This window comes from Rutilus rutilus (assembly GCF_951802725.1).
Source record: "Rutilus rutilus genome assembly, chromosome: 3".
In the NCBI taxonomy this organism is placed as follows: Eukaryota; Metazoa; Chordata; class Actinopteri; order Cypriniformes; family Leuciscidae; genus Rutilus; species Rutilus rutilus.
Window position 1 is genome coordinate 4,701,280 of NC_140211.1, and position 72,089 is coordinate 4,773,368.

The 72,089-nt window shown below is 39.6% G+C and overlaps 4 protein-coding genes across 12 annotated transcripts; 2 read left to right on the forward strand and 2 right to left on the reverse strand.

The window, feature by feature from the left end:
* Nucleotides 1-16,802: 16,802 nt before the first annotated feature.
* Nucleotides 16,803-31,024, reverse strand: LOC311287712 (heterogeneous nuclear ribonucleoprotein C). Of its 9 annotated transcripts, none has more exons than XM_084404741.1 (11): nucleotides 30,876-31,024; nucleotides 28,937-28,970; nucleotides 27,414-27,458; nucleotides 25,185-25,321; nucleotides 24,461-24,533; nucleotides 24,308-24,355; nucleotides 24,104-24,127; nucleotides 23,638-23,795; nucleotides 21,633-21,746; nucleotides 20,378-20,496; nucleotides 16,803-18,379 (listed from the first exon to the last, which is right to left on the reverse strand). In XM_084404741.1, the coding sequence occupies exons 3-11, from the start codon at nucleotides 27,416-27,418 to the stop codon at nucleotides 18,278-18,280; spliced, it is 780 nt and encodes a 259-aa protein (XP_084260867.1). In that variant the 5' UTR covers nucleotides 27,419-27,458; nucleotides 28,937-28,970; nucleotides 30,876-31,024; the 3' UTR covers nucleotides 16,803-18,277. The 9 variants fall into 9 exon arrangements, with proteins under 9 accessions (XP_084260867.1, XP_084260862.1, XP_084260864.1 ...); XM_084404736.1 differs by having other exon boundaries at nucleotides 25,056-25,321; XM_084404738.1 differs by lacking the exon at nucleotides 24,104-24,127 and having other exon boundaries at nucleotides 25,056-25,321.
* A 1,225-nt stretch (nucleotides 31,025-32,249) lies between these two features.
* On the reverse strand, nucleotides 32,250-43,751 carry LOC311287705 (FH1/FH2 domain-containing protein 1). Its single transcript, XM_084404720.1, has 8 exons — nucleotides 43,366-43,751; nucleotides 42,771-42,953; nucleotides 37,080-37,199; nucleotides 36,832-36,993; nucleotides 35,022-35,251; nucleotides 33,573-33,795; nucleotides 33,309-33,420; nucleotides 32,250-33,223 (listed from the first exon to the last, which is right to left on the reverse strand). The coding sequence occupies exons 1-8, from the start codon at nucleotides 43,399-43,401 to the stop codon at nucleotides 33,195-33,197; spliced, it is 1,095 nt and encodes a 364-aa protein (XP_084260846.1). The 5' UTR covers nucleotides 43,402-43,751; the 3' UTR covers nucleotides 32,250-33,194.
* Nucleotides 43,752-47,642: 3,891 nt separating this feature from the next.
* On the forward strand, nucleotides 47,643-56,161 carry LOC311287310 (uncharacterized protein). Its single transcript, XM_084404044.1, has 7 exons — nucleotides 47,643-47,886; nucleotides 49,078-49,181; nucleotides 49,306-49,383; nucleotides 51,044-51,121; nucleotides 52,301-52,371; nucleotides 52,467-52,638; nucleotides 54,847-56,161. The coding sequence occupies exons 2-7, from the start codon at nucleotides 49,113-49,115 to the stop codon at nucleotides 55,063-55,065; spliced, it is 687 nt and encodes a 228-aa protein (XP_084260170.1). The 5' UTR covers nucleotides 47,643-47,886; nucleotides 49,078-49,112; the 3' UTR covers nucleotides 55,066-56,161.
* A 12,546-nt stretch (nucleotides 56,162-68,707) lies between these two features.
* On the forward strand, nucleotides 68,708-71,560 carry LOC311288455 (uncharacterized protein; the record flags this gene model as incomplete). Its single annotated transcript, XM_084405874.1, has 3 exons — nucleotides 68,708-69,082; nucleotides 69,263-69,338; nucleotides 69,973-71,560. 3 exons carry the CDS (start codon nucleotides 68,708-68,710, stop codon nucleotides 71,454-71,456), a joined length of 1,935 nt encoding a protein of 644 aa, XP_084262000.1. The 3' UTR covers nucleotides 71,457-71,560.
* Nucleotides 71,561-72,089: the final 529 nt, after the last annotated feature.

Consider the following 72,089-nt stretch of genomic DNA (forward strand, 5'->3'; position numbering starts at 1 on the left):
ATACAATTATAATGAGAACATCATAATTGTGTGTTCGGGACATGGATTTTAATGGTGAGATTTTGTTTTTTGTAATCAGGCTCTCAAAAATGATATAAAACTTTGGATTTAGATTTATCGGCTTTCAAATATAAAGAATTATCGGTATCAATCTCAAATTTTCATATCGGTGCATCCCTACTTAGATATCAGTGCTTTGTTGCGTCAAAATCAAACTTGAAAGGGCCTGAAAACATGACGACTGTGGGGGTTTAGTGAGCAATGGGAAATTAAAGACCGAGCATGAGGACCGATGATCCGAAAATAAGCTGACTATATTAAACAATCTGTTATTAAGGAGAAAGAAAGTGGAGTTTGATGAACTGTAGACATATTATATAATACATGTAGACTGTTTACAATGTGGAGCTATTTCAGTCTTACAGAGCGCTTGCTAGAAATAAAAGTGACCTATAGAAAGTATCAAACAATATGACTGAGAGCGGCTAAGGTTACACATACAACAATGCATGAACACACACACACACACACACACACGCACACGCGGGAGTTTGGCAGCTCTGGTGTGGTCTCAGGAAAACACTTCTCAGTTTCAATGCTGTTGTGCTTCGAGCTCAGCGGTCAGACGTTTGGACGGAAAGGGAGTTTTATTATGATTTTGATAAGGATTTATCTTTGTGAGGCGTCGTTCCAGAACACGGGGAAACCTCTCGGGGTATTTTAGGTCACTGTTATCTACCAAACACACGCAGGCTGTGCAGTTGAAGTTGCTTTAGGCTAAATGTGCTGTTGAAATGATAGGTCAGTTAAAGGGAAAGTTCACCCAAAAAAGCACTTCATTTTATGATGTTCCTCAGAAGAAAGAAATGCATTCAGGTTTGGAATGATATTAGGGTGAGTAAATGTTTTTTGGGGGGTGAACTGTCACTTTAAGATTTGTAACTACTTGTTATATTGAGCGATTTAGTGCCCGCCCACTTTTGGTTCTGAAAGTATGTAGTCCATTAATTTTACCATAAGGATTTGAACAAAAGTCTATTCGTTAAAGAGGTATTAGTCGTGAACCAAATCAACCAGCTATGAGGTGAACCGCAACATTGAACTTTGACTTGGGACATATTTGGAAATCAGACAAAAGTACAAGACTGTGAACCTAATGGCTTTGGTGTGGAATCCCATAATGCATTGAGAATGACAATTGAATTACAAATTATGGATAAATATAAAACTACTGATTTAAAGATGATTATTGTGTGTATAGAAACAATATATTTTATGTTTAACGTTTTAAGTGGTTTGAAAGTGACTGACTCTGTTGGGTAATTTGCAGTGGGCGGGGCTCTTTTGATTGCGATTCTCTGATTGGTGGGGAAATCCACTGGTGAACAAGATTAATAAAAAAATCCATTGAATTAATGTGCACTGATGGCTTCAACAAACATTTACCATGAATTAACAGCCTCGTCGCTCACAGTAGTTCTGTCTTCAACGGTTAACGTTATCGTTCAGAATCAGTTCCCGTATAGAGAAAATGAGGGGTTTTTACTTCCAGAAACGGACTATTGCGCTCTATGAATCAGTTTTTCTCTAATGCAAAGAAATAATGATAATGATGATGGTTACATCTTTGTTAAGGGCAAAAGTAACAATACAAAACAATTACAGAGATCATATGTTTCCTGTAGTTCTTGACCAGGTTTGCACACACTGCAGCAGGGATTTTGGCCCACTCCTCCATACAGACCTTCTCCAGATCCTTCAGGTTTCGGGGCTGTCGCTGGGCAATACGGACTTTCAGCTCCCTCCAAAAGATTTTCTATTGGGTTCAGGTCTGGAGACTGGCTAGGCCACTCCAGGACCTTGAGATGCTTCTTACGGAGCCACTCCTTAGTTGCCCTGGCTGTGTGTTTCAGGTCGTTGTCATGCTGGAAGACCCAGCCACGACTCATCTTCAATACTCTTACTGAGGGAAGGAGGTTGTTGGCCAAGATCTCGCGATACATGGCCCCATCCATCCTCCCCTCAATACGGTGCAGTCGTCCTGTCCCCTTTGCAGAAAAGCATCCCCAAAGAATGATGTTTCCACCTCCATGCTTCACAGTTGGGATGGTGTTCTTGGGGTTGTACTCATCCTTCTTCTTCCTCCAAACATGGCGAGTGGAGTTTAGACCAAAAAGCTCTATTTTTGTCTCATCAGACCACATGACCTTCTCCCATTCCTCCTCTGGATCATCCAGATGGTCATTGGCAAACTTCAGACGGGCCTGGACATGCGCTGGCTTGAGCAGGTGGACCTTGCGTGCGCTGCAGGATTTTAATCTATGACGGCGTAGTGTTACTAATGGTTTTCTTTGAGACTGTGGTCCCAGCTCTCTTCAGGTCATTGACCAGGTCCTGCAGTGTAATTATGATCCCTCACCTTCCTCATGATCATTGATGCCCCATGAGGTGAGATCTTGCATGGTGCCCCAGACCGAGGGAGATTGACCGTCATCTTGAACTTCTTCCATTTTCTAATAATTGCGCCAACAGATGTTGCCTTCTCACCAAGCTGCTTGCCTATTGTCGTGTAGCCCATCCCAGCCTTGTGCAGGTCTACAATTTTATCCCTGATGTCCTTACACAGCTCTCTGGTCTTAACCATTGTGGAGAGGTTGGAGTCTGTTTGATTGAGTGTGTGGACAGGTGTCTTTTATACAGGTAACAAGTTCAAACAGGTGCAGTTAATACAGGTAATGAGTGGAGAACAGGAGGGCTTCTTAAAGAAAAACTAACAGGTCTGTGTGAGCCGGAATTCTTACTGGTTGGTAGGTGATCAAATACTTATGTCATGCAATAAAATGCAAATTAATTATTTAAAAATCATACAATGTGATTTTCTGGATTTTTTTCTCACAGTTGAAAAATTACAGACCTCTACATGCTTTGTAAGTAGGAAAACCTGCAAAATCGGCAGTGTATCAAATACTTGTTCTCCCCACTGTATATATATATATATATATATACACTCACCTAAAGGATTATTAGGAACACCTGTTCAATTTCTCATTAATGCAATTATCTAATCAACCAATCACATGGCAGTTCCTTCAATGCATTTAGGGGTGTGGTCCTGGTCAAGACAATCTCCTGAACTCCAAACTGAATGTCAGAATGGGAAAGAAAGGTGATTTAAGCAATTTTGAGCGTGGCATGGTTGTTGGTGTCAGACGGGCCGGTCTGAGTATTTCACAATCTGCTCAGTTACTGGGATTTTCACGCACAACCATTTCTAGGGTTTTACAAATAATGGTGTGAAAGGGAAAAATATCCAGTATGCGGCAGTCCTGTGGGCGAAAATGCCTTGTTGATGCTAGAGGTCAGAGGAGAATGGGCCGACGGATTTAAGCTGATAGAAGAGCAACTTTGACTGAAATAACCACTCGTTACAACCGAGGTATGCAGCAAAGCATTTGTGAAGCCACAACACGCACAACCTTGAGGCGGATGGGCTACAACAGCAGAAGACCCCACCGGGTACCACTCATCTCCACTACAAATAGGAAAAAGAGGCTACAATTTGCACGAGCTCACGTGGAGAACATGGATCCATCATGCCTTGTTACCACTGTGCAGGCTGGTGGTGGTGGTGTAATGGTGTGGGGGATGTTTTCTTGGCACACTTTAGGCCCCTTAGTGCCAATTGGGCATCGTTTAAATGCCACGGCCTACCTGAGCATTGTTTCTGACCATGTCCATCCCTTTATGACCACCATGTACCCATCCTCTGATGGCTACTTCCAGCAGGATAATGCACCTGTCACAAAGCTCGAATCATTTCAAATTGGTTTCTTGAACATGACAATGAGTTCACTGTACTAAAATGGCCCCCACAGCAGAGATGGGACCAAGTCATACATATGCAAGTCTCAAGTAAGTTTCAAGTCTTAACCTTCAAGTCTCAAGTAAGTCCCAAGTATTTTTTTCTTGGGCAAGTCAAGTCAAGTCAAGTCACAGGCTATGTCAAGTCAAGTCAAGTCAAGTCCTGTAGTAGGTCAAGTCAAGTCCAAGTCAAGTCACCTTATTATTGTAATTTTACCTGCAGAATCTGATCTTAATAAAGTGAAAAGACAAGATATCAGTTACTGTCAATAAATTACAATAATTTGGATTTGCATTGTAAATACTCATGTTCAGTAAAATACATCATGGAATCAAGCAAAATTGTAACTTCATAAAATTAATTATTTTTCACTTCTGCCAACAGTGTTTAAAATGTAACAAAGTTTAATGTTGTACGTAAACTGTGTTTACAATAAGTGTATTGTAATAGTCAAAACATTTTAGTAACTAAACTGAATTGTATTCGGTTTAGTGACAACATGTTACAATGTTTACATGGTACAATTTCTGGTAAGCTACGCTTTTTTATTATTTCAATTCAATTCAATTATTGTGATCTGACTTAATATTGACTCATTTGGATAAATATTAGGTAGGCTACACAAGATAGGCACTAATTTTTCTCAAGAAAAAAACAAATCACCTAATGCTGTAATCATACAGAGAGATAAAATGCGTTTTTTTATTATAATAACAACTTTATTTAATGATAAGTAAAAATATAATAAATATGTAATATAGTACACATATTTAGCAAAATACTTTTTCTAGCCAACTAACGTGATATAGCCTATATGGTCATCAAATGGCTTTCCTGAGGTAAATGTTATGTGACATAATTGTTCTCCAGCTGTTTTATTGACCCATTTGTTTGATTGATTGGTCGATATTATGTATGAGGAATATACATTTCGGTAAGTTCAGCTGTACTGTATCTTTCAACAGTGTTCATTCGTGTTTATTTACTAGCTAGAGATGATCGGTTCACGTGCCGCGCTAGGGATCTGCGTCACATTTACAAGCGCCAAAACGGTATTTATTGTTTGAATTTCGTAATAAAAATGACAGAATCTGAGAGCTGAGATTTTTTTATATCATAACCTGCTCTTGTGTCACGATTTTTCTGTGCGTGAGAAAATGAATGAGAGCGTGTGAAAAGTCAGTGTCGCGTGTGTCTCACGGTGAATGCGTGAGAGTTGGCCGCGCCCGCGATGTTAATGGTGCATGTCTTGCAAAGCGCTGTTCGTCTTTTGCCATCTTGTGAATAATTCTCGAAGCCGAAAGCGATGACCCTCAGTACCCCTCCGGCTGACATGTTGATGTGATATCTGATCTAAGTGGGCGTGGTGTGCAAGTTACGAGAGGGCGCGACTGATGATAGTGTAGTGATCCAGTCATGACAACGCTATTCTCAGCCTGCGCTCCAGCTGGGTAATCAACTTTATTTTTTAAAATAATTTATATATTTTATATTCAAACTGAAAAAAGTATGTGATTAACACTCAAGTCATTCAAGTCATCGTGTCTCAAGTCAAGTCAAGTCCCGAGTCTTTAACTTCCAAGTCCGAGTCAAGTCTCAAGTATTTTATTTTTTGTCAAGTCAAGTCACAAGTCATAAAAATAGCGACTCGAGTCGACTCGAGTCCAAGTCACCAAGTCACAAGTCCCCATGTCTGCCCCACAGTCACCAGATCTCAACCCAATAGAGCATCTTTGGGATGTGGTGGAACGGGAGCTTCGTGCCCTGGATGTGCATCCCACAAATCTCCATCAGCTGCAAGATGCTATCCTATCAATATGAGCCAACATTTCTAAAGAATGCTTTCAGCACCTTGTTGAATCAATGCCACGTAGAATTAAGGCAGTTCTGAAGGCGAAAGGGGGTCAAACACAGTATTAGTATGGTGTTCCTAATAATCCTTTAGGTGAGTGTATATATATATACATGCAAATATTTCTTACATATAGACATGCATTTGTGTGTATTTATATATTCAAAATAATTATACACAGTACACACTATGTTATGTAAACACAAACTTTAATTTGGATGCGATTAATCGCTGCCGAGCACTACTTTAAGAAAAAGAAGAAAGCACTGACCGCAGAAGTGTATTATGTACAGTAGAGCTTTTAAAGTAAATTTTTCAGGCTGTTAAGTCCATTATCAGCAGATATTGTGTGTGTGTTTGTGAACAGCGTCACTGCTCTGGAAAAGGGAAGTCAGTTTTCCTGCTTTAGCTACAGATTGAGGGAATGATCCTCTCCTCTGATTGGCTGCTCTGGCAGTGACATCACTGCAGTGGCTGACCTACATTAGTACAGCAGTGACGTCTCAGACTCACACACACACACTCACACAGTTAGTCAGCACGGTTTATTCACACAGAATCTCCTCAAATAGGACACGACATCTTCAAACTCTGTCTAATCTCCTGAGATTCTGAAGTCGAGTCTGTCAAACGCAGAGAAGCAGATGCTCTCTCACACACACACACACACACACACACACACACACGGTTACTGTCACAGATGATTGCGTCGCATCAGAGAAAAACACTGCATTATCCAGCATCAACAACACAGAAAATGACCCAGAAATCACAAAGACGAGCGGATATTGACATAACCGCTATTTCATAAAGAACTATTACTGATGAAAAGGCCCATGATGGAGACTGTGTGTTCAGAAAAGAAGACTAGCCATGCTTTTTCTGCAGTATTGTGCAGAGAATACACATTTTCCATATGAAAAAAATACCCAGGTGATGTACTCAGGGTTATGTTTAACTAAATCTAAAAAATACATTAAAAAAATACTTGAAATAAAATAACAGTTAACTGAAATGAAATAATAAAACATTAAATAAAATTAAACATTAAATAATAAATTAATTCAAAATATTAATAAGAACAATAACAGTAATGATTAGCATGATTTAATACAATGTGCAATATGCACATTTAAAAGTGATGTATGCCATAATATGTGATTTCCATCATTTGACATTTAAATATGCTAAATACTATGGAAGCTCGTTTCCACCACAGAATAAAAAAAATAAAAAAAGGTAATTGCGTTTTTTAATCTCGCCTTTCTGACTTTTTTTCTCACAATTGCGAGTTTACAGCTCAGAATCTCTCAGAATTGTGTGATATAAAGTAAGAATTGCGTGATATAAAGTCGCAATTGTGTTATAAAGTCAGAATTGTGTTGTAAAGTAAGAATTGCATGATATAAAGTCACAATTGCGTGATATAAAATCAGAATTGTGTGATATAAAGTCACAATTTCGTGTTATATAGTCGCAATTGCATGTTATAAAGTCAGAATTGCGTGATATAGTCAGAATTGCGTGTTATAAAGTCAGAATTGCGTGATATAGTCAGAATTGCGTGTTATAAAGTCAGAATTGCGTGCAATTGCGTGTTATAAAGTCAGAATTGCGTGTTATAAAGTCAGAATAAATGCATTATTAGAACTGATTAATGTAATATATATATACAGTATATATATATATATATATACATACACTGAATACTGAACGTGTTTCAGTTTATTATAAACACATCTGGATCGCGTGTGTGAAGCTCTTGACCTTCTGATGAGGTCAAACACACCTTCACTAAAGCGCTGGAGAAACCAACGCATGAAGAAGAGAAATCAGAACTGAGAAAATCAGAAGCATCTCAGCTGCATTTCATCTTTCTGTATTCTGAGCTATTTTCTGTAGTTCTCAATGTGGATAGACTGAGGAGAAGTGTTGTGGATGGAGCTGTAGATCCAGTTTCATCTCCACAGAGCTTTAATCTCACAATGTTGTCTTTGTCTTCCTCTCCTTCACGGATCAGGTTTCTGTTTCTCTCGTCTTTTATTCTCTCGCACAAAACACACACTCAACGTGCTTCACACACATTTAATCCCTTCACATGACGGGCAGCTGTCAGTCACCAGAATCCCTCAATAAAACACACAACACGCCAGGGACACGCTTATCACAGGTTTACCGGAAACACAATTCTGAGTCCTAAAAATGTCAGTTATGATATGAAGGAGTTCAGTTATGTAGACGTCACTCTTGTTTTCAGACACACTGACTTCAGGATGCAAGAATGAGGCATTTCTCAATAAATCAGCTTCTTTCTGTTTCATGTGTTTTAGTGGTGTGACGCAACATGTTTGCCAAAGCATTAAATTAAAGTAAACCAGTTATATTAACAAATAATAATAATAAATTGATAAAATAATAAATAAATAATAAAATAATAAATTGAATGGAATATCTAAATATCAATAGGTAAAATACAGTAAACCAGTTATATTAACAAATAAAAAAAGAAAAGAAAAAATATAAGAAAAAATATAAGAAAATTAAAGAAAATGCAAATGAGTAAACCATTGTTGACATAAAATAATAACAGTAAAATAAGCAATAAAATAAATATATATAGTGCAAATACAGTAAACCAGTAATGTTGAGAAGTAAAATAACAGTAACGCAAAATTATATATCAATAATTTAAAAATTAAATTAATAATTAAATTTAAATGAACAATTAAAATGCAGATTAAACAAAAAATATATATATAATAGAAATATTACAAAAGAATAAGTAACTTGAGATTAAGTAAGAGTAGTTATGAGGGATACAATTTGATTATTTTGCCAATAATAATGACAATCATCAGTTTAGTGATCAACTCACTTTCTCACACTGTAAACACTCAGCAGTTTTCATAGTGCCCTAGTAAGTGTTTCTGTCGTTCACTAAAGCGCTCTTTGTTCGCTCTCATTTACATTCTAGCAAGTCATCCGTAGACCAGCAGCGGCTCAATGCAGAGGATCACACACAAACATGCACAGATACACACAAAACACACACTGCACTGCAGTCACACTTCCTAAAGATCATGTTATCCAACAGCACTGAACAAACACACACACTCACTCACTCAAAACACACTCTCGGCCAGGAACAAACACTGCCTTGGCAACAGCACTGCACACATGACCTTCTCAAAGAAACACACAGGTATTTCAACACACACACACACACTGTAGCTGAGACATAAATCACCTCGAGACCCAAACATCCTGAAGGATCTCCCAGGCTGCATCAGTGTTTGTGCATTTGTCACCAAAGTGTTTGTGTTGTTGAGTTTCTAGTTTGGTTAGTCGATCTCCGTGTCTGTTTGTCTGTCAGCGTTAAGAGTCTCTGAATGAAATGCATGTCACATCACGCATGTATGAGAGAGTGTGTGTGTGTTTGCATAGACTTGTGTTTGCTGAACTGTGAGAACTGTGCTTTGGCAAACATTGGAGATTTAGTGTGATTGCAGAAACTTGTGTAACTGTTTGTAACAGTGTGTAGTTGTGGAAGTGTTGACCTTTGGTTATTTAAGCAAGTGAATGTGCAGGTGCAGTGTGTGTGCGTGTGTGTGTGTTGATCACTGGACAGTACTGAACTGATTTCAACTGAGTAATTACCATTTGGCAGAGGCCACATAAATACACATAAATTGCACAGATATTCAACAAAAATAATACATCATTTGCAATAAAAATAAAAAATATTTATTCATGTTTCGTATTATTAGTGCTGCGTTAATGGCGTTAAATATTTACCACTGAGTCTTCTCCTCACATTTCTGTCAGTGACGCTTCTTCAACTTCCCGCGTCTACTCCCTGCGCTGACATCAACAGCACAACTGGGTTGTAGGATGAGCTTACAAATTGGTTGAAATTTGTATGATGTGTTGATTGTGTTTCATACAAGATCTAGCAACTGGACAACCTTGGAATAATATATTGATGTGATTATTCATATAACGAGGTTTGGGCCATACAAATTACGGGAGTTTCCCAGGAGAAATAACAAAACGGGAGGGGTGGCGGGAAATGGGTGTGAAAAACGGGAGACTCCCGGGAAAAACGGGAGTGTTGACAGGTATGGTGTTCACTACTCACTGCTCGTAATGTGTGCGCACTAAATGTGTCCTCTGTATTTAACCCATCCAAGTTAGAGTATGGGTTACAACACTTGCCCTGCACATGTCACCTTCACTCCTCCACAGGTCACTGTTCGGCGTAACCTATTCTTACCCTCCCGCATGTCCTCTTTGGTCTCATCCACTATTCAGCGCTCATCACTCGATACTAAGTGCTCCTCTTCCCCGTCCATCAACCCTAACAGCTGACAACTTTGCCACATTTTTCATGAATAAAACAACCACCACCAGCGGTCAATTTTCCACACCACAAACTGACACACTTATCTTAACAGCAAACACACACATTCACCCCTCCTTCTCTCCACTATCAGAGGCAGAAGTCTCTAAACTTGATCGTATCCCCATTTATCTAACTTCAAGCCATTTATTCTTCAGTTGTATCCACACTCATATCATCAACTCCTCTCTTCACACTGGTACCTTTCCCACAGCATTTAAGCAGGCTCGGGTAACCCCACTGCTTAAGAAACCCACTCTAAATCCAGCACTTCTAGAAAATTACAGACCATTATTTCTTCTTCCATTAAGCTAAAACACTTGAACGAGTCGTTTTCAACCAAGCCTTCTACCTTTCTTGCATAGAACAACCTCTTGGACAACAATCAGTCTGGTTTCAAAAGCGGACACTCAACTGAGACTGCTCTCTTATTGTGGCTCTGAGATTCACTTCTCATCTTGCTGGATCTGTCTGCTGCTTTTAACCACCAGATCCTCCTTCCAATTCCTCAAGACGAAGGGCATCTCAGGAACCGCACTCCAATGGTTCAAGTCTTACCTCTCAGGTAGGTCCTTTTGGGTGTCGTGGAGGGGTGAGGTGTCTAAGTCACAACATCTAGCTACTGGAGTGCCTCAGGGCTCAGTGCTGGGACCGCTTCTCTTATCCATCTACATGACACCATTAGGAGCTGTCATTTAGAAATATTGTTTTTCCTATCACTGTTATGCTGACGACACACAACTCTACCTCTCATTCCAACCAGATGATCCGACGGCTCGCATCTCAGCCTGCCTGACCGACATTTCTTGCAGGATGAAGAACCACCACCTTCAACTAAACCTTGTGAAGACAGAGCTGCTTGTGGTCCCGACCAACCCCCAACACTTCATCACAACTTCTCCATTCAGCTAGGTTTGTCATTCATAACTCAATCCAGGACAGCCAGGAACCCTGGAGAAGTGATTGATGATCAGTTGAACTTTATGGATCACATTGCTGGAACTGCCCGGTCCTGCAGATTTGCCTTACACAACATTAGGAGGATCAGGCCCTTCCTCTCAGAGCTACACAACTCCTTGTTCAAGCGCTTGTTCTCTCCAGACTGGACTATTGTAATGCTCTCCTGGCTGGTCTTCCAGCTTGCACCGTCAAACTTCTGCAACTGATCCAGAATGCTGCAGCTAGAGTGGTCTTTAATGAACCAAAGAGATGCACGTCACACCTCTCCTCACAATCTTGCACTGGCTGCCAATTGCCGCTCACATCAAATTAAAGGCACTGATGTTTGACACTGGCCCTGCTCCTCTTTACCTAAACTCACTTCTTCAGTAGTGATTATTATCTTTCTAGCATGTTATATGTTTGGCAAGTTATTCAACCTAATTAATGGAGTTAATAGCTTTTCATTTCTTAAACAACCAGGTAGGAAGACACATCATGGCCATATTCCAGGATGACAATGTTAAGATTCATCAAGCTCAAATTGTGAAAGAATGGTTGGGAGCATGAAGAATAATGTTCACACATTAATTGGGATTGAAAGTCATTGGGATGTGCTGGAAGAGACTTTACAGAGTGCTGGACTCTTGCATTGTCAATATAAGATCTTGACCAAACATCAATCATGTGATGATATTTCCATTGACACTTAAAGGCAGGGTAGGTAGAAATGGTCTAAAAATTTTATTTTTCAAATTTGTTTAAACTTTATGTACATATCAATACATAATTAAAATGTAAGTACTCTGAAAAAGAAAGTATCAAAATCGAGTGTCTGTAGACCTCTCACGACTGTTTTAAAGACATCTCATTATTTCCATTCACTCCACCCCCTCATTTCTGTGCTTCTTCCAAAGCCACGTCCCCAAAACACATGAACGCGCGACTCCGACCGCTGAGCTAGAGGACGCATTATTTACCTGAGACAAGCGGAGGGGAAGGGGCATTTTTTTGCCTGGTTTGCCTTCACTAACTGCATATGCCGGTACTGTAAATTTAGATTGCTCTTTCTCTGCCATTGTTTTGGTATTCCTAGGTTCAGTGCCTTCTTCTTCTTCTTCGATAGATTTTATTGGCAGCTTGCAAACATAGTGCATTACCGCCATCTACTGGACGGAGGTGTGATCAGGTTCCGTGCCTCTCGCACTCCTCAAATCAAACGGTCGCGCGCAAGTGGGTAGGTGCTGTGTGGCAAAAGGGTGGTTGCCATGGTTGCGAGAGAGTGACAGTCGCCTAAGCCAATCCTTTGATTCGTCCCGAATCGAAATAATGAGCTGTGTTTAATACAGATTAAACGGTCTAGAGTCACTTGATTTTTATACTCTTTTTTTCAGAGTTCTTACATTTTAATTATGTATTGATATATATAGAAAGTTTTAACAAATTTGGATCTTTAATTTTTAATAAATCCTACCTACCCTGCCTTTAAGCATTTACCTATTTAAATCCAAAACAGTAACTTTATATTTTTATACATCCATAAAAAAAAAAAATAAAAAAAAAATAGAAAAACATTTGCTTCGTGTGCTGTGCTAGACTAACTAGCAATAGTCAAAGAAGCACTTGCATATTGTTGCTCTCATTTGTAAGTCGCTTTGGATAAAAGCATGAGCTAAATGAGTAAAGACAGACATGTAGATAGTCTGGGGAATAAAGGATGGAGAAAGAATAAAGGATGCAAGAGAAGAGATAAGGCAGAGAGGCCAACAGGGGAGGGAGAGAGAGAGAGAGAGAGAGAGAGAGAGAGAGAGAGATCACTGCACTGGAATGATCGTGAGCAGTGGGACGTCAGATGTGAAGCGCACACGCACACACACGCACAGCCACACACAGAGCTTCATTAATGAATATTCGTGTCCGGATGGCATGCCGTACTGCCATCTGTGGCATGTTTCATGCAGTAATTGTTCTCTTCATCTTCATTTCATCGGTCCTCGTTCTATCGCCGCATCTGAAATCGAGCAGATGTGCGTCACAAACTCAATTCATTTGATTGTCCGTCTGCTTCCAAAGCGCCGAGAGAATGACAGAGTCACTTCATTCGCTTGAAATAATCCCAATTTAATTAAATTGAACTACAAGTTAATTTCATACGAGTCTTGTTTAACGTTGCTCAATTTCGCAGTGATCTAACAGGAAGGAGGTCATAAAAGAACGTGCAAATGCAAACTCATTGATATATATATATATATATATATATATATATATATATATATATACAGTATATGGGTGATTCTCCAACTAGGCACTTTTGTGTCCTTGGCCTTTTTTTGTAAATAAATAAACAAGTGCACAAATAAATTGTCATTATGAATTTCATGCTCCAACATCCTAGTAACCACCAAATCTTGCCCCTTTTTACTTTTAAAAATGCTTTTGCAAGGCTGTTTATTAGCAGATTTTGCAGTTTTATGCTTGTCCCCAACCCAGACTGCATGGCCCTCTTTGAATGTTAAAAAATTATATTAAAGGATCGATTTAAAAATATTGTTTAACATGTTTGTCTTAAGGACAAATAAAATAATATCATACCATCGAAATTCCATATGTAGGCCTATATCATAATTTTAAACTATTTTTGGAATGAAATAAGTCTGTCTCCAGGTTTTCCGTCATTTCCCCCTCAACAAAATCCACTTTAATAGATCCACCTTAAATATTTTATTTACTTGGTAATCATGGAAATAATAGTGAAAAGGATATATTAGTTGAATATGAAACTTCAGGCTCATGTGCTCTTCAGCACAAGAAAATAAATCAAGGTAACTCAAGCTTTTATACAGAGTATTTTTATTCAGCGTCATTTCCACCTTGGCTGTAGTTCGGTTGAATTATGTACAACAAATATGAAAATAATGCATTTGTGTTTATTACGAGTAAACAACATAAGTCCAAAAGTAGCTAAGCCTGACATGAGGGAGTGCTAATATTGCAGAAAAACTGCTAAAATGTCATTTCCACCTCTGAGAAATGACAAGCGTAGCGTTAGACATGATATATGTAGTTTTTGTGTGCTATTTGCATGTTCTCATGACATTTGTGCTTTGGGACTGAGAACTTTATATATCACTATTCTAGTACACTCTAAATGTATTTTTATTTATCTATATTTATGTGAATGTTTTGAGCCGGTTTATATAATTTGCATATCATTTGTAATCATTTTTAAAACTATTAGGTATACTGTTCAACTCATATGTTAAATAATAAAATACATGGTTAAAAATATTTTGGACTGGCAATTTAAGTAAAAATAAACAAACAATCTTTCCACCATAAACCGTCATTTCCAGCACTTTCCACCACTACAGTTTTTAAGAAAAAATGTAATAATAACAACCAATGATGTGGCTCTAAATGTAATTTAAATCAAGTAGTAATAGTTCATTACTTACAATATATGTGTGAGTGACTTATATTAAACATAGACCTGAGCAAAAATGAAATGCTGTAGGCAAAAATCCAAACTCGTGGCATTTAGCAACTTTAAATAAAAATGCATTAAGTTCATGAAGTATTAAGATTTATTTTGTTACATGATTAGGTAGCCACTGATGTTGTTGACTGATATATAATCTTATAATCAGTTTTACAACATTATATTGTAATACATTAAATGAAAAGGGGTGGAAATGACATCTTTGAAAGCTCTCAATTCTAAAACTGCCCACTGTTATATTGTGTTAGAAGACAAATGAATGAAGCTAGGAAAAGTGTTTTAAGAGAGTGAATTTTCCATAAACTCACAGTGCCAAAAGTGCTCCTAGTTGGAGAATCACCCATAAAAAAAAAAAAAAAAAAAAAATTGATGTATGAAGAGTTCAGATGCAAAAACCTCTAAATGCCATCTGAAATTTTCTCCTAGAATGATCATTTTTATCAAGCTCGTATATTTAATTTCACTTAAATGGCAATTAATAGGTAATTTTCACTGCCATTTAAGTGAAATTACTGAACTTAAATATACAAGCTTGATAAAAATGATCATTCTAGGAGGAAATTTCAGATGGCATTTAGAGGTTTTTGCATCTGAACTCTTCATATATATATATATATATATATATATATATATCCAGCAAAGTGTGAAATCCCGGTATTGTATCGAATGCCTGATGGTTTTTGCCAAACATTATTCTATACATTACCTAGGCATTCTATAGAATGCCGGATTACACACTTTGCCGGTAACATATATATAATTTTCTGAAAGTAAAAAAAATAATAAAAAAAATACATTTGTGATTCCCCCAACAACTGCTCAACCAAATAAATGTTCTAAAATAACGTTATAAAATTAAGAACATCTATAAACAAAACAATTCTGAGAATTGGCCTAAAACCGACCTAAAGATTACACACACTTACAAGTAGTAAAAACTTATGTGAATTGGTTGAGAATAGCATAAATATGGCAGATATTAAAAAATTGTTAACCATTACCAACTTTGAACAGTTTGTGGCACTAGAGGGTTTGAATAACTGGGTGCAAAATTGAGATGAGAACAAGAAAACCAAAAGAGACAAATGGCTGAATGCAAAAATCACCCCCTAAACCCTCAATCACTATTCCCTACATTAGTCCACTAATACGGTTCACTTGAAGGAGAGAATGAAAACGAATGAGCGAATTCAGACAGCCGTTAAGCGTACATCGGGCGTACACTCACTGCGGTGCAATAGATTGAATGAAATAAATGTCCACTTTTTTCGGAAACCACTACAAATGATTGTCCCCTCAAATAATGCCCTATTTGAGGGTATAGGGGGCAATTTCGGACTCAGCCAATCAGTGCTTGTCAAACATACTTTGGCGTTCATGAAATAACATTGGAGCAACATGTGAATCCTTCATCTGATACTGTGCTCGTACATCAGCCAGGAACATTCTGGGTCAGCACTTAAACAGGCTCCTGAGGCCTAAACAGAAAGTGTTTCGAGCGGTTTGGGTTGTGTTTTAACAGGTCCTCTAATTTTGCAGTGACAGACAGATTGAGAGATGAATGTAGAAGCTGGTAAAAGGCTAAAAAAAACAACAGACAAAAAACCATAACAAGAGGCTAGTCTAGACGTGTTTGTCTGAATCTAGTCTTAACTTCATTACACAACTCACATCGGTGTCTTAAAAACATTCAATTGCATGCAACAAATTGCAAAGGGTTCTCAAAAGAAGAACTGAAAACCAATCGCAACGTTGAAGAAGCTCTGAAACTGTAATGCCAAGCTGCTTTAACGACAGTCAGGTTCTTCTGAAAAGTATATTTGCTGCAGGCCTTAAAACAATGAGATTTCATTCGACACAAATTTACACCAGATCTACTAAAACAAGAAAACCAAAAGCCCTACAGAAACCAGCGATGAACGGCAGTAATAAACTCACCATCCAGAAAGATTACATGAAGTGCAACGTCTACTGGGAACGCCATTAAATGACTCAAATTAATCAGTGTCTCTTTTAATTAGTTCATTGAAATGAAGCAAATCGTTTCCCTAAAGTGAATCAATACGATTGAAGGCCTCACTCAAATATCGGTGTCAGCTTGTTCTAAGGCTGCATGCAATTAAATCCAAAAAAACATGGCATTTTGTCACACTACATGGCTACTAGTTGGGGGAAAAGAAACATTATTGGTAAGACTAATAATTGGAAAGAACTTTTGAAAACAATTAGCAGTCTAATAACAGCAAACATGTCATGAACATTTGTAGTTTTATTGAAACTTAATACACAGACCAAACAAAAGACAAACAGAACAAATGAAGAAAACAAAACATCTGGTATTTATCAGAAGCAAACTCACCTTAGTGTCACTGTACACAAATACAAACCGATAGGTAAAATTACGTTGACTGTACAATCCAAACTTATTCTCACACACTCAGTGACCCCTTATGGAATATAAAAAAAGGTTTCCTTCAATCATACGGTATTTCTGAGAGGTTAAATAACAGAACTGGGCCACACTGCCGCCCACTGGTCAGCACGAGTAATACATTTACTCCCACAATGAGTCCTAGAGGAACATTGTTGAGCTTGAACCAACACACAAACACACACACACACACACGATTGAACTCAACTTCACCTACTGCATGAGTTCAGGGTCCATCAAGAGCTTCAGGAGAGTCATTTGAGACTAATATGAGCCAAACCAATCTAATAATTGTCTAGTGTGTGTTGGGAAAGAGGACTACGACGAACAGCGCTTTTAGGATCCGGACAGAAGGGTTTCACAACCACAAGAACCATGAAAAGCATTGGAGTAGAAAGACGTTCTTGGGTATTAAACGCAATATCTTTCTGCACAGGCTGGTTTAAAATGTGAATGACCTCAAACTCAAGCCACTGTTATCATCATCAACTAACGCAGTGGTCGAAGACTTTAAAAACAAACAAAAAAAACCAGAAGGACCTGAACGTGTCTGAAGTGTGGGAACGCAATTGCTTTCAAGGTTTCACAATCCAATTTGTGTGTACTGGCAGAATACGGTTAGTGCAAACATATTGATAAGGTACAAAATGCACGTTAGTGTCTCTTTAAGATCTCTAATATCTAAATTTGATGCATTCTGATTGGCCCTATCAATTTGTCAATCACTAAACCACTGTCCCACCAAGTACACCAACATTAGTTGGTTTAGGATGTTGATTTGTATTGACAAACTAAGAGGTTTATTTAACAAAACTAGTTTTTTTTTCTTTTTTTTTCTCGTTGCTCTAACCTTCAGCTACTCACAACCTATAACCATCTGTTAAAAATCCAATCATAAAACATCTAGCTCAGTAGCTCCTCCTCCAAATCTCACGCACACACACACTCGAGCTTTCAGGACGCCAGTCTTAAAACAGCTGGACATGGTAAGTTTGCTGCCAACTTGTGCATTAATGTCAATGTTGGAGATAAACCGCCAAAAGCATCGACCCTACAGCAGAAAACTTACCATCTGGCTGTTTTTTAATGCGAGGATCTCAGAGTAAGGTAGTTGCAATCATGCGATTGATCAGTCTAAAAGTGTCATTCATCAAGCAGAGATTCGCTATCATGATCCACGGAGTCTTAGAAATCGTTCTGGACTTATGAAATGAAACTTCAGATGTGCATTAAGGGTCAGAGGGTCTACTCTATATCTCACGGCGAGCATGCATGTGTGTCCGTGTCTGTGGCGTTTAAGAGTTGTCTCCGTTGGCGCTGTCTCCATCGTCCTCTCCTTCCTCCTGCTCACCCTCCTCTTCCTCCTCGTCATCATCCTCTCTTCCTCGACTCTTGATCTGCACACACCAGATGCGTAGAGTGAATACGAGCGAGGCGATATGGGATTTCTCTAGGGCTGCCCTCGACTAAAGATTTTTCTAGTCGACTAGTCGTCGTTCATTTAAGCCATTAGTCGACTAATCGCGCGCTTATATTAATAAGCCATAAATCATAATAATGTGCCTTTAATTACCAATATAAAATACGTAGAGCCTAATCAGCACAGCGCAACGGCAAACAATGATTATGAATGTGTCGTGAAAAAAACAGATTGAGACCGTCTTAACACTTTAATCATTTATTGGTAATGTGTTTTCGGCTACAGAGATCAAGTCAACGTTTCATTCGGATTACATAGTCTGAGAATATTTGAAGAGTTCAGATGCAAAAGCCTCTAAGTGCCATCTGAAATTGTCTTCTAGAATGATCATTTTTATCAAGCTCGTATATTTAAGTTCAGTAATTTCACTTAAATGGCAATGAAAATGACCTATTAATTGTCATTTAAGTGAAATTACTGAACTTAAATATACAAGCTTGATAAAAATGATCATTCTAGAAGAAAATTTCAGATTGCATTTAGAGGCTTTTGCTTCTGAACTCTTCATTTGTTCATTGAAATGTAAATTTCAAGCTTTCAATAAATATTTTTCTCACGTCTGTGAGGCAAGAATAGGCTTAGTCTCGGTTCATTTACACGATGCGCTCAAGTTCAAGACCGAATCAACAGAAAGCACAACGTTTTGTGAGTTTACAAAAATAAAAGACGACCCTTCACAGTTTGCATTACTCTTCTCTGTATGAGCAAAAATGATGGAGTATGTTAAGTTAAACGGATGGCACCGGCGCCAGTATGTCATGCAGTAAGAGCTCTCCACACAAACGCTTCAATATGCGTCTAGGGCAGGGGCGGCGCTAAGGGGGCTTAAGCTCCGAATGTTTTTAGTAAAGCCTCGAATATTCTGTTAACTTGTCTTTCTCGTTGAGCAATATTTATTTATTATTTATATTTTTACCTTTGCATTAAAGGAGTTTACGACGTGCTTTTGCAGCGTTGAGCATTGTAGCCAATCACAGACATGTCTGTTGAACGCATCGGCCAATCAGAGGCGTTTAAATGAGTCGCTGTGATGAAGATGTGTTTTGCGCGAGCTCACCGAGTTCTGCACTTTCGCAAACCTGTCATTATTACTGGCAATGAACTTGATGCAAATAAGAGATTCACTGCAATATATTGTATATTCTTGATGCTGCTCTGATGCGCTCCACTACACACCGCTCTGTTTGTTGTTAGGAAGACTAAAAGTTCAGCGGTATCGCTCATCAATGTCAGAGTGATTAAAGAAGTGAACGAATGCCTGGTAAAATGTAAGTAGATAAACATTTAATATTTGACTTTTACAATAGAAATAGAACTACCGACAGTATCCGGTGACGCAAATTACTCAACTTTATTTATGTATTAAATTTTGCCGTTTTGAATTGAAAATGCACTACAATTTCCTTGATTCATTTAGAGAGAATGCATGAATAATTAAAAATAAAATATTATTTGCAAATAGTTAAAATTATTTCACTAATACAATGAGACTTTCTTTCTCTTTATTCCCTTAAATCGCTTTTATAATTAATTAATTCCTTTAAATAAAAATACCCAATTTTAGTTTGGGCTAAAGCCCCGAATATCCACTGACATCAGAACCGCCCCTGGGCTAGGATATATTTATTATGCTTATTTATATTTATCTAGGGTAACAGAGCGAGCAGACTTGTTAAGTGCTCCTACTTACACGTTTCAAGTGATAAGCCATTTTTGAGGTCGATAAATGATAGGCCAATGATTGGATTTCCTGCCGTTAAAGATCTGTCCGTTACAGCCTGCGTGATTTGCGACTAATAACTAAATTTACTCTGCGACTAAACTACTAATTAAAAACTGTTGGTTGACTAAGCCTCTTGTAGTCGACTAACGCTGAGCCGACTAGACTTCTCTCTGCTGTTTCTGGTTCTCTCACCTCCTCTTCCTCCAGCAGGTCTCCCTCGTCCTCGTAGTCGTTCATATCCGTGCTCTCGCGCTCCTTCTTCCCGCTGGAGTGCTGTGGCGAAACCTCCTCTGGTTTAGCGCCCTTCACATCTGCGCAGAAATAATCAGTGATTGTGTAAAGTAGGGGCAGTCAATCAGTCAAAATGTCATATCAAGATCTTATAACGATCACAATCCATTATATGAATCAAGATCTTTCCAATTTTGAGATGTACTACCAGGAATATCCAGACTGGAACACAGAGTATTGCATTAAACCATCAGTTGTCAAAGTAGTCATTAAACCAAGAGTTAAGGGGTTATTTCACCTATTCCTTTTCTTCTGTGTGGGTGTGTGTTCACGAGAACTGAGAAGAGGACGCTCACGATCATTTGATGGGAAAGTGTGAAAGGTAAGCCATTCAATTTGCGACATTGGTAAGGCTTAATCTGTGTTTCGAAGATGAACGAAAGTCTTACAGCGTTGGAACAACATGAGGGAGAGTAATTCCTGACAGAGTTTTCATTTTTGGGTGAACTAACCCTTTAAAACACTGCATAGGCATCACTGTATAAACTTAAATATACATTGATTCTTATTAAATCTACTAGTTATTCAGTCAAGAGCAGCGAGTGATTTTGTCTTGAACACTAATGACAGACAGCAGCAGGTATTTCATTAGGCTTTAAGACTGAATGCATGGATCTAATATGACGACACGCATCCGATTTCTTTCCCAACTTAACACATAACTGACTGGCTTAACGTAAATGCACGCAAAGACGGACTCCAACATATTTGTGTGTATATTTGACCGTTTAGACGCGCGCCTGAAACCCCAAGTATACTATACTATATGTCTCGCAAAGAAAGCTCTTAGGGATCAGTCTCTTTTGCAGTTTAATGCGCTTTTAATAACTCTTTAAAATAAACGACAGTCACGTTACATGATTTGAACTGATTTGGATGTTAAAGGAATAGTTCACTTGAAAATTTTAATTGTCATCATTTATTCACCCTCAAGTTGTTTCAAACCTGTATGAGTATTTCTACTGAACACAAAAGATGATATTTTGAATAATGTTTATAACCGAACAGTTGATGGACCCCACTGCCTTCCATAGTATTTTTGGATGTCAATGGGGTCCATCAACTATGTGTTTTTACAATATAAAATCGCCAGATCGCCCACCCATATGTAAAGGTGGTCATTTTTCACCACAAACCAGAATGTACTGGCCCGTACCTGATTTCTTGCTGTGGTCTCTCTCCATGCGCTCCAGGCTCTCCAGCAGATAGTCCACTTTGTGTTTAATCTGAGTCAGTTCCTTCTTAATGGTTTGTAGATCATCAGTTCTCACTGCACACACACACACACACACACACACAGATGCTTATTAGCCCAAATGTACACTACTGTTTGGTGTCAGTAAGATTCCTTAAATGTTTTTAAAGAAGCTCAAAAACACCAAGACTACATACATATTAGATATTAGACATTAGATCTATAAAACATTAATTTAAAACCACCGTTTTCTATGTGAATATATAGTAAAGTGTAATGTATTCCTGTGATCAAAGCTGGATTTTTAGCACCACTCATTACTCCAGTCTTCAGAGTCACATGATCCTTCAGAATATCATTCTAATATGATGATTTGATGCTCAAGAAACATTTTAAACATTCCTGATAAACTGGCGCAGAAAAATGAAACAATATGCATAGGAACCCTGAGGAATAAAGAGGGGAGTGTAAAAAAAGAAAAAAAAAGAAAGGAGAATCCAGTGTGGGAAAGCACTCGCTGTCCTAGTCATGTAAACGAACGGCCAAAACACATAATTTTTTTACGTTTTTAGTTGAAACCGGTGTCGTGTTTAGCCCCTAAGTTCCTAGAACTAACCGGTGCAAAAGCCCCTAAACTCGAGACCCAGTAAAACACTCTGCTTATGATACATATATTTTTTTAGGAAATAGGGGCAATAGCCTACTTTGGAAACACAAATATTTGTTCCATACTTATCCAGACATTATATATATATATACTTTATTTGGACCGTCCACTTTAGACATTCTACGATCTATAAGTAACTTTGCAACAACTATCTGTCATTCAAGTCTTAGTATGCCTAATATCTGCTAACACTATTTTGTTGGTCCCCCCACTACTGACTATAAATCACTTGGCGACTACAAGTCAACTTATTCTCCTAACCCGAACCCTAACACCTAACCCTAACCTAACAGTCTAATGACTGTAATGCTGAGTTCACACTGAACGATTTTAGGACCGATTTTCACTCGCCGACAGGTTTTGTGAGATCGCTGACAAATGCCCGAAATCAGGCAAATCGGTGCTCGTTCACGCGAGTGACAGTCACGCAGTGTGAATGAGCAAAGACGCGATCTGAGAGAATCGCAGACGCCTGTGAGATATTTGATAAATATCTGGAGCTGTCGGCGATTCACAATCCTGCTGTGTGAACGTGTTCTGGCTGAAAACTACATCGGCGATGACCGACAGCCAATGAGAGAGCAAGATACAGGACAGCGGGGAGTTCGGGGAGGACTTATAGACCACAATATCAGTATTTGAATAGGTTTATTTACAATGATATCAAACCGAAACAAAGCACAAACATTTGCTTGACCAGCAGCAAATTGCTAAATTATTTATTTCCTCCCAACTCTTTTTGCAGAAACACAATCCTTGCTCTCGTCTCCCCAACATTCCCTTCTGCATAAGCTGTTTTTTCTTCTCCTTTTCGCTGAAAATCAGTGCACAGACAATTTGCAGGCTATCTTGCAGGCTATCATCTTTTAATAACAATTTCAGTCTCACGCGTGATCTTGCGTTATTTCCTTATCACTTCTCGCGTGTTTGGTCGTGAAACGTAGTTTGCGGAACAGAGAGTTGTCGGCTAATCTTTCTTTTGTAAAGTCATGCAGTGTGAAACCTCCTGTCGCCGATCCATCGTTCAGTGTGAACACACACACACCAGCAACTGAATGCTACCCCAGATAGTCACACAGTGTGGAAAGGACAGTGACCTGACTACTGACGAAAATCATGCAGTGTGAACTTGTATTAGTTGACATGTAGTTGCAAAGTTACTTATAGTTAGCAGAATGTCTAAAGTGGACTATCAAAAAAAAAAGAAAAAGATATAGCTAAATGTATAAAAAAAAAAAAATTTTTTACTGCGTAGGACCCCTGAGGAATAAAGAGTGAGTGTAAAGGGAAGGCTCTCACTGGTGCGGGAGGTGCGCTGGCTGCTCTTGGAGGAGAAGCTGCTCTTGGTCCTGCGACTGCCGCCGCTAACGCTCACTCGCGCGCGCTTGGATGGGATCACTGCTCGCGACAGCGGGGGAGGGGGAGGCGGGGGGACGCGCGACGGGTACGAGTACATCCTGAAACACACACACGCTCAGATTAACACACGCTCCGGGAATCGTGCACTCTGTCAAATCCCACTACAGACAGACAGACAGACAGACATTAAAGGGGTCATCGTATGCAAAATTCATTTTTTTTAAATGGTGTTTGCATATAAATGTAAATCTGTGCAGTGTGTGGACACAACCACCATACAATGAAAAAAAAAAAATCCTTACTTTTTAATCCCCAAAAAGCCTAAACACTCAATAATCAAGACGTTTTGGATTTTCTGAGCAATATGATAATATGCAGTTTCCCATTATCATTTAAAGAGACGCACCGTAACGGGTCGCTGTGAACAGAGCTGTTTTTGAGGAGAGAAAAAAAAGAAGAAGAAAAAAGTGTTACAAACTTTACATGAAGACCCTAAAGAATTATACCAACTTGTGAAAAATTGGCACTCGATGACCCCTTTAAAGGCCTTTAATGAATAATGAAAAAAAGCGTTTGACCGTGCATGAATCTTTCAAGAGCGAGCGCTCACCTGTCATAGTAATCTCTCTGAAAGTCATAGTCCAGATCAAACGAAGGACTGTGGGAGGAGAAGGCAAAGAATTAAAAAGTGAAAAAAAAAAAAAAAAACTTCTACTCAAACTATATAACGATATAAAATAGAAAAATGATATAAAATGCAAACCTGTACATATCTCCTGCAGAGCGTTTAATAGTCTTTGACCGATGAGGTTTCGGCTCACCAGCCAGATTAATATCTAAAAAAGCAGAAAGATTAAACATTAAACCACGAGACAAGTCGATTTGGATGAAAGCGTCTGCTAAATGAATGAATGTAATTGTAAACATGAGGTGCTTATGCATGTAGACATTTAACACGCATGTAAAACATCTTTCAATGCTACCGGTACGGTTTGGCAGAATGTTTATACTTTTAAAAGTAAGAGGGATCATAGAAATTGCATTTTGTTTTTATTTACTTATGCTATTGTAAAATGTGCTATTTCCATAGCTTCCACCCAAAAACAAATACATTTTGCATGCATAAAGCCTATTCTTAAGATTTTGCATTAGGCTTTACTCTAAGCAAAATATAATTCTTATTCTTTTGATTTTCAGTGGGAATTTGTGTGAGATTTCCCAATGACTGAAATGGGGAAATACTCAAAAACTGCTTGCCAAATTCACATTTAATTGACATATTTCAAACCAGCAACTAAATGTACGCTTTTATGGGACTGTTAATATCAGATTTAGTTGCTGATTTGAAATATACTTACCGAGCACCTGTCCGACGATCATCCTCCCGTCTTCCCCGCCGACCGCCGCTCTGGCGTTCCTCTCATTGGCGTATTGGACGAACGCGAAGCCTTTGTGCACGGAGCAGCCCACAATCTTCCCGTACTTACTGAAGATGGCCTCCACATCAGCCTTGGTCACCAGCATGGTGTTGAGGTTCCCGATGAAGACCCGGGAGTTCAGCGAGCGCGGATCCGTCTTGTTGGTGACGTTACTGGCCATCAGGCTGCTGGTTGTGGGGGAATGTCTGGGCGAAAAGAGAGGAATGGAAGGGGTGCAGAAGATTGACAAAGACGGGAAAGAGAAACGAGAAATTAGCTTGTCGATAACAACACTAATGGCCTCAGTAGCTGTTTCCATCCAAAGTTGCGAATTTAAACATTTTCAACTAAAAATGTTAAACTTTTTATGCGTTTCGGCCATTCGTTAACACGACAACGGCGTTTTGGGTGCCTGAAAACGCGAAGTTTTGAAAACGGTCTCCGTGTAAACAACAAAAACGTGAATCTCTGAAAACAATGACATCATGCACATGCGTATTACGTGTTCAGTCTATAGTGCTTCATCGCCATCTACTGGCCTGGCAGCAGAATACAGGCGTTTTTTTCCACGCATCAGTGTGAATGGGGATCGATTTGACAATGGTGTCGTCTGTACGCGGAAACCTCAAAGGAAAAACGTAGTTTCTATCGTTTTTCCATTTCTATCGTTGTCATGAAAGCATAGCCTTAATTTGGAATATCGCATAAAACACTTTCAAGAGAACAAATTCACCGCTTCTCGGGAAACGAATGCAAAGTAACAATAATAAAAAGGAAGTTGCTGCAACCGGGGAAGCCTCATGTCCTCTCTTGAGTTCGGATGCCTGATGTTTGGGAATGCAACCGTCTGGAATTAAACCAAATCATTTTTACGACAGACTTTAGAGCGGGCATTTCAGAATGATTGAGGGGATGTTTACGCGACACCATTTTCAACGAAAAATGGAAAATCGTGTGTTTTGGCCCTTCATTTACACGACAACGGAGTTTTGGGGGCCTGAAAACACAAACTTTAGATAACGTGTTTCAAAACTATACCGTTATCGCCTCTGTGTAAACTACTAAAACACGAATTTGTGAAAACGACGACGTTACAAAACCACATCGCCACATGGCAGCAGAATACAGCGTTTTTAGTCGTTTTCGAGGATCCGTGTGAACGGCGATCGTTTTGACATCGATTGACAAACACAAAGGAAAAACTCTTCCATTTTTAGTACATTGTCGTCAAGTAAACATACTCTAAAACAACATTTGAGATGCTGTGTAATGAGATTGGTCTGCTGGTTAGTCCAGTTATCTGATCAAAGTCAGAGTTTTTTCCCATTAAAGTTGATGCGCATGTCTTATCAGATACAAAAGTGCATACTTAAAGCCTAATTTAATATATTTTTTTAATGCAATATCCCAAAATTCACTAAAATAGGTGGATGGAAACCAGCTAGTGAGATCAGATCAGCTCTGGAGTTAGTGTTCATATCAACATGAAACGGCATTCGCAACCCATTTTACTTCAATGATAACATGCACTGTCAAATCGCTCAAAATAAGACCAGAAACACATTATTATTGAGTAAATGTGGTCCATTTTGGTTTCATGTTGACTTTAAATGAATTCTTACAGAGCCACATGAAGATTACAGTCCAGATCTATTTGCATTTTCAATTGGTCCATTATTATTACTACCAGAAAACAAGACATTTGGGATAGGAACGAACATTTCCAAGATATATACAGTTTGTAACAATCAAGATAAAATGTTTAAGCATCAGAATTCACATTGGTTTCATAAGTTATATCAACTAGTATGCTTAAAATCAGAGCCACAGCAGCCAAATATGAAGCTTTCCTGTACTATAATGTGCTTAGATGTACATTTGAAATCAGAAGATTCACATATCAACTAGAAGGGCTTGTATGTTGTAGTTTATGCAGTTTGTTGGGCGACGGTGTTCATATCTTCACACACCAGGACAGGGCGAGTAACGTAGACATTTATGGGCTGACTTTAGATACTGCATGCAAACTAAAAATGCAAAAGTGAAACTAATCATCCAGGTGTTTTATTATCGCTTTGCTTATGGGTTTGGTGAAGAGTAAAATGCATGGAACTGTCTTTAAAATGTATCTGGTTTTAAGAAGTACTATGACACTATGTGTGTGGATCATTTTCAATGCTTATGGCACGTTTGAGCGGCAAACTGGTGTTTGGAAATATCTTTGGACGCTTAGACGTTGACATTGAGAGATTTAAGAGTGCTGAGGGGGATGTTGGGGGTTGAATAGTCAGAACTCACTCCATTTTGTCTGTAATTCAGGTCGAGTCGTCTGTCTGCCTGATTCTGTTGGAGAGAAGAGGGTTGTTATTGGACACCATTGAGCTGCTGCTCAGCAGTGCATTGTGGGTGAAGGTCGTACTGTGTGGGTGGGTGATGTAACCCACCGCACTTTTAACAGACGTCACACCAATTTTAACACTTTCCCAAGGTCAAACACGCAGTCTAGTGTTCGGCTGCTGCCACCCAGTGGTTGGTGTACAAAACTTGAGGCAAAGAAAATGAAATCCAGACAGACATCCCAAGTGAAACAGAACAGCCATCTCATCTGTGTTATTTAAACCCACTCAATCCCAAACTAAAACCCTTTTAATTTAGGGGAGAAATGTCAAAGTGTCAAATAGAGTGACGTTGCTTAGCCATGTGACGAAATGACGCATCAAATCCTGCGCTAATGAAAAAAGAAAAAAACCCTTTGAAACGGCCGCCAAAGGAGATTAAAAGATGCCTATCAAGTGATGCCCTCGGCACAGCTTAAGACACACCATTAATCTGTATTACAGACCACTGAACACAAAGAGATGAATATCAGTGTGTCTGTAGGAAATTTCAGTATTATAAAGATGAAAGTTTAAGGCCAAAGAGAGTCAGAGGTCTGTGCAAATGAAAAACTCTAATTCTCCTCAGGCTCCATGATAGATAGTAGGAAAATAAACATGAATTTAGGGAAATTTGGACCTGTAATTGGTAATAAGTTGCATATTAACATTACTGTATAAATGCGCCCTTGCATTTCCTCAAGGAATTTGAGAATGAAGACCATTTCAATGTCATAATATTAAATTGTCAACAGTAAAATGTGCTGAAGACAATATTGTTTTCTCAATGGTGGAAAGGTGAGTATTTAAGGATTAATGTCTCAATAGCAAAGCATTACTGTATGAAGTCAAGATTCAAGACCAAATGATAATACAGTAAATACAGTGTTTTCACCCCTGAAAAATGAAGATGCAATGGTGTAAATGTGTGTATTTCAGAATTAAAGTTCATGGGAAATCAATGAATTTAAAATGTGAATTTTAAATATTGTTCTTGAAGCATCTATCATGGCAGCCAACATGCTGAAGACTCATCTTTGCACTTGTATGGGGCGGTGAAAGACAGAAAATATGTTTAAACGACATGAAATTAAGAAAAAGTAGACGTAAACTTGCAATTGTCCTCTATAGTACACTACCACAAATTCAAAATAAGACCTCAGTATCAAGTGTTGCTCAGAAAAACAGTGTCTTTGGTTTAGTGTTTTGCTAGCTTGTTTGCTTAAGCTAATTCAGACTATGAAAATTTCTCTAATTGAACTAAATAAACAAAAATGCACAGGTCACTACACAATACACTATTTATAAAGTTTGTTTTTTTAAACTATGGCAGATTTAAAAGGTGACGAAAGCAAGTAAAGGCTACACACAACAAACGGGAGTCTAGTCTGCACACTTTTCAGGAAGATTGGTGCGGAAGTGGAGAATAAAGTAAAACCAACTTACGGATTGACGTGGGTCAAAAAAGCTGCCTCAAAAACTACAAAAAAAGCAAAATGAATAAAATCAGAAATTAACATCTGAGATGTGCCCCTTTTAGATCACTAAAGAAAGGGGAATGGTGTTTTTTTTTAACCAATTGAGTGCACTGGGCTGACAGACCTGAAGTCTAGCCTACATGATAGGGCTAATCCATCTTCAAGACTAATTTGGTGTAAAAGTGGACTTGATTATTAAAGTGTGACCTTCATGACTTTAAAGAACATGTATGTTGTAGTCTACACAAAGACATCATGAGTCTAGACCAGGGTTTCCCAAAGTGTGGGTCACAAGTTCTGTGAAAAATCTAATTTAGTCAAATGAAAATAAAAGATAACACTGAATCAATCCCATGTCATTAAACAACACTGTTTAAAGTTGTAGTGATCCTGTCTTTGCGGTCACATTACAACACCTTTCTTGTGATAAAGCAGAGAGAGAAACTGATTCAATTACAATATAAACAATGTAATTCCTCCCCCCACATTCCATTTTTTCAAATCAAATATATTATATAATTGTACAACATATTCTTGAGAGTAATCATAAAACACTATTGAGATAATAAAATAAACCAAATGTAATGAAAGTGGTGGACAGGCTCGTTATTCATACCCAATATCTCGGGGAGTGTATGATTCTCATGTTTGGGAACCCCTGATCTACACATACATTATTGATAAAAACAAAACCAGTTTTAGCTGGAGTATGATGCTGATGTGTGCCAAGTGATAAAACATGATTTGGTGCACTCTGTATACTCATATAAGATACTCATTTACCAAAACACAAGACAAATACTTGTATAATCTATGTCAAGCACAGAAAGAAAGCAAATTTAACCACTTTCAAATGTGATATTGCATTGAAAATATTATGCAAGTCTTACGAATACGTAAGTGTGTGTGTTTGTTGGGAGGGAGGGAGGACGGACATAAATATAGTTTTCATATCAAGACATTCAACAAGAGCTTCTCCATGGGCTGAAATTTTGGATTACACACAAATATGATGTAATATCTAAGTGAATAGATGCAGCATGGGGCAGTTGAGCACATGAGCGAAGGCAGAAATACTGATTTTGGCCCACTTCTTGAAACATTTATTAAATAAATAGTAATGCAACCAGCTCAATTTATCATTCTTGATGTACTTTTAATGGAAAGATTGACCGTTTACATGATTTCGCATAGACCTTGGATGCAATGTAAAAAGTGTTAAAATGGTCCATGCTTTGAAATAGATAATTGCATGAGGCAGAAAACGTGTTTTCTCAGTCCATTAAAAGTGCTGAAACAAATCAAAACCTGCAAAAACGTCGCCTGAAAATTCAATCGACACGATTCTGGAACGCAACGACCCTCAAAAATAGGAGCAAAAATAACGCCCAAATAACCGTATTAAAAAGGACACGCTCAGTCCAAATGTCTACAGCTGAATAAAAATAGTCTACTCGTGTTGGGGAAAACAGTCTGTCATCTTAAAAATGGTCTTAAAACATGATAAATATTCTGAATCCAGGACATGGAGGGAAAAACGACCCCATCTTGAAAACACAACCACCGGTCCATGAGACATTTCCTCCACAATAACTTCAAAAAACAAAACAAATAAACCAGCTGCTCTAGCAGTAGTCCTGCAAAAAATGGGGTGAAAAATAACTCCTACTTTGAAAAATAAAAATAAAATGGTGCGGTCCTCTCAAAGCATATATGTTTTTTTTTTTTCTTGTTTTTTTCACTGCTCTACCACGGCATCACAAAATGTACGCCACCAAAGCCAAGCAGAAAATGACCAGAAAAATGCATTAAAAATAAAAAATAAAAACCACAAAAATTCTCCAAAGATAGTTCAAAATCAGTCAAAAATAAAAAGTGACAAAAATCTCTCGAATCAAAATACTCACCGGGAGTTTAAGACTAAAAATGATTAAAATTCGGTGCTGTACTGTTTTGTGGATACAGTCCGTACCAGCTCGTTCAGTAGACACCGACCAGACGAGTGCACGAAATGGCGTCGAGCAAATGCGCACTGAACACAAACCCCGCCCCGCTTTGCATGTCCTCGAATCTCATTGGCTGCTTTTCAACGCGCCGAAGAAACGGATGACACCGATTGGTGGATTTGCGCGTCATTCTCTTCTACGCGTTTCTTTTTAAATAAAGAGCACGTCTGATTGGTTGATGCCGGATTTGGTTAGCAGTATCCTCCCCTCTGAGCAGCACTAATCGCTTTACAAAAGCTTTTCATCTCATTTGTAAATTAAATGAAAAGCTTTTGTACAGTTAGGTCGTTGAATTTGAAATAAAGATCTTCACAAAACAAAAATGTACTATGGTAAACCACATTTCTTACAAAATAGTTATTTGTACTACAATCAAAGGTGGTAAATTGATTGTAAATTAAACAAAAGTGAAAGAAATGTTCAGTCAAGTCAAGTCACCTTTATTTATATAGCCCTTTTTACAATACAGATTGTTACAAAGCAGCTTTACAGTGATAACAGGGGAAAATGTAACAAACAATAGCGTCATAGTCCATCTTAAATAAATTCAGTGTTGGTTCATTTTTGTTGTAAAAAAAAACATTTATTCATTTAGTCAATCTATATATGAAGAGTTCAGATGCAAAAGCCTCTAAATGCCATCTGAAATTTTCTTCTAGAATGATCATTTTTATCAAGCTCGTATATTTAAGTTCAGAAATTTCACTTAAATGGCAATGAAAATTACCTATTAATTGTCATTTAAGTGAAATTACTGAAATTAAATATACGAGCTTAATAAAAATGACCATTCTAGAAGAAAATTTCAGATGGCACTTAGAGGCTTTTGCATCTGAACTCTTCATATAGCCTATATATCCACTCTGGATATCCACTCTGGAGAAAACAGTGATGTCATCATACAGCTCAGTTCAGTTCTCATAAAATGACTCAGAAAACACTGTCAGAACTTCGTTATTCATTTTAAATTGTTATAATGAACAATAACTGTAGTAAGTATGGAAGGCAATTTGATATTGAATGTCCTGCTGAAAAACAAAAAAACAAAAAAACAAAAAACAAAAAACACTAAAACCAGCCTAGGCTTGTCTTAACTGGTTTAAGCTGGTCTCAAAGGCTGGCTGGCCAAGTATTCAGCTGGTTTTAGCTGGTGTCCCATCTTGACCAGCCTGGTCAGCTAAAAAAGCGTCCAAAATCCCTCTAAAAACCAGCCTTGGAGACCAGCTAAAACCAGCCAATCAGCTTAGGCTGTTTTTTTTTTGTTTTTTGTTTTTTCAGCAGGGCATGGTTTCAAGCATCTGTAAACCATTAGCACCATGGTTGTCATAAAACAGTATTAAAAAAACACACTTAACAAAAAAGCCAAGATCCTTGCTAATCAAGATATGCTAATCAAGCAATATTAGAAATATAGGCTACTGAATTTATTTGAAATTCACAGGAAATAAGGCAAAAAGAATATGCTTAAAAGTTCATTGTAGGTTACACCACTGTACCGTTAATGGTACATTTAAAAGAGATGTTATTTCAAGTTTTGTTTCCATACTTAAAAACATAGTTGACAAGCTAACGCATCAACGGGCAACACTTTTAAAGGGATACTCCACTTTTTTCGGAAATATGCTCATTTTACAACTCCCCCAGAGTTAAACAGATGAGTTTTACCGTTTTAGAATCCATTCAGCCGAACTCCGGGTCTGACGGTACCACTTTTAGCATAGCTTAGCATAGATCATTGATTCAGACGAGTCCAGTAGCATTTCTTTCAAAATGACCAAAGAGTTTCAATATTTTTCCTATTTAAAACTTGACTCTTCTGTAGTTAAACCGTGTACTAAGATAGACGGAAAATGAAAAGTTGCGATTTTCTAAGCCTATATGGCTAGGAACTACTCTCATTCCGGCGTAATAATCAAGGAACTGTGCGGCCGTACCATGGGTGCAGCAGGCGTAGTGATATGACGCAGCGCCTGAAAATAGTCCCCAGCTCGGTAACTTCTTCCAACGTGACCGGGACTAAGTTTGTCTAACCTATTAGACCTATTTTCAGGCGCTGCGTCATATCACTACGCCTGCTGCACCCATGGTACGGCCGCCCAGTTCCTTGATTATTACGCCGGAATGAGAGTAGTTCCTAGCCATATAGGCTTAGAAAATCGCAACTTTTCATTTTCCGTCGATCTTAGTGGAGTATCCTTTTAAAGGAACAAGGATAGGAGTTCACCACTTCAGCCTTCGGGAGTGACAACCTGCAACATACAATTCTTATATGTAAGTATTTTCAATTGTACTTGAATGCAACTGATGAATTTGGCAACGAATAGGCTATAATACCTCTCTTGTCGGTCGTCTTGCTGCGCTGTCGTGGAAGAGTGAAGTCAAAGCGGAAAGATGATGATTCAGGAGTCTTCAAAACCTCTTCAAGTTTCATCTGCTCCTCATTCTCCTACAGTGAAAAAGTCATATCATTATCTAGCTTCATAATTATTCTTTCTCCAAAATATAAATGAAACATCAAATAAAACCATAGAAGGCTATGAGAATGTGTACTTTTAAAGGAGTTTAGGCCCTTATTTGTGAGTTAGAGCCATTACTTACAGATGGGCTTTGCTGGAGTCTGGTTTTGAGTTTAGGTGTGTTTTGGCTGTCCTTCTCCCTCTCTTTCTCCTTCTCTTTCTCTTTCTCCCTCTGTTGAAGGATAGCGTTGCGAGTAGCTCTGTACTCCAGAGCGAAGTCACTGACGGTCTTACAAAACGCCTCTGCGCTCGTTTCTCTCACCATGGAGCGCGAGTAACCGAGGAAGAGCAGGAACGAGTGGAATCTGAGTGCAAGAGGAAAATGAACATATGGACATGTAGACTTTGTTTGCATTGTGTGAGGAATTTTGTGGAATGGATTTAAACAATAATCCCTCACCATTGGTAGCTGAAAGCATAATAAATAATATTCATTAAATTAACTCTTTCCCCGCCAGCGTTTTAAAACAGCGAATCTGTTTTATTCTAGCTTCATGCATTATTTTGAATGTGGGTAACACTTGAATGTGGGAAAGTTTCATAAAAAAAAGCAACATTCTAAGCAAAAAGCTGAGAAAATCATGTTTTTATCAAAGACTACATCTGGATCAAATTCAGAACGATGATCAAAACATATGGAGTAGATCGAAGATTAGGCCAGTTTTGATTTATATGCTGTTTAATGTTGATGATCCCGTTATTTTTCATATGATAACAAACCACTTGTTTCTGCATCTTCTTCGCATGTGTTTTGATCAGGAGATTCAGTAATCTTTCAGAAGATGTGTCATAGCGCCCCCAACCGTATAACAGTGAAAACACGGAATGCTCATGCTACCGCTAACCCGGACGTCGAGGTCACTTCAGTGATTTGGGAAAAGCACGTAAAACTCCTGGCAGAAAGCGATGCATAAGGATGTAGTGTAACGATGCCCAGATCCAGGAATGCACTAATATTTTGTTGGTAGTACCAGTTTATAACAATTATTAGATAGCAAAGATTTTGTCATTACACTACATCCTTATGCATGGTGCAAAGGACCCTAGGTTGATTTTACTCCGAACCATCCCTTTAAGTCAAGAGTTTTGACAAACTGGATTGAATTAATGTTTCATAAGGTTCACTTAAATGCTTGAAATTTGTTTTGTAGACATAAATATAAACAGACTTTTCATAAACAGGTATAATATATGAGAGCATAATAAATATTTGCATGTGGATCAGTGCAAATGTTTCTATAAAAATGTCATGTTGCTGCTTCTAGAGAGAGAGAGAGAGAGAGAGAGAAAACCCCCACCAAAAAAGCAGATCTAGGCAGGTGGAGCTGGGGAGGTGGAGGGATCGAGAGAGAACTCGCATTGTGCGGAGCGATAGTGCATTTGTACGGATGCGTCGAGGTTATATCGGGAAATAGTAATGATGAATACATGAAATCGATTGGCTGGGAACATTACATTTGAATAAACCAATCCGAATGCAAATAGAGTTTCATGGCTGAACTATTCATTTGTAGAAAGCAAATGGTTTTACCTGTTGATGACTCTGCGGTGAACTGCTCGTAGCACCTTCAACCTCTCCTCACAGTCTTTCAGAAACTGGCGGAGCCGATGATGGAGCACTGCCTCTTCTCCACCTTCCTCTTTTCTTCCTCCACCTTTCTTCTTCTTTCCATCCTTCTCAAGAAGTCTTAGTTGATCCCAGGATGCTTTACAAAGGGATTCAAGCTGGGAGAGATTCAGTTGCACTTGTGTGTAGTCACACTAGAGTGCAGTTGTTTATGAGAGAGAGGAAAAGAGGGAGAAAATGAGTCAAGAGTCAAGTCAAAAGTTATTCTTAAAAATGGCACCAAATGGTAGCATCTAAACAGTCCTTCAAGAAAAATGTTTTTTTGTTGTTGTGATTGTTGAGGGCAAAAATCCTTGATTATGCGGCACATTTTCTTAAAAAATGCGATGGAATATGCGGGATATTTATGCGATTTTATGCGATGAAATTACGGGAACTTGCAAAAATTGCGGGAACTTGCAAAAATTGCGGGACCTTGCAAAAACTGCGGTTTGATAAAAAAAAAAAAAAAAAAAAGTGATTCCCCCAACACGCTGTTCTCACTAGGCTACTACCTTAATGTAAAGAGTCATTTTATTACTTCCTATGATAAGCAAGCATTATATACATCACAGAAAGTGCTGGGAATATTTAAGTTCTCATCTTGTTTTATTTCAGACCTTAATAAACACATGGCTCACACTTACAAAACATTGATGAGTCAAACAAGTTCTGTAGCTTTACAAAAGGAATATGCTACAACTTCTGTAAAAATGAATAAATAAAATATACAAAAATAAAATGTGTGCTTCCTGTTTTGCAGAGGTAGCTATACAAAACAGACATCTTCTGTTAAAATAAGTGCTTCCAATGCACAAAGTGCAATCTCTTACTATAATGTAAAATTTACATACTACTAATATACTTACAACTGTAATAACGTCACTTCATAACGTTCCCATGGCAACAGGGGGAAATGGCTGCTCTTGTGTGAAGTAAACGCAAAATTTTTCAACTTTCTGCTAAGATATATGTGACTTTTTTGCAACGAAAATGCGGGGATTATGAAATCATGCAAGCCCCGCATATTTTGCGAGCGGAAATCGGCAATTTATGCGGCGTATTTGAAAAAAATGCGGCGCCCACATAAATATGCGGACTTTGGCTGATTATACTTTGAATTATACGATCGCATAATCGCGTTTTTCTGGAGGGACTGTCTAAAGTGAAAAGAGAAGCGGGCCTTAAATGGACCCTTGGGGCACACCGCATAATTGGGGAACCAACAAAGAAGAAAACTTCCCAAGTTTCCTTCCCAAGAGAAGGAAATATGGTCACTACATGTCCAGAACAAATAACAGGCTTCAAATTAACTGGATATCATTAGGCTGAAGTAGGATAACTTACAAAACGAGTATGCATGTTTACTTAGTAAAAACTTTTGACACAACAAAAGCATTATGCAGCCTTAGCCTAATGATTGAGAAGCACTTTCCCACAATGCAATGCACTGAACTTGACTTTCCCTTTCCAAGTGAACAAGGTCATATCAGTTTTTATCATCTTCCTGGGTTATTATTTGCTTAGACTGCCAACATTAAAGGCGTACACAACTCTGAATTCAAAATGCAATTCAACCATTTATTTCTGAGCTGATAACTGGTTGAAGTAAACATGCACAGTAACAATGCAGTATATACTGTGATTTGAAATGTTTAAACTCTGCAATTCACATCCATTCACAATCAGTACATAATGCACAATATTCTTCTTAGTACAAAACACATTCACATACCTTGCTGGCTTTTGTGACAGCGGTGATGTCGGAGTAGAGATCAGAGGATTGTGGGTAAAGCTGGAGCAATAACACACACACGTGATGAAGAAGAGGCTGCCGGCCGTGTGTGTCTCTCACCTGAGAGAGTTTGCCCAGGTAACTCAACTCAAACCCCCTCGCCTATACAAAACAGAAAACACACACCTTCATGCAACGTGCAGGATACAGGTAATCAGGCACACACATCTTTATACAGGCGTTCTCACCTTACAGCCGTTCAGAAAGTTGCCGATGGCCAGAACAGTTGCAAGTATACAGCGAAACGTCTGATTAGCCGCTAGCTGCTCCATGGCAAGCTTCAGATAGAAGAGCGGCTCTGCGATCTCCTGTTTACACACACATACTGTGAGCACAAATCAGCAGACGTCACAGACAACAGACATCAAAACAGTTCAGAGCTCTTTAGTTCATGCTAATTTTATTCGCATCATTTCAAACAATAATAAATAATCCCATAGCCAAAGAACATTTTGCTAACATTCCCATTCAATTATGAAAATGTTATTCCTGGATGATTCCTGAATGTTCCCTGAACGTTCAAAACGTCCTGTTTTTTTTTATGTTTTAAAAAGAAGAAAATCTTGGTTATATGAATGTTAAGGTAACATTCCATTTTAGAATTTTGCAAACATTACGAGAATGTTACTTTTGAATGTTCCCTGAATGTTCTGAAACTAATAGTAACTTTTAAAACACATTAGACGAACATCCATCTAAAACGTTTCAGAAACGTTTCATGACCGATGTATGAATAATGTTTTTTGTGCTAACGTTTTGTGAACATTATTAAAGACCTGATAGAGACTTACTGAAGTCAACAGACATCAAAACAGGTAAAAGCTCTTTAGTTGATGCTTTTTATTCACATCATTTCAAACAATAATGGATAATCCCAGCTAACAAAAATATATTCTAAGAATATTTTGCTAACATTCCCATTAAATTATAAAAATGTTATCCCTGAATGACGATCCCTGAACAATCAAAACATCCGCTTAAAAAAATTTAAAAAAATTAATTGTATTCTATTTTTTTAATTCTGTCATGATTCTGCCTTGTCTCTGATTTTCCCTGGTCTTGAGGCAGGATCATGACAGGCCCATGTTTTGTGTGTAAGCACATGGCCATTTGTTTGGCTGTGTGCTTGCGTTGTCTCGTCATGTAACCCCGCCCCCTTGTTATCTCCTCTTGTTATCATTATTGTATCATCGCCGTCACCTGTTTCCCTCATTAGTTTCTCCCTATTTAATCCCCTTGTGTTTGCTGTCTTGTGTTGGTTCATTGCTATACTTTATGTGATTCTCAGTGTGTGTAAACCTTCCTGTGAGTACCCTGTGAAGAACTCTGTCTTGTAAAGTCCTGATCTTGTAGCTGTTGTTAGTTTATTGTCTAGTTATCAGTTTAATCTTAGTATAGTGTAGTTTGTCTTTGTTTTTGCCCACCAGCCTTGTTTTGCCCCATCGTGGGTTTTGTTTTCCCTGTTTTGTCTTAATAAATCTGTGTGTATTGCATACTGTCTGCGATTGGGTTCATCTCTCCTACAACCACATAACAGAATGAACCGACCAAAACAGAACCCAGCAGACAGTGTGTCCTCTCTTCTCGAGCGACAGTCCAGGCTCCGGGAACATTGGTGGTTGTCCCAACCACCTGCCACTCTGCCGGTGATCCCGGAGGGTCGCATTCTCGCTGTTGCTTCGCTGGGGGACCAAGCTCACTCCTCTTCTACACCTGAGACACCCACCGCGTCTGTCAGCCTCTGCGGAAAGCGAGGAAGACGCTTATCGTGGGAATCTGCCTCGGAGTCCTCTTCGACGGAGTCTACCCTTCCTGGGGTTGTCTTCCCAACTCCTGCTACAGACCCCACGGAGATTCTTCAACCGGTCCCTAGTCCAGCTACGGGTTCCGCTCCGCGACCAAGGAGAAAGAGGAGGAGAAGGGGAGCCTCTAGTTCTTCATCTCAGGCTGCCCCTTGCGCTGTTCCAGAGCCCGCTCCTGCAAGCGCTGTTCCAGAGCCCGCTCCTGCAAGCGCTGTTCCAGAGCCCGCTCCTGCAAGCGCTGTTCCAGAGCCCGCTCCTGCAAGCGCTGTTCCAGAGCCCGCTCCTGCAAGCGCTGTTCCAGAGCCCGCTCCTGCAAGCGCTGTTCCAGAGCCCGCTCCTGCAAGCGCTGTTCCAGAGCCCGCTCCTGCAAGCGCTGTTCCAGAGCCCGCTCCTGCAAGCGGTGTTCCAGAGCCCGCTCCTGCAAGCGGTGTTCCAGAGCCCGCTCCTGCAAGCGGTGTTCCAGAGCCCGCTCCTGCAAGCGGTGTTCCAGAGCCCGCTCCTGCAAGCGGTGTTCCAGAGCCCGCTCCTGCAAGCGGTGTTCCAGAGCCCGCTCCTGCAAGCGGTGTTCCAGAGCCCGCTCCTGCAAGCGGTGTTCCAGAGCCCGCTCCTGCAAGCGGTGTTCCAGAGCCCGCTCCTGCAAGCGGTGTTCCAGAGCCCGCTCCTGCAAGCGGTGTTCCAGAGCCCGCTCCTGCAAGCGGTGTTCCAGAGCCCGCTCCTGCAAGCGGTGTTCCAGAGCCCGCTCCTGCAAGCGCTGTTCCAGAGCCCGCTCCTGCAAGCGCTGTTCCAGAGCCCGCTCCTGCAAGCGCTGTTCCAGAGCCCGCTCCTGCAAGCGCTGTTCCAGAGCCCGCTCCTGCAAGCGCTGTTCCAGAGCCCGCTCCTGCAAGCGCTGTTCCAGAGCCCGCGTTCCCGAGCCCGCTCCTGCAAGCGCTGTTCCCGAGCCCGCTCCTGCAAGCGCTGTTCCCGAGCCCGCAGTCGTGTGTGCTGTAGAGAGAGCAGCGGCCGATTCAGCTGCTGAAGCTGTCTTGCGGTCGGTTTCTGCTTCTCAAAAGATGCCTGTCCTCGTTGTTGCCGATGCATTGTCTCAATACTTAAAACGTCTTGTCCAAATCCTTGAAGTCCCCGCCATGTCTTGTCCTGAGTCTGTGAGCGCGGTACCCCAGTCAGCTGCCGAGAGCGCCGTACCCCAGTCAGCTGCAGCCAGTGTTGATCTGAGGCCAGCCACTCAGAGCGCTGTTCCTAAGTCAGCCACCGCTTGCACTGTTCCTGCTGATGTGTCCAGTCCTGTCCCAGCAGATGTGTCCGGTCCTGTCCCAGCAGATGTGTCCGGTCCTGTCCCAGCAGATGTGTCCGGTCCTGTCCCAGCAGATGTGTCCGGTCCTGTCCCAGCAGATGTGTCCGGTCCCGTCCCAGCAGATGTGTCCGGTCCCGTCCCAGCAGATGTGTCCGGTCCCGTCCCAGCAGATGTGTCCGGTCCCGTCCCAGCAGATGTGTCCGGTCCCGTCCCAGCAGATGTGTCCGGTCCCGTCCCAGCAGATGTGTCCAGTCCCGTCCCAGCAGATGTGTCCAGTCCTGTCCCAGCTGACAGGAGGATGTCTGTGTCCAGTCCTGTCCCTACTAATGTGTCCAGCCCTGTCCCAGCTGACTGGAGGATGTCTGTGTCCAGCCCTGTCCCAGCTAATGTGTCCAGCCCCGTACCAGCTGTCACCCGACCTCTGTTTGTTTCCCCGGACACCCCTGTCACCACTTCACCCCGGTCTGTTTCTCCTAAGACTGTTCCTCGTGTTTCCCCAACCAAGTCTGCCCGGACCCCTCGCCCTCAGCCATCATCCTGTCCACCCAAGACCACAGTCCCATCCACCCACCCTGGACATTCCCCCATGAACTCTGTGTTGTCTCCACCTCCTCTGCCTTGTCTGTTGTTTTTGATTTTTCACCCCAACCCTGCTATTGTTTATTCATGTTTGCCGTTGTTGGTTTTTGTCATGTTTTGTTGGTTTGTGTCCATGTCTCAGTCCGTCATGTCACGTGTTTAGTGTTCCCTTAGGGAGCGTCTGGAAGCCGCTCCTTAAGGGAGGGGTTCTGTCATGATTCTGCCTTGTCTCTGATTTTCCCTGGTCTTGAGGCAGGATCATGACAGGCCCATGTTTTGTGTGTAAGCACATGGCCATTTGTTTGGCTGTGTGCTTGCGTTGTCTCGTCATGTAACCCCGCCCCCTTGTTATCTCCTCTTGTTATCATTATTGTATCATCGCCGTCACCTGTTTCCCTCATTAGTTTCTCCCTATTTAATCCCCTTGTGTTTGCTGTCTTGTGTTGGTTCATTGCCATACTTTATGTGATTCTCAGTGTGTGTAAACCTTCCTGTGAGTACCCTGTGAAGAACTCTGTCTTGTAAAGTCCTGATCTTGTAGCTGTTGTTAGTTTATTGTCTAGTTATCAGTTTAATCTTAGTATAGTGTAGTTTGTCTTTGTTTTTGCCCACCAGCCTTGTTTTGCCCCATCGTGGGTTTTGTTTTCCCTGTTTTGTCTTAATAAATCTGTGTGTATTGCATACTGTCTGCGATTGGGTTCATCTCTCCTACAACCACATAACAAATTCTTGGTTATACGAATATTGATGGGCTCCATTGACTTCCTAAAACAGTATGGAAGTCAATGGGGTACATCAACTGTTTGGTTTCTGACATTCTTCAAAATATCTTCTTTTGTGTTCAACAGAAGAAATACGTTTTAACAGGTTTGGAACAACATGAGGGTGAGTAAATGATGACAGAAATTTATTTTTGGTGTGAACTATCCCTTTAAATAACAACCCAAAAGTTCTCCAAAATGTCACAGGGAAAATTATAGACTCATATTCTCCAATCATGCAGTTACGGATTCAGCATTTTGACTGTGTGACTTCTGCATGAGATGAGAACACAGTCTTATAAGAGTTTGTGATATATTATCTCGTCCCCTACTACGAAATGCTCGCTCTGTTTGGATGTGCTTAAATCTATAGCAAGGTCACACTCCAGTCGCACATGCACACTTCAATGAGCCTGACGTCACAAACTCCCTTGTAACCAATCAGATCAACGTGTGATCGTCAACAAGTGGATTGAGTGAGTGAGTGGAGACGGGGCTCATTTGCATATTCATAGAACCGTGTATACTAAATGAGGCAAGGGTGTCGAGTTACATTCAAGATATTTTAAGGCATGAAGAAATTTTTTCAAGTGAAAATTGCTTAAATACGTCATTTTGGTGATCAAAGATGAGTTTTAAGGGATACAGTTATTGACCACAGGGGAACTTTAAGCTGTTTATGACCTTACTCCGATGAAAATGGGTTAACCACACTTATTCCCAGCTTATTAAGCATAATCAGGTGAAGAATGTGCATGTAAACATTGAGTTTCTCTTCTCTCTCTCTCTCTCTCTCGGCGCGTTTCCATTACAAAACTTTTGCGCAAAACTTTTGCGATTTTTTTTCTAATTGTCGAGAAAAAACGATTGTGAAATGATGGCGTTTCCATTAACCGATGTTATACGACTAAAACGTCTTTTTTTTTTTTCTCTCGGGATAAGCCATTCAAAAAATCATGGCGACAGATGTTGGTAGGTTTACGTATATCCCAGCCACTGCACTGGCCACCATTATTATTAATCCAAGGAGACGCATGTGTGTTATCCAAGCATTAATGGTAAGGAAAGACCCTATACTTGTGAGCGGCACATATGAGGTGGTTGTGGGTGTTTCTCCCTCAGATCTGCTTCCAGGTCTTGATTGTGGCATTTCTTTGAGGTTTAGAATCCATTATTCCTGTAATTCTTTTGTCTTTTATGAATTTAATAATGAACTCTGTCTCGTATTCTGTCCAAACACACCGCCTCATCTACGTCAGGTGACCTGTAAATGCAAAATATTTATTTTTCGAATTGCCTGAAAAACCTCCTCATGCGAGCGTAAAAACTTTTTTTTGCGATAAATGGGAGTTTTTGCGAAATGGACGTTTCCATTGGGCGTATTTTCAATTCGCCATTTCAATTTGCATAATTTGAAGGGTAATGGAAACGAGGCTAGTCTCTCACTCTCTCCATGTTGTCATGGTCCAGAACGAAGGCCCAGATCTGCAGTCTGGCACTCAGATGAGGAACGGTCCCCAGGGTCAGGAGACACTGCTCTGCGGGGCCCAGAGATGAGCCCGGGGCCCGAGCCTGAGCCTCTGCGATCACATTCAGCTCGTCTTCAGTGGGAACCAGCATCTGCAACCTCTGAACCAATTCAATTCACATTTATTTGTATAGCGCTTTTCACAATACATATCGTTTCAAAGCAAATGCATGTGTCTACATTACAATTTAGAGTGATCTGTTATCAGACTGAACTGTCTAAGTTATGTATTTCAGAAATGTACATATACAAAACTTTATTAATTTAAACAATGTAATAATTAAAGGTAGAAACAATGAGCTCATTGAAGTAATGAATACTTGTTTGTTAACAAAAAATGTAGCATTGGTGCATGTTGATTCAGAGTGAACCATTTGCATTTGTTGTCAACCACAAATGCATGTCACCACTTCTGCTTTCATAGTCGAATACAACATGAACATATCTTCCAAAATGAGACCATATTAAAGGGCAAAGAGACTGAATGTTGACGTCATGACTAAGGGAGCTCACCTGGATGTCTTCTCTGTCTAGTACAGTGTTGTCCATGCTGAATATGGCAGGAGGGAGAAGGTGAGCCGGTGGGAGTCCGCTCAGCGCTATAGTGATGATGTTACTGCGCTTCACACTCAAAACACACACACACGGCTGCTTCTGCTGCGCAAACCAACAGACAGAGAGAGATGTGGAGCAGAAACACTGAAAAGCTCAATACGAAGAGGCTTGAGGCTGGAATGCACTCCGATTATTGACTGATTTGCAGTCGGGATGAGTTGAAGCTGTGGTTGCCTAAAGTCATGCCAGAGTTGACAGATTTCACAGAAAATCATCTCTGGTTTTTTAGCTTCAGACTTTGATTCCATAGAGTCGGAGGAGATCAAACATGTTTGATGTTTTGAACCGACTTTAGAACACGTGTTGTTTACATTTGTCACACGTCTCCTAGCAACAAGGTGCACGTTTGTTGTTTTCGGAACAACTTCAAACGTCTGTTCTGCGTTTAGTACAGCGTTTTCAATATTTTAGATGCCGGAATATGATCATTCTGGTACGAAGCCAGCTATATATTTTCATGTAAAAAGACCAAATTTGTACCTTGAAAATTAATATTATAAATATGCTTTGAATTTTATTTGGAAAATATTTAGTTTCTACTATATTGCATATTGCAAAAAAAAAAAAAAAAAAAATTCTACTCACTATTTTACCATTTTGTACATGTATTATTATTATACTTTTTTTAATTGTTCAAATAATATTTTTTTAATCAATGTTTAATTTATTTATTTAGTTAATTTAATCTTTATTTTTCATTATTTGTTTATTTAAAAAATAAATAAATTACACTGTTTTTCTTAACTTTTTTTCTTCTTCTCACCAATACTCTTAAAAATAAACCTTACAAAAAGCAGGTTTTCACAGCCATTTTTTGATTCCAAAAGAACCTTTCATTGAAAATTTCTTAAAATAACTATATTTCCCCCCTTAGTTTTTAAAAATATCTAAAGAACCATTTTGTGGAATGGAAAGATTTGATGGTTTTTAAAGGTTCTTCACTGAGCCATTAAAGCCAATAAAGAACTTTGGGGTTTTACAATCTGTTCCGTTTAGAAGTCGTGTAGTGAATTCCAGCCTTTACTGAAAGGTTTATTTTAGATGTATATCATATATATGAACATCATAGTCTTACCCGCCGCCGCTCTATCAGACTGCAGAGGGCGCTGTTGCTGCTTTTGCTCTCAAACAGGTATTCCAGTCGATTGGTGTCGAGATGAACCGGTTCCAGACCGGCCCAGATGGACTGGGGCCCGAAGCGGCCCACTCTAGGCAGCGGCTGCAGACTCACCAGCGCCCTCCAGTGGAGCCTCAGTGTACGAGCGCCTGGCGGACCCGGTGACCCGCTGGATACAGGAGGAGGAGCTGAGGGGGGAGGGGGCGGAGCCAAAGGGGGAGGGGGCGGGGGCACCGGGGAGGCTGCAGTCTGATTGGCCGAAATGCGGGAGGAGTCTTCATCAATGCTGTCCGGCTCAAGATCCTCATCATCCCAGAGGTCGGAGAAGTCGAGGGCGTTGAGGCGGAGCAAGGGGGCGTGGCTTATGAGGGATTCGAAAGATTCGGCTTGTTTCATTGGGTCTTCGTTAGTGATTTCTTTTTTTTTAAACTTGAGGAAAGTCAATGAATGTTGTGCAAAATGATGGATAGGAGGTGAATCTTCTTCTCCAAATCAACACAATGACCAAATATCTGCTCAGTATCGCTACTTCAGAGGAACGGTTTACCTTGATCAGAGTCCGATGATCCAATGATCCTCCAACGTTACAAGATTTGCCTTGTACAATTTCATTGGGTCTTCGTTGGTGATTTATAAAAAAAAGTTTAAAAAAAAGAAAAAAAAGTAAATGAAAGTTGTGCAAAATTATGCCTAGGTGGTGAACGCTATGTGAGAACTCTCATGAAGGGGTTTTGAGTGCGCTTGTGCAAATTAAGAATGAATAAATGAAATAAAATGAAAATGAATGAACCTTGCTCTGCTTCTTCTCCAAATCAACACAATGAGCAAAGATCAGAGGAAAGCTTTACCTTGATCAGTGTCGGTTCATAGTGGCACGCAGCTTTGCAAATGATCCTCCAACGTTACAAGATTTGCCTTGAACCAATAATAAAGAAACATGCTCCCATGTTCTTCAAAGTAAAAAAAAAAAAAAAAAAAGGCTAGTAAAGATAATCCATTCATAAAACAACTTTTTGCAGGAGATGATGCAGCTCCTCCGTCAACACTGGGTTTGAGCTTGATGTGTCTGATGGGTCAGATCATGCGATGTGTATTTCAGAAGGCCCAGTAAATCCATCCGTTGCACGTCAAGTATCTACGACAGCTTGAATGCTATAGTATAGTATATAGTATAATGCCCGTCAAGCATCTAAAGGATCCTTTTTAGCACGTTCTCCTACATCACGCCGTCGTCTTCATTTAAGCGCTCTGTTGCGTTGAGCATGTGTGTGTGTGAGAGACGTGACACTCCGTCTGTGTCCCAGACATTATGAGGGGTCGTTTACACAGTGTTTATTTGAGTTTCGCCCTTTCCCTTAATTTCCTTATCTCTCCAGCATCTCCTGTTTATATCACTTCACTATCTTTCTGTCTCCACCCTTTCGCTCTCCTTCCCTCTCTCTCAGTCTCTCCATGCTGAGACTCAGACTGCAAATGGATTTTGGGTCAATAATCACTATAACTGTTGCTTATTCTGGATTGGTTTGGGATCCGAACAACCGTCAAATTCTAAGTATATTGCATTACATATGATTAGAAAATGTCTTACGGTTGCTTTCTATCTGCAAGAATATGAACTAAAAGAGTTGAAGAACTTCAACTTCAAGTTGCTTTAAGAAGCGAAGTGTGTGTGTGTGTGTGTGTGTGTGTGTGTGTGTGTAAGAGTCAGAAAATCACGCAATGGATTTTTCCAGTTCAGCCCCTATAAACACATTCAAAAGTCTTTGCCATTAGTTTTTCTTGTTTCCTGCTATTCTGCAGATAAAATGGCTCTTTATATATGGTTAAAGGACTCTTAACAATAGTGAGTTTTTATCCGTTCTAAAACATTTGTAGCGAGACATAAAAATAAATTGTGGCTGAATGCATTTTTTCTACAGCATTTATTTTTTCACTTGTTAATTTTCTAGTAATTAACATTTATAGGCCTAATAGTATATGAACAGCTTGATCTGAATGGCACAATACAGAATGGTTTCTGAAGTGAACACTGTTCAGAATAATGGCGTCTCATGTGGCTCAGTCTCCAGAAGCTGTTGATGTTTGTTTGTGAACTCTGGGGAGGTCATTGGCATCACAGGACCGAATGTTGTCTATAATTATGTTTAATGATGTTTAATTATCTGAGCTTTGAGAGGGCAATCCCAGACTCCGGTCCAAAGGGAACGACCTCTGATTAGAATCAGTGAAACGTTATTCATATTCATTCTCCTTATGATGTGAAAGAGATGTATGAGTCAGAGAGCCTTCAATAAAGCTATTCAACTGCTAGACTTTAATAGTTAGGTTTAAATGTCTCTCAGTTGTTGTTGTTTTTGTTTTTTCAGTTTCCTTTTAGTCTTTTTAAAAAGCTCCTAAACAAATCTGTTCATTTTGTGCATTAGCATCCTGTTGATTCTAAAGGCTTGTTGGTTGAGCTCATTTAGCATAAGAAACAAATGATAAGGTAACACTTTACAATAAGGTTCATTAGTTAACATTAGTTCATGTATTAACTAACATGAACTAACAATGAGCAATACATTAGTTACAGTATTAATTAATCTTTCTTAATATTAGTTAATAAAATATAGCTGTTCATTGTTTGTTAATGTTAGTTCACAGTGCATTGACTTAATGTTAACAAATACAACCTTTGATTTTAATAACGTATTAGTAAATGTTGAAATTCATTTTAACTAAGATTAATTAAATGCTTAAGAAGTATTGTTCAATCTTAGTTCATGTTAACTAATGAACCTTTTTGTAAAGTGTTACCAATTATAATATAAATGTCATAGTATTCCTTTAGAATTTATATGTATAATGTGGTTTTATAATATAGCTTATATTATGTTTTAATGTCCATTTATATAATACAACTATCTGAAAATGTACCTTATTATCTAATTAAAATCTCTGATCCTTGTACTTCCAGTGATGGTGCTGTATAAGCTGTGATCGTCACGACGACATTTCATTGGCTCTTCGTAACGTCATACGTCATCTCTCAACGTCGGGAGCGCGCACGCTCCTTTGCCCTGCTCCGGAATGTTATTTATGGCAGGCGCGTTCCCGCGGACCGCACCGTTATTATTCGACGAGCGACTGACACCGAAACTACAATGTCAAACATTTTCGGGACTCTGAGCGCTTCCGTGTTCACGCGCGCCGGGAATAAGGACCCATCCTGATTTGTTATATTATACGCGCAGAATCTCCCAGCGATCAAATGATATTTCTGGACGCAAAAGATTGAGAGGATGTGTCATCTTTCAGATAAGGTAAGTGACGAGCGAGCGCTTTACGAACTTCACACCGCAGTGTTATTTTCTGTTGCGCTGATAACGAACATTTTAACGCGATTGTTAAATTATTGCGCGTTTGTTTCATATGAAACTCGTAGTTTTTTGTTTGTTTCTTGTGTTTATAATGACTTTAAATGATTGACGTCAACCTCGATCTACGTGTGTTACAGCTACGAAGCGGAGGTGTTGCGTATAATGTTATTTAAAGTGTTCGCGAAAGACGATACGAAGAAAACGCGTTCGAAAAAACTGCGCGAACAAACGAAATATGTGCGCCTGTATTTATTACGTAATGAGCGCGCGGGACAGATGCGCGTGGGATTGTGCTGCAATTCATCTAGGCTTTCTTAAAAGCGCAGTTCCTTGTGAAAATGATTAGAAGAGAAAGAAAACCGTATGTATAAATATAAGTTTATACATGCATTTCGTAACACGATCTAAACCACGCCGGTTTCAGTTTCAGACAGCTGCATGATAGACTGATGGTGCAACCACTTCAAAACACTTGTCACGCGCATCAGTCACTGCTGACATCATGCAATAATGTCTCTATAGAAACATTGCAATGTATTAAAATTATCACGAACTGCATAGTCCAAAATTAACCTACTATGATGACACTAAGATGAAAAAGTTAAAATTTTTGTAAATGCATGGGTAACACTTTACTATAAGGTTCATTAGTTTATTTACTAACATGAACTAACCATGAGCAATACATTTGTTGCAGTATTTATTAATCTTTGTTAATGTTAGTTAATACAAATCCAGCTGTTCATTGTTTGTTCATGTTTGTTCACAGTGCATTAACTAATGTTAACAAATATAACCTTTGATTTTAATAAATAGTATTAGTAAATGTTGAAATTCATATTAACTAAGGTTAATAAATGCTGTAGAAGTATTGTTCATTCTTAGTTCATGTTAACTAAGGTTGTTAACTAATGTTAAATAATGAACCTTATTGTAAAGTGTTACCAATGCATTTTATAATGCCAACAGATTCATGTGGTATGATGAATATCTCCTCTTTTTTCAAAGTCATAATATGTGTGATTATTTTAGTAGTGATCATTTGCATTCGGCCTGCTGATGCACTGGTGATGCATGTGTGAGTTTCAGTGGAAGTGGCTCTGTCTTTATTTATCCCTCGCTCGCCCGGTGTAGGTGGAAGTGTGAGAGAGAGAGTGAGTCAGGAAGAGATGATGGAGGTAATCAGAAGAAAAGACTCGAACGGCCTGTTCTCAGACAACTCCGACAACGACTGTGAGGTATGAACGTCTGTGTGTGTGTGTGTGTGTGTGTGTGTGTGTGTGTGTGTGTGTGTGTGTGTGTCAGAGGTGATCTGTGAGTGTCATAATGTGAAACACACATGTTGGTTTGGTCTCTCTGCAGGACATGGGGGCGTGTGGACAGAGTACAGGTGTGTGTTTGTGTGAAAATACACCCTTCTGCGATCAGCACACACAGGAGGTGAGAGTCTATCGATGGCTGATGTCATATATTGTAGAGAGAGAGACAGAGAGAGAGAGAGAGAGAGAGAGAGAGAGAGAGAGAGAGAGATACTTTTATTCAGTAAGGATGCAAGGTTGATCAAAAGTGAGAGTAAAGTCATTTATTGTGTTACAGAAGATTCTATTTCAAATAAATGCTGTTCTTTTGAACGTTCTATTTATCAAAGAATCATGGATATAACTGTATTTACAAATATATTAAGAAGCACAGCTGATTTTAACAACTCGATAATTATCATAAATGTTTCTTGAGCATCAAATCATCATATTAGAATGATTTCTGAAGGATCATGTGACACTGATAATCACATAGAAAACAGCTGTTTTATATTGTAATATTTCACAATATTACTGTATTTTTGATTAAATGAACACACACACACACACTCACGACACACACACACATGCGCGCACACACACACACACACACACACACACACACACACACACACACACACACACACACACACACACGCACACAGTGCTCGAATTGAATTTATTTAATACATTTATTTATAACTATATTACATTTATTAAAACAGGCTTACATAATATATTAAATCTATACATTTTCTGTCCAGGCCATGGTAAATAACAAAGAGAGATAAGCTGCTATTATTCTTTTAAATTTCTGGAGACTACATCAATTTGAGCTAAATAATGACATTATTATCTTTAAGAGCTGCTTCACGGCAGAATATCCATAGTTGAGTTTCCATAAATGATTCTGCTATTGTCCTGTTTATCACTGTGAAGCTCATTGACTATTGATTATTGAATAAAGCACTACAGACACAAGTGACCTGACTTGATATAAGGCACTTGAAGACCCACAAAAAGCACTTCAAAATACATTGAAATGTCTCACAAAATAATCAGAGCTTCCAAACTCACTGGAGGGTCTGACTGTAATATTCAGAAGTGGTGCAGGAATAATCATATCATAATGTCTCAGAAAGCAGCCAGTAACTGCAAAAGGATCTTAAATTACCTGTTTAATTAATTTCATTATTTTATCTTCAGTTAAAAGTGAAAATGCCACAATTCCAGCCTCACTGAGCAACGGTGCAAACCGTCCCTGTGCGCTGGCGATTTACAGAGAGAAGTTTCACACACTTGCATGCAAGATGATTTTGGCTTATTTTCGACATTTAATTATTTTTGATGTCATGAGTCAGTTTAAATGACTGTAAAATAAATATAACAATAGTAACAATGAAAAATGAGTGATTGTTTCCAATTTATGCAAAAGCCCCGACATGGAGTGGATCAATAGATACACAGAGAGTGAGAGAAAATTCCTCCGTTTCCTTCTCGACTCCATTGTTCCCGCTGAAGTTCGCTTCACCGGAGCGAGCAGCAATGCATAATTAATAACCGTATCCTAACTGCGTGAATTTAATCAGATTTGTCTTTGTTATCTTTACTAAAATACAACCCCCCCCACCATCCCTCCCCCCTCAATTTGAGCACTACACCCAATATTTTGGTCTCACAAGTCTCTCTTTTTAATGTAAATCTATGGGATTTCTTCAGCCATTTTATCAACCACCATTTTATCATCTGTTAAATAAAAGTAAATGACTTAAAAAGGGCTGTGGTGTCTCATCTCTCACCAGGACTCCCGTGTGAAGTGTGTCCAGTGCGGGAAGAACAGACCCATGATCACCAGATACTCCGAGGGTTACGGCACAGAGGTGAGCATCTGCACCAAAGACTATGAAAAATATGAATTATAATAATAGTGTCCGTGACGTCACCCGTTTTTGAAGCCCAGAGTGGACGGAGCCGGCCGTCGCCAGTTTATCACTCACGGATAAACGAAAATTGGCAAAGAGGCGGATTAGCTGAGGTGACGTGACGCTAACAGACAGCAGACAAACGGCTAGTAGTGACATCAGCGGCAATCCACCTGTCACTCAAGTGGCCACGCCCTTAATTATGCAGAACTTCTAACCTTCCCTCTGGTTTTAAATTTTTTTTTTTTTTAATTGAGAGTTCATCAGAGGGGTCCAAGACCCCAGGACTTTTGTCACACTTTAACCACAAATACACACAAAACATTTTTATGGATTTGAGGAGTTTAAAAAGTAACAAATCCTTCCCTCCCGGTTCAATTTGACCCCTCTAGGAATGAATAGAATGCGAGGAATGCTTCAGTACACATAGAAAAAACTAAAAATGCTCAAAATTCAAACCAAAAATGCTAAAAATGTTCCAAAAGATTATTTTATAATGTCTACATGTGTATCTGAATGCATACTGAAGTAAACTGACTTTAGGACCCAGCGGAACAGCTCATTTGCTCCATATAGAGATATAAGGCCATCAAGAGTCATGAAATATCATGTTATATAATTTTTTTCCACAAGAGGTCAGCAAAGACATCCAATGCAAGATATTTTGAGCTGAATTAAGTTAGAGTTCATTTGAATTTAAGTTAAGAATGTGCTTAAATTACTATTTCTTTATTATTTATTGATCAAATCTAGTAATTTTGAGGGAAAGATTTGTTACAAAGTGCGAGGGAAGGATGAGGGTTAAGGTTTAATAAAATTTAAACGGATGAGTTATAAAAAACATTCACCAGTTGTCATGAAGGGCAAAATTAGCTATATAGACCAAAACCTATAGACCTTTTTGCACCAGGCTGTAAACATGTTTTATCTGCTGTAAAGTTGAGCATTTTAACATGTGGGTCTATGGGGATTGACTCTCTCCTGCAGCCTGTCTCTAGTGGCCAGTCGATGAACTGCAGTTTACGTCACTTCCGTGTTGGAATCAGGAGAGAGACAGGAAGGTTGTCGCTTGGTTTGCTCGTCTCTGAATGTATGAGTGCAAGTTGTGTGTGTTTCAGTGTGTGACTCGTGTTTCAGGAGGAGTGTGTCCAGTCTCATCCTCAGGGAGACAGTGATGCAGACGCAGACATCGAGGACACGGACAGCAGGTGTGTGACTGACACACACACACACACACACACACACACATGCGCTGAACTGCATCCACTTCTACAACTCTTGCTCTGCATTGTGATTGGTTCAGGCTCCAGATTGTGGGTTCCCTCCAGCGAATCAGCTCCCGGAAGAGGAAGCGTCAGCGAATCACACGACAGGACACGACGGAGAGCGAAGACGACGGTGGGCGGAGCCACAGGACTCACCGCTGGAGTCTCCGACTCAGTCCTCATCGCTCACACAACAGGACCATACTGGAGGTCAAATATATGTCTTAATTATTCTGTATCTGGTTTGAAACTACGGTAACACTTTACAATAAGGTTCATTAGTTAACATTAGTTAATGTATTAACTAACATGAACTAAACATTTGTTACAGTATTTATTAAAGGGGTGGTATAATGCTCTTTTTTACAATATGTAAAATAAGTCTCTGTTGTCCCCAGAGATGTGAAGTTTTAGCTCAAAATACCTGATCATTTTTTACAGCATGTTAAAATTGTCCCTTTTTAAAGGGACAGTAAAAACGCGTCGTTTCGTGTGTGTCCCTTTAAATGCAAATGAGCTGCTTCTCCCGGCACAGAGGGCAGTGCTTCAAGTGTGTGTGTGTGTGTGTTAGCAGCTCCGATTACCTCACGCAGAGAAGCACTAAAATGTCAGACACTGTCCTGCCTTTTATGTTTAAACTGGAGTCGGACAAAGATGGAGAGACTCAAGAAGAAGTGACAACATGTAGAAGCAACAGGACGTTTCTGAATGGTTAGTTGATGGATTTGTGTTGCTGATGTGGAGTTAACTATCTTCAAGTCTTTGATTAGCACATTCTTCATGATAATCTATAAATCGCTCATGTGGGAACTGTTGTAAGATGCCTACAGAGTGACATGCTATTGCGTGTGTATTGAACTGTATTGCATGTGAAAAGACGGATGCGACAGCTTGAGCAGAATCACACATGTGCTCGACTACAACAACTCTTCCTCTTCTCAACATGGACTGCGTTCCCGGGGGCGGGGTTTATGTAAATTTTAGGGTTGGTGATGTCACTAACCCGGGAGGAATGTCGTGTAGTCTCTACCAGCCGTTTGTTGTAGTCCTTTTCTTTAAAAGCAAATATGTTCCTTTGCTTTGAACTTTGAGCATTGTAACTTTGCAGATGTTGTTTATGCTCAAACAGCAACATTACACACTAACTAAAGTTAGAAAAGTCAAATCATAATCAACCACCCCTTTAATCTTTGCTAATGTTAGTTAATAAAAATACAGTTTTGTTAATGTTAGCTCGCAGTGCATTAACTAATGTTAACAAATACAACCTTTGATTTTGATAAAGCATTTGTAAATGTTGAAATTCATATTAACTAAGATTAAGTAATGCTGAAGAAGTATTGTTCATTCGTAGTTCATGTTAAGGTAGTTAACTAATGTTAACTAATGAACCTTATTGTAAAGTGTTACCGAAATTACTTTTGTAATTTGTCATTTTTAACTGTGTAATTGTGTTCGAGAAGTACAATAAATTCAATAATACAATCTAGTTAATGAAATAATGAAATAATAAAAGCACTGATTGATTTTTTTTTTACCATGTAAAGTAAAGAATTCGTTTTTTTTATGTACCGTTTTAATATGCATAGACAAAAATATGCATATTAGTGAATAATAAATGATATATATATATATATATATATTTTTTTTTTGGTATCAATATATTATTATAGTTTCTTTTTTTTATTTACATTTATAGTTTTATATTTTTATTGAAGTTTTTTAGTTTTATATTTTCCGTTTTCTTTTTAATTTTATTAAATTAAATATATATATATATATATATTTTTAATGTCTCAAATATATTTTTAAAATATACATTTAAAATAGTTTTTATTCAGTGTTTTAAATATAGTTTTCATTATTTTTTTTTTATTTTTTTCATTTTTTTTTTTTTTTTTTAGCAAATTTAGGAATTCAAGTTAAACTAAAATGTTGCCAGTGGGGAACTAGATGAAATGTATTTTAATATATTAACTAATGGCACAAGTAAAACAATTTTATTTTACATTTACATTGAATCATTTAGCAGACGCTTTTATCCAAAGCAACTTACAAATGAGAACAATAGGAGTAGTTAAACTAACAATAGGACAACAATATGCAAGTGCTGTGACCCTTCTCAGTTTAATCTAATGCAGTACATGTAAACAATTTTTTAAAATAAATGTAATTAAAAAAAAAACTTTTTTTTAAATAAATTGAATTTTTTTACAAAAAAATAAGTCACATCTGTGTATAATAAGTCAAACTCTTTAGTACAGTGTTAAAATAAATAAATACAATAAATATAATTTTAAATATGTAAAACATCACATATGGACTAATATTAATGAAGTAAATGACTATTTGAACCGGTGTTTTGAAGCAACCCGATTGACCGTAGGTTCCTCTTGATCGTATCTCTCTGTCCCGCAGGAGAGTGTGTCTCAGGTTCGTCCGCTGGTCATCTGTCGCTGTGCCGCGCGAGACACTCAATCCGGGACGGATGACAAACCCGCCGGGGGAAAATGGCTCCTCACAGCGTTCCCCATCCCACTGTCCTCGCCTGTGTCCTGCTATCTACTCATCGTTCCTCTGTCCGTATCTATTATCATCATTCTCATGTCATTCCTCTTACTGCTCACAGATACCTGACATCGCCTTATAACATCACTGTATAATCCTCCTCACTGTATGAATCAATTCATTTCTCTCTAGATTTGTTCTCATGTACAGTAATATTAGATCATGCACTTTTAATCAAGACATTTCATTTTAAACTCTTTTGTACAGTGTTATCTATTGAAGACCATTTCTGCCACATAAGAAAATAAAATGCTTTGGTATAATTATAAGATAAAAAGTCAAAATCATGACATACAAAGTCATAATTATGAGATAAAAAGTCCAAATTATGACATAAAAGTCATAATTATGACAAAAAAGTAACTTATAAGATAAGTCAAATGAGATAATTTTTTATGAGATAAAAAGTCAAAATTATGGCATACTTATTCATAATTATGGCATATAAAGTCAAAACAATTGACATAGGAAAAAAGTCATAATTATGGCATACTAAGTTATAATTATGAAACTATGAAAATACTTAGTCATACTTATGAGATAAAAAGTCAAAATTGACATTCATAATTATGATATGAAGTGTCATGATTGTGGGATGAAGTCAAACTTGACATAAAAGTCATAATAATGACAAGAAAGTCAATTATGAGATTAAAAGTCAAAATTATGACATACTAAGTTATAATTATGAAACTGAAAATTTTGTCATAATTATGAGATAAAAATACAAAATTATGACGTACTAAGTTATAATTATGAAACTGAAAATTCTGTCAAAATTCTGAGATAAAAATACAAAAACATACTAAGTTATAGTGAAAATTCTGTCCTAATTATGAGATACAAAGTCATAATGATGACAAAAATTATGAAATTTGTATCATAATTATGACTTTTTATGTCATGATTAGGACATTTTATGTTTTAATGATTTTTCTGTATATGGTGGTAATAGGCTTCCATAGTTATCGAACACCAAAGACATCAAATTCATTTGACAAAAAGCACATTTGGATGCATGACGTGAGTGTGAAATTACAGCTATAATGTAATTAAGTGAAAGCACTGTGTCAAACGTCAAAGTATCTAGTCAAAAACAAGTTTCCACACATAATCGTGTTTAAGTATGAAGTTGTACTTTTTTTTAACGAAGGCATCTCTTCACAAGGAAAAATTACTGTAATTGTGGCTAATTACATTTCACATTGAAATTTCATTGGCTTTAAATAATAATAATAATAAAAAGCACCGGAGCTCAGCAGTTTAGTAAGATGAGAACATAATTTATATATATAGGCCTATATTTTTAATATAATACAAAAGATGTTAGTAATGACCACGTACTTGGTTTTTTGAAATGTGGAGTAGTTTTTCTCCTGCGTTTCATGCGATGGTGTAAGGTGGGCGTTTAGTGAGTTTGAGGAGGTTTTTTTGACCCAGACGAGGAGGATGAAGGCCGTGTTCACCCTCAAGAGCAAGATCTATCCTCATCTGCTATTAGCCGTGACCTTTAGTACATTAACCAGCATGCAATTACTTCAGGAAGATTTTAGAAAGGCTGCATCACCTATAACAGCATCTGAGTGCAAAAGAAAGATGTTTTCCGGTCAGAACAGATTTTTACCCTTTAAACATTTCTTAAGTCGTGCACAACATTTATGAGGACAGCTGCTTCCATCATCTTGATGAAGTAAATCACTGCACGTCCCTCAGTGTCATCAGTAATAGAGCTGTTATCTAATTCTTCATGTGTGGGAGAGAAGCCAAAGGCCCACCGCCACATGTGGGCTGAATCTATGCAAGCGTCAATCGTTTTACAAACTCTTTTTTTTTTTTGTTGTTGTAAATATGCTCTTAAGAGTTTCAGTTCCTCTCGCTTATTCAGTCTTTCATCTGTTCCTGATTCTTCATTTGTGTTCATGGATTCGTTCCTCTGTGTAAAGGGGCTGTTGTTTTACGGCTTTACCGCAGTTTACCGCATTTGAACCGTCTCGTGACGCAATATTCACTGACAGAAGCACAAGAGTCGGGTCAAATGAGTTCAGACAAGCCTTTCCCATAATCCCTCTGCAGTAGTTCATTATCTGAACGTGACCGTTCACAGTTTTCCTCTAAGTTATCAGCTGCATGTTTATAATCGCTAAAACGATTCACTACCGGTGTGCATCTGCACCACATTCCAGCTTATTCTAGATCTCACATTTATTCATATTTGCTTACTGCATATTTTTCTTTTTATGTTATATACATATTTTTTTTCCCCTGTGGAAATGGTATTGTAAATTGAGTCTGTGTCTGGATTTTAAGAGAAATAAAATTATAGTTTGACAGCAAGTCTTGAGTGTCTCATTTTCACAATTAACAAATACTATTGTTGTATCTGGGGCGTATTTTGGTTGTTTTCTTTCTCCTCTTTCATTCTTGACTGTCATGATTCTTAGGTTTTGCGATTGGTTGGTTTTCATTTCAATCATCATTAATCAACGTGTCGACACCCTAAAGGAACCAATCCGAACTCATCTTCTCCGTATAAAGACCCAGAGGTGACGAGAGGATACAGTCGCATGTTTTCTCTTGGTTGTCTTAAGACTTGCTGTTTTTTTGTTTGTTTTTTTGCTTGGTGAAATTGAGTTATGTTTCCTTTAATTGTTTGATTACGTGATTTTACTGAAGTGTTCAATCGAAATATCTTCCTGGTCCCAGAGAGGAGGGATAGTTTATTATGTCACGTATATCTACACAATGCATCACGCTAGAGTTTATGCACACCAGGTTAGGAGCGGATGCTACCCCATGTATTTATATTTGTTAGTTAGAGTAGTTTAATTGGCGTTTCATTGCAGAAGATTTGTTTATTTTCTTTCTTTTTTTCTTTGTTAGTTTAGTACATTAAATTATGTAAGTTTGGTTGATTTTTTTGCTTTAGCACCGCTCATGGTCCCAAATTATTATTTGTATATATTCTGTAAATATTTGTTTCTTGTTTTACTACTGCACTGTAAAAACAATCTGGTGGTTTCTTTACGATTTTGACTTTAATTCATAACCGTCTCTGCCTGATTCATTTCACCACACAAGTCATTGATTAACTGAGCCTGTTTCGTTTATTTTAATATTAATTTATCTAACTTTATCACTTATATGTTACATACCCTATTAGCCCTAGACATCTTAAATAGGGAGACATAACATAATTGGGGGCTCGTCGTTTGTAACTGTTTATTATAAAATTGTGTGTTGTTTTGATAATGGCAGAGATTCAGTGTGGATGGTGTAGATATGGTTAAATGTGATATGGTTAAATACCGCCCCCTAGTGGGGAGTTGGAGGAGAGTAAAAAAGGTAAATCATCACGTTTGTCTGACCTGGCTTACTTCAGCATAAAATATTGATAAATAGCCATCCTAACACAACATGGTGTCAGAAGATTGCTCAAGAACGGCATAGGAGAAGCCCTTTTGCCGAGAGTGATACAAAGAATTCACGCTAGTGGATGTGAAATTTCACAGACAAAAGATCGCTCGACACGTGCAGAGGAGAGAGCTGTGTGAGAAAAAATGGATCGGTTTCAGGTACTGCCACCACAAAAGTTCGACTTTTCAAAACCAGAAGAGTGGCCAAAGTGGAGTAAAAGGTTTGAAAGGTTTAGAGTTGCATCTGGACTTGAGTTACAAGCAGAAGAGAACCAAGTGAATGTACTCGTGTATACAGTGGGCGATGAGGCAGAGGACATCATCACATCACTGCGTCTCACTCCAGAACAGCTTAGTGAGTACAATACTGTCATGGAGCGACTGAATGAACACTTTGTAGTACGAAGAAATGTAATATTTGAACGTGCAAAGTAATATGAGACAGCAAGAAACAGGAGAGTCTGCAGATAATTTCATCACAGCACTACATTGCCTAGCTGAGCATTGCGGCTATGGAGAATTATATAGTGACATGATTTGGGGGACAGGTTAGTGGTTGGACTGAGAGATAAAAGATTGTCAGAGCAACTTCAGATGGATGCTGAACTCACTCTAGAGAAGGCTGTCACACGTGTACGCCAAAGTGAGCTGGTAAAGAAACAGCAAGAGGAGCTGAAAGCCAATTTGAAAAAGTGACATAGCAACAAATGTTGACATTGTTCATGCACAGCAATGACCTTACAATAAAGGACGAGGTATGATGCAGAAGAAGCCTGCTAGGATGGCAGAGAAGCAAACAGTGTCAGAAAAGTCCATCTCATGTAAGTGGTGTGGAAAAACTCACCAAACTTCAAATTTCAATGCCAGGCGAGACAAGCTCTACAACCTTTGTAAGAAAAAGGGTCATTAGGAGAAAGTTTGCAGGTCCAGAGGAATAAGTGAAGTAAACATGACTCGCGATGAACAAGAGAGTGACATAGCATTCTTAGGTACTGTTAGTACAGAGCAGAATGATGCCCCCTGCCTGATAAAACTAAAAGGGAATATTTCTGAGTTGTTGTTCAAAGTGAACATGGGAGCAGATGGACTTGACGATGATACATTCTTCCTTCTGTGGAACATTCTCTTGGTCAACTTGAAGGAGCTACGGTCTTCTCAAAACTCGACGCCAACTCAGGATTTGGCAGATTCCTTTATCACAGAATTCAGCCCTCCTCACCACCTTTATTACTCCTTTTGGAAGGTTCTGCTTCAACCGACTTTGTTTTGGAATATCGTTGGCTCCAGAACATTTCCAGAAAAGGATGTTGCAAATGCTGGAGGCTCTAGAAGGAGTCTTGTGCCACATGGACGATATATTAGTGTTTGGAGTGTCCCAGACAGAACATGATCAACGTCTCTTTGCTGTGCTGCAAAAACTGCAAAAGGAAGGAGTGACTCTCAATGATAAATGTGAATTCTCTAAGAAGAGTGTGAAGTTCCAGGAGTTCATGAAGATCCTGAAAAGGTGCGTGCAGTCACACAAATGAGCGAGCCAACAAATGTAAGTGAAGTGCGGAGATTCATGGGCATGATATATCACCTAGGGAAGTTTTTACCAAACCTAGGTGAGAAAACGCAGCCTTTGAGAGATCTACAGCAGAAAAAGAATATGTGGGCATGGGGAGAGCAACAACAGAGAGCTTTTGAGAACATTAAAAGAGATCTAAGCACACCGCCGGGGCTGGCTCTTTACGATCCAAAAACCATCACAGCTGTTTCAGCTGATTCATCATCATACGGGCTAGGAGCTGTATTGCTACAGATGCAAGGTGACAAGCAGCTTAAACCTGCAGCCTACACATCAAGAGCACTCACAAATATGGAAAGGAGATATGCGCAAATTGAAAAGGAGGCCTTAGCTGTCACCTGGCCTTGTGAGTGCTTCTTTCCTTTCATGTAGAAACAGACCACAAACCATTGGTACCCCTGGTCCTCCAAACCATTGGTCCTCTCCACAGAGGTGGACAGTAACAAAGTACATTTACTTGAGTACTGTACTTAAGTACACTTTGAGTATCTGTACTTTACTTGAGTATTATTTTTTCTGGAAACTTTTTACTTTTACATTTTAAAGACAAATATCGTACTTTTTACTCCAATACAATTCTGTCAAGGTCCTTGAGTAGTAACGTCAGACAGGGGATGATTTTGGTTTGCAGGGGTTGCATTTTGGTTGGAAATGAAAGTCGGATTGATGTCAGAAACCGACTGATGTTGGTACTACAATACAACCACAATACAATGTCTGTCCAACGTTGGAGATTAATGTCAATCTGGCGTTGAATTCTGACATCAACCTGATTTTCATTTTCAACGTTGGGTTTGGTCTTCTAAATGAGAATTTTGTCATTGTTTTGGTGCACACTAGCTTTTAGATAACATTAAGGCTAACATTTTCATACTAAAAGCCAAACAACTTTAAATAGGGCACTATTTGATGGAACAGCCATTTGGGTGTCCGAAACCATTGTGGACGTTATTGAGTGCACTTATTCAATCTCACTGTAATGATTCACTAGACTCAGTAGAATCCATTTGCACCTTTTAATAAGGAAGGTCGTACAGGCAGGGTCAAACAGGGCAGACAGAGCAAGGTAGATCAAACAGCAGGGGTAATCCAGATAACAGGCAGAATTCGGGGCAGGCAGCAATAATCAAAAGTCCAAGAACAGTCCAAGTCAGGCCAGGCAGATAACAATCATACAAATGAGGAAACAGTCCAAGATCAAAAACCAGATAAACAAAACACGGGATAAACGCTCAGAAATGATCACCAAGGCAAATCAAGACTTCGCAGAGAAGTGGTGAGTGGAAGTGGCTTTTATGTGTGTGTGTAAATGCAGTGCAGGTGTGAAGCGCAATCAGTCCCAGGTAAGAGGTATTATGGGAATTTGAGTTCAAAGTCAATAGTTAATATTCCGGAGAAGGCTCCCTCTGGTGGCGGAGAGGAGGTGGTACGGGAGCCTCCTCTGTGACGCGAGGAGGCAACTGACGCCGGGGTCTTCCACGGGGTCGAGGGGCCGGTTTCTCCGGGTGCATCCTATGATACTCCTCAGTAAGAGTAGGGTCCAAGATATCCCTTGAATTGACCCCGGATTGCTCCTCCGGACCGTACCCCTCCCAGTCAACCAGATACTGGAGAATATTACCCCGACGTCTGGAGTCCAGCAACTTGTGCACACGGTACGCCTCCTCGCCGTCGACCAGTATAGCTGGGGGGTTCTGAGAGGCGGCCCCCTCCTCCGGCTCTCCCCTCGGACCACCAGCAGGTTTCAGCAGAGAAACATGAAAAGTAGGAGAAACACGATAATTAGCCGGCAGTTATAATCGAAATGATACTGGGGATATTTGTCTAACAATTTGGAATGGGCCAACATACCTGGGACTGAGCTTGTGACATGGAAGTCGGAGTCGTAAGTCTCTGGTTGATAGCCATACCCATTGGCCGATCTGGTATTCTGGAGCAGGGCGACGATGGCGATTGGCTTGTTGTTCTTGACGTCTGATAGCATGCAGTAAGTGTGTGTGTGCTTGATCCCAGAACTCCTCGCTCCTGTGCAACCATTCCGTGACAGATGGGAGTTCTGTGGGTTCACCAGACCATGGGAAGAGAGGAGGCTGGAAGCCGAGTATACATTTAAAGGGGGTGATGCCAGTTGCGGGTTTAACCAGAGAATTTTGGGCGTATTCGGCCCAAAATAAGTATCTACTCCAGTCATGTTGATGTTGTTGACAGTAAGTTCGGAGGAAGCGGATGATGTCTTGATTCAGGCGCTCTGTTTGACCGTTTGACTGTGGATGATAGCCTGAGGTGAGGCTAATGTTCACGTTCAGATGCTTGAAGAAAGCTGTCCATACTCTGGAAGTGAATTGAGGTCCCCGGTCAGATACTATATCATCAGGTAATCCATAGAATCTAAACACTTGTGTAAGGATGGACTTTTACTAAGACTGAATTCAAGAATCCTAAACCGCAATAAAACAATAAAACTCACTAATCTGAAGAAGAGATCTATGGGACAGAGAGCACAACACAACTTCTCCAATCTCGTCTCTTCCCCCCATGCTGGGGTCCTGACTCCTCACACTATCTTCTCCCCCCAGGTCTCATTCAGCCATGCAAAACACACACACCTACTGTCTCCAGTTGTTTTATGAGAGGTCAAAATAAATACTTCTGGTGCGAATGGTAAAGAAGTTTCATTCCCGCAGCAGCAGAACAGTCAGAACAAAGAAAACAATGCCTGTTCTTCTGATGTGGGAAGATGCCCCAATAAAGATAATAGATAACCATTTGTGTTTATCCCCCAAACCCAGGCGTGACCACTTGGGCACGAGAAAGGGTCCAGCAAAAGCTGAATAAATATTTGGGTGCTAGATGTTTATTGTTCTTTTGTTCCACTTGGGTATTTAAAGGGAATTGGCAAACCACTCAAGGAAGCATCTGTAAACAGAACTTCCCACACTGTTGCTGTGTGTCTCTATTGCCAGGTATGCTGACTCTTTGAAACTATTTTTGATATTGCATTTTAAATGTTGTCTCTATTATATGCTGATCAGTTGTGTATTATGTATTCTTTTTAATTCTTTTTATTGGATGTTTAATTCTGCCTGGCAAAAATAAATGTTAACCTTGATTTATTCTGCATTCTTCTGAAATCATTATTTCCAGTAGATTAATGTGTAGTCGGGTGTTTCCGCAAAACTTTGTCCAGAATAGATCAAACTGAAGGCACTTTGAATGGACCATGGGGCACATCTTAGAAAAACCTTCTGATTTCTGACTATTTCCTGACTTAGCATGTTGTATGCTGCAAATATTATATAAATTATGCCTATGGGTCTGTAGTGTGCGACCGCATGGGGTAAAATATTTGTACTGCACCCTCTGACTATTTCAGGACTGGCTAGTTTGTGATCGTGAGCGCGCAGTCGCGACGTGACGTCTCAAAGTGACACTAGGTCCATAATGAGCGAATATTTGAAAGTATGAGATGCCTAGAATAATTCTTGGTCTAAATTAAATCACAACTAATCTGCGGATCAGCTGTTAAGATAGACAATTGGAATAAACAAAGAGTTACTTAAAATTTGGAGTCAGATTAAATTATTCATGGAGTCAGAATTAAAATTGGAAATCCACTGTTTAATAAATTAAAGTGATTTTTCCAGAAGCGCCCGAAAAGACATACACGCTGAATTCCCTTCGAACCAAGACACTGGACACCGTCTTTGGGCCGGTGATTGGAGCTTACAAAGTGGTGACCGCCCTCCGTGATCTCCCAGTCTCAGGCGAGTGACGTCTTTCGGCGCGACAATTCAGATCTGAACGGAGCATGAGGTTTGAGCTTCTCCTTCTCTGTCTCCAGCTACTGTGGTAAGTACGTTTTTCCTTTATCTTTTAGAAAGTGTTGAGGGAAAACTTAGACGCACCTCATATAGACACATTGGTAGAACGGGTCGGAATACCCAGGATAGACCGGAACCGCAGAAAACCGGTATAAATCTAAGATTACAAGAAAAACATGGCTTATCAGGGAAATGGTAGTTCGAGTGTAGACAAGGATGTAATGGAAACTCTTGCTTTGCAAATCAAAGATCTTCTTTTTCGTTTGCGTAACAATGGGGTAGATTTTGATTGGAATAATGAACAAATTTTAGCCTGGTACGCGACCGAAGGGAAAAAACTAGAGACTAAATCTCATTTTCGGAAAATTCCGGTCGCGATCATCTATTTGCTACGTCGAAATGATTTAAAAACTATTGTTGAAAACGAACGCGTGATTTCAAACATCAAAGAACTAGAAACAGCGCGATCAGATGAGTTGAAAAAACTCAGAGCACAGGTCGAAGCATCTGTGTATGATAAACAAACTTGGGCAAGACAGGGCGACGTGATGGGAACACAAATTAAAAAACTTGAGAAGAAACTTCAAGTAGATAAACAATACACGTCCGCGCTCGAGGAGTGCTGCGGTTCTGCAGGCTTTCCTATAGCTGCAGTTAAAATAGCGGCGATAAATTCAAAAATTGGCGATGATGTATACAGTGATAGCGATGAGGATGATATGGTAGCAGCTCTACCGAGCGGCATCCAAGATCAGTTGTCACTGAGAGAAGCTCGTAGACAAACTCCAAAGGGACGCTCTATTCTGGGAGTGCGCGATCTTTCTCCAGAACCCGCGACGGAAATGTATTATCCAAATAGACCCGAAGAACCGAAACCCCGCAGTCCCATACGAACTCGAAGTAAATCTGGCACTGTTCTCCGAAAGCCCGTAAAAGTTGCTGTTCTTAAAACAATGACTAATGCAGATGATGAAGTCACTACCATTAGCCGACCTTTAACTTGCGAAGAGTGCACAAAACACAAAGAAGTTGTGGGCACAATGCCAAGAAAAGGCCCTTTTCAACCCTACTGGGACAACTTAATGTTACAGGCCTCAGTGTACAAGTTAGAGCCTAGAGACGTTTGGCAAGTAGCCCTCCTCACTATTCCAGACGAGCTAAAACCAAAAATGTCACGTGAATTGAGATCTGGAGAAATTATAATCAAACAGGAAGATGAAGATGAAAATGAGGTTTATGAAAGATTGAGGGAGACTTTATTAGAGTTAAGGGGACCATCACACGCCGAGTGGAACAGAATTTTAGATATCAAACAGGCCACCAAAGAGCCATTTGAAATTTATGCTGAACGTTTATGGGTGACTTACAAAGAGCACTCAGGGTTAGAAGATGCACAGCGTGATCAGGAAGTTTTACTTCAACTCCTGAAAAATAATGCAGGCCCTCATATACAGCAGGCGCTCGTTCATGGAGCCGATCCATCTGAAAATACCTACCGGTCACTGGTGGATTGGGCTTCCAAAATAGAAACTAGGCTCAAGCAAAGCAAAGCTCGTTCTGTTTCAACAACGCAATGGTTAGCTGAAGGAAAAGGTGCTAAAAATCCTGGTCTTAGGACTAAGCCACTACAATGCTTTTATTGCAAGAAAACTGGCCATACTATTCAGAGCTGCTTCAAGCTAAAAAGAGAGCAGACCAATCAAAAAACGCATTCCAAAAATGACGACGAAATTCTCAGACGCTTAGGGAATTTGATTTCAGAAAATAATCCTTCAGAGAATAGCTCAAAACAAATTGAAGAACAATCGACGAACCAGGGCGGCCCTTACAAAAACTTGCAGGCAGATCTTGCTATCCTATTGGCGAAATATAACAATCCCCAATAGGGGTGCGTGGCCTCCGTTGCTATAGGAAGCGTTATTACAGGCGGAAACCGAATCAAAATAAAAGCTAATCTTGGAGGCCGGTTAGTTAACATTCTTATTGATAGCGGAGCCGCTTGCTCTTGTACAAACATTCCGTTACCGCTAAGCACGCGAACGATTCAAATTAAAGGAATAGGCGACACTTTGATGACAGCAACTCAAACAAAATCAGTCCAACTCGATTTAGGTATGGTAGTGCTAAAAGAACAATTCTGGTATTTACCAGATAACAGCGAAGGAACTGTATTGGGTATGGACATTATGAGAAAACATGGCTTTGTAATTCATTGTTTTGAAAAACAAATTGAAGTTCAAACAAACAAAACGGCAAAGAAATGCCTGCCGCAAGGCAAGGCCAATATCATGTCCATATCCAGCACAGATCCAATTCAACTTCTCATCAACAAACACAGCGACGTTTGGGCTAATCATGAACACGACTGCGGCCTCGTTGATTTTGAAGTATGCATTGAGGGAGAGCCCCCTCCCCCACAAAAACAATATCGCATTAAGCCAGAGGCAGAGGTCGCTGTTCATGAGATAGTGAAACAGCTTGAGATTAGAGGCATAGTTCGGCGATGCTGTTCAACTACAAATTCTCCGTGTTTACCAGTTCCAAAACCTAACGGTAAATGGCGTCTTTGCATTGATTATCAGCGTCTCAATAAAGTTCTGCCTAAAGCAACAGCCATAGTGGCAAATCCAGCTACAATCTTATCACAAGTCTCAACCAATGCTTCGTGGTTCACAGTGCTTGACATCAAAAATGGTTTTTGGTCTATTAAAGTCAAACGAGAAGACCAGTGGAAGCTGGCCTTTACTGTAAATCAAATGCAGTATACCTGGGAAAGAATGCCGCAAGGCCTTCACAACAGCCCCTCGATTTTTCATCGAGCTGTGGCAGATGTGCTCAGTCCCTTACTAGGGACTGGCAAAGTAGTTCACTATGTAGACGACATACTGATAGCCACAGAAGAACCACTTGAGAACCACTTGCACCTGGTTGACGAAGTGTTACAGATGCTAGCTGGCGCAGGCTTTAAAATGAACAAAGACAAAGCCCAAATTGCACAAAGGGAAGTACACTATTTAGGATACACTCTGACTCAAAGTCACAGAGCCTTAACAGACGACAGGAAAAAATGCATTGCCGAACTGCCTCGACCTTATACTTTAAACTCGCTGCAAAAAGTATTAGGTACAGCAAACTATTTACGAGATTTCATCCCTGATTTTGCAAATACCGCCGCACCGTTGTATTCGCTTTTAAAAGGGAAAACAAAACCAAATGATGTCCTTGAATGGACTGATAAACACGAACAGGCTTTTACAGATTTGAAACAACGTTTGTGTGCCGCGCCCGCCCTGGGTTTGCCCAACCCATCAAAAAATTTCCACATTCAAGTAGACGCGCATGAAATTACACTAAGCGGAGTCTTAGCTCAGGAATATGGAGGAAAACTGCGTCCAATCGCTTACTACAGCCGGAAAAAATCTCTGGTCGAACAAGGATTCGACCCATGTACACAGCATGTGCTTGCGGTGCATTGGATGTTAAAAACAACAGAACCCATTGTAGGTTTCCAGTCTGTAGTTATACACACAATGCACACGCCTGTGCGAATGCTGTTACAGGGCCGAATAAAGGGAGTTTCCTCCCAAAGATTAGCAAGATGGCTAGCAGACATTCAAGCGCGCGAAATCACAACAAAAAACACACGAATTTTGCCACATCTGCTCGGGGATGTTGAGGGACACCCGCACACATGCCAGCCCAAACAAGAGGCACAAAGCCTTGTCCATGACGAGCCACTTCCAGGCCAAGTGCATGTGTACATTGATGGTTCTCGATTCTGTCAAAATGGTCATTTCTATACTGGCTGTGCAGTGTGGACCCCTCATCTTCCCGAGACAGATGCTAAACGGCAATTGTTGTTTAAACTACCAGCTAACATATCCGCACAAGAAGCTGAACTCATTGCACTGCTAGAAGCGATCAAGGCACACCCTGAACCGCTCTGCGTGTACACTGACAGTCGTTATTCTTTTGGCGTCGTAACTGATTTTATGGCCCAATGGCAATTGAGAAAGTTTCTCACTTCTGCTGGGACACCCATAAAACATTTCAACACTATAACTGCAATATGGCAAGCTGTACAAGCGCGGAACAACTCCATCTCCGTGGTAAAAGTGCGCGCGCACATTAACAAAAATCCAGATGAACACGAGAACAACAATAACATTGTTGACCAATTAGCTAAGCTGGCAGCAGTGAAAGGCGACCATTGGCAAAACGAGACAACCTCTGTTTCTGTAGCAAGTGCTTCGCAAGTCACACCCATCGACCTCAAACAGTACCAGCAAGATCTGTGGGTCTCTGATGGAGAACTTGTATCACACTTGAAACATGATCAGATGGTGAATATAATTGAAGGCATAGTAATCCGAGATGGAAAATTTGTCGTTCCAGAAGCCCTCCAAAAGCCAATAATCAAATTATATCATGATTATGCGCATGTATCGGCAACAAAAACAGCACAGTTGATACAAAAACAGTTTTGGTGGCAAGGAATGATAGCTGACATTGAAAGATGGTGCTATGACTGTCTGGTGTGTGCAACAATTAACCAGGGAAAGCTAGGCCGAACAAACCTACGTAGACCGGAACCACCTAAAGGGCCCTGGGAGTCCTTACAATTAGATTTCATTGGTCCACTTCCCAGTGCCAAGGGCGGGTATCGCTATTGCCTCGTGATAATTGACAAATTCTCAAAATGGATTGAAGCAATTCCCACTCGCAATAATACAGCAAACACCGTGGCACGTGTGATAGCGAACCAAATCATCCCCCTTTGGGGAGCACCCATTCAAATTGAATCAGATCAAGGGACTCACTTTACTGGACAAGTCATGAAAAATATGTGCAAAATGCTGAATATCAAGCAAAAATTTCACATTCCATACAGGCCGCAAAGTTCTGGTATGGTTGAACGTGCGAACCGCACCATCAAAGAAAATATTGCTAAGCAAATAGCTCAACACCAAAACAGGTGGAGTGATGCTTTGCCCACTGTTCTGACTGTGCTGCGAGCAACCCCATCAAAAGCTACGGGCATCAGCCCATATGAGCTTATGACTGGAAGGGTGATGAAGTTACCCATTGATCCAGAAATTTCCCCAGCAGACCTGGGGCCCCTCATGCTCGCAACTCAGCAGACGGTGTTGGTGCAATTGCAAGAAAGGCTGAAGGTGCTGCACGCCCAGGCTGGACTGAAACAACAACAGTCAGACCTGACAAATGATGCACAATTTAACCCAACCTCTGAGACAACATTTTCAGAAGGAGACATTGTGATGGTACGCGTTTTTGTAAAACAAAGCGCATTTTCCCCTAGATGGCACGGGCCCTATGAAATTAAAGCTGTTTGCAACAGTTGCGTGGCCGTGACCATCAGAGGAAAATTAAGATGGTACCACATGTCCCAATGTAAACGGTTCAAAGGTTCAGTGAATTAATTATGATCTTTTCCTTCATAGGACAGTCATCGCAATTCCATGGAGGCCAGATGCCAGGACGGTGTCCGGACCCACCTGCATCGAATTGGGACAACGAGTCACACTCGCACACACCCTAGGATGCGGTAGATGGGTATGGAAATATATTAAGGGGCCATCCACATCATACATTCCAGTCACATACAAAGAAATAGTCACATGGCCCCCCGGATTAGCACCGGAACCAAATTGTGCAACAAAAATATGCTGTAAGACAGGTTCTACCCATCTTCCAGACAAAAACCTCACAAGCTACACACGCGCACCACAAGTTCACCATAACATTACCGCCTGGTACCAACTTGAAGAATTCCCAGATTCAAATATTGGTAATATGCACACACTATATGAAAATAACAACAATGGCGGAGATCCAAAAAAATGTTATTCCACTAAGGATCTCCAACCAAACACATATAGGTGCACACACACCACAACACATAACAATACACATTTAAAGTTTACTGAACTTCTTTTCAATCTAACAAATAAGGTATCTAACAATAATTTGAAAACATTTGTTTGGACCGGCCGAAAAGAAGGAACGTACTGTGTGGGAAAATGTGAGGCAAATATGGATAATTTCACTAGCCCTCACAATTGTTCATGGACTTTACACCATTGCTTTAACTTAACCACATGCGGTTACAAAAAACCCACACAGTGTCCGAAATTGTATACCACCCCTCCAGGTGGCATAATCAAAGGAAATGTAAATAAGACTTTACTACATGACGTCAATCTTGTGATAACACATGTCACGTATAACATCTCTAATGTGTTATCTGCTTATGTTAAACACTGCAACTTTAATGATAAGACGTATACATGGCTACAGTCACGCATCGATGATTTAATTTCTGATTACAAAAACAGACTTGCAGTTCAAATTCCAACTGCTCGCACTAAACGAGACCTGTTTGGAAATATAGCAGGCCTTTTTGGCTCAGTTAATTCTATATCCAACACTTACAAAATAACAGGTCAATCTCAATATTCAACTTGGTTGGCAAATCAGGTAGCTACTGGTTTTCAACACATCACCAATAGTAACGAAAACATTATCAAAGCGGTCAGATCTGAGGCGCAGGCGCTTCTGACGACCAGTCAATCAATTTTCAATCAGACCCGTACCATCGAGCATGACTTAGCCTGTAGATTGTACGCACAAGATTTGTTTACTGCAGCAAGACAAGAGATTTTAGATCTTCGTCTCCATAAAACACCTAGGCATGTTTTAAATGATCTTATTGAAATTTTAGATCTGCATAGATGGCTTGCATCAGAGAGAATGAAAAATATTAAGTATTCTGAATTGCTTTCAACATTAATGATGTATACTGGAAATGAATGTACTGGCTGTATTGGGTTCTTTGCCACTTTCCCTCTAATTCACCCAGATCAAATTTATCTAAATTCCACTACCATACGCTCTATTGGCGTGGTAGTGAGAGATCAAATTATAAAATGGGATCATCTGATGGGGTATATGACTTTGAAGGGCACTGAAACTTTGTTTACCACTCGCACCTGTTGCCATGAGACATCTAGTTACATTATCTGTACCTGCAACACTCTACAACCCTTTTCTTCCAATGATTCTAAGCTCATTAATGTTCAGTCACTGCATGGTCATTCTGATGCTGTTCAAGTGTCTCACACACAGTGGTGCGTCGTCAGTGAGATGAATTCCTTCTCCTATGGAGGTCTGACCTGCCCTGCGAACCACACGTTCTGTTTGGAAGTGAAAGAGGACTTTTCAATGGGTCAGATAAACATCCTGGGGAGGGTACCGATGGACGTGGACGTCTCTCCCTGGTGGGAGGACACTTTCTATGAACAGAGCACTCAAGCTTTGGTCAAAACAATGGACTTGGTGCAAGAAATCATCTTACAGACTGAGTACCATCTCAACCAAGCTCAAGTGGAAGCGAATCTGGCGAGAAAGACTGCAGAAATCCTGTCCAGCTCCTCTACCCGCTCAGCAAGGTATGCTTATACCTGGTGGGACTGGACGTTCCGTGGATGTGTCCTCGCCAGTGTGCTCATCTTCTTATTCACACTCTGCCAGTGCTGCTACTTCAGATGCCTTCTCCGCACAATGCGCACTTCAACGAACGTGGCCATTGCGCTCAGTCCATTACAGGTACCAGCCCTACGGAAACTGCAACCATAAGCGGACTTCATCAAATTTTGGCCCCTCAGGGACTGATCTAAATCTGCCCCAAGGGGCCAGGGGCGGAAACTGTAAGGATGGACTTTTACTAAGACTGAATTCAAGAATCCTAAACCGCAATAAAACAATAAAACTCACTAATCTGAAGAAGAGATCTATGGGACAGAGAGCACAACACAACTTCTCCAATCTCGTCTCTTCCCCCCATGCTGGGGTCCTGACTCCTCACACTATCTTCTCCCCCCAGGTCTCATTCAGCCATGCAAAACACACACACCTACTGTCTCCAGTTGTTTTATGAGAGGTCAAAATAAATACTTCTGGTGCGAATGGTAAAGAAGTTTCATTCCCGCAGCAGCAGAACAGTCAGAACAAAGAAAACAATGCCTGTTCTTCTGATGTGGGAAGATGCCCCAATAAAGATAATAGATAACCATTTGTGTTTATCCCCCAAACCCAGGCGTGACCACTTGGGCACGAGAAAGGGTCCAGCAAAAGCTGAATAAATATTTGGGTGCTAGATGTTTATTGTTCTTTTGTTCCACTTGGGTATTTAAAGGGAATTGGCAAACCACTCAAGGAAGCATCTGTAAACAGAACTTCCCACACTGTTGCTGTGTGTCTCTATTGCCA

Excerpts from the sequence above, each read along its gene's own strand:
- LOC311287712 (XM_084404736.1), bottom strand. Across the intron at positions 24,534-25,055 it reads GATCGTCGGACAGGTGCTCG|ATATTAATCTGGCTGGTGAG; the intron begins GTAAGTATATTT and ends CTGCTTTTTTAG. Across the intron at positions 21,747-23,637 it reads CCAGCGCACCTCCCGCACCA|TGAGAACTGATGATCTACAA; the intron begins GTGAGAGCCTTC and ends GTGTGTGTGCAG.
- LOC311287310 (XM_084404044.1), top strand. The coding sequence starts at position 49,113 with ATGATGGAGGTAATCAGAAGAAAAGACTCGAACGGCCTGTTCTCAGAC. Across the intron at positions 49,384-51,043 it reads GCGATCAGCACACACAGGAG|GACTCCCGTGTGAAGTGTGT; the intron begins GTGAGAGTCTAT and ends ATCTCTCACCAG. Across the intron at positions 51,122-52,300 it reads CCGAGGGTTACGGCACAGAG|GAGGAGTGTGTCCAGTCTCA; the intron begins GTGAGCATCTGC and ends CTCGTGTTTCAG.
- LOC311287705 (XM_084404720.1), bottom strand. The coding sequence starts at position 43,401 with ATGGACAACACTGTACTAGACAGAGAAGACATCCAG. Across the intron at positions 42,954-43,365 it reads TAGACAGAGAAGACATCCAG|AGGTTGCAGATGCTGGTTCC; the intron begins GTGAGCTCCCTT and ends GAATTGGTTCAG. Across the intron at positions 35,252-36,831 it reads CTGTCACAAAAGCCAGCAAG|TGTGACTACACACAAGTGCA; the intron begins GTATGTGAATGT and ends ACTGCACTCTAG.